Source organism: Nyctereutes procyonoides, unplaced genomic scaffold (genome assembly GCF_905146905.1).
Source record: "Nyctereutes procyonoides isolate TBG_1078 unplaced genomic scaffold, NYPRO_anot_genome, whole genome shotgun sequence".
In the NCBI taxonomy this organism is placed as follows: Eukaryota; Metazoa; Chordata; class Mammalia; order Carnivora; family Canidae; genus Nyctereutes; species Nyctereutes procyonoides.
The window spans coordinates 68,969,383-69,026,875 of NW_026575146.1; the positions used below are offsets into that span (position 1 = coordinate 68,969,383).

General features: G+C 50.8%; 3 protein-coding genes and 1 pseudogene across 13 annotated transcripts; 3 read left to right on the top strand and 1 right to left on the bottom strand.

The window, feature by feature from the left end:
- Nucleotides 1-11,721: 11,721 nt before the first annotated feature.
- On the top strand, nt 11,722-19,746 carry TMEM150B (transmembrane protein 150B). 9 transcript variants are annotated; one of them, XR_008662593.1, is made up of 8 exons: nt 11,722-13,136; nt 13,826-13,971; nt 14,207-14,266; nt 14,370-14,437; nt 14,647-14,774; nt 16,247-16,430; nt 16,869-17,008; nt 17,642-19,391. XR_008662593.1 is itself a non-coding variant. In XM_055311444.1 (8 exons), the coding sequence occupies exons 3-8, from the start codon at nt 13,904-13,906 to the stop codon at nt 19,461-19,463; spliced, it is 705 nt and encodes a 234-aa protein (XP_055167419.1). In that variant the 5' UTR covers nt 11,722-13,136; nt 13,533-13,570; nt 13,896-13,903; the 3' UTR covers nt 19,464-19,746. The 9 variants fall into 9 exon arrangements, 8 of the variants coding, with proteins under 8 accessions (XP_055167419.1, XP_055167415.1, XP_055167412.1 ...); XM_055311444.1 differs by lacking the exon at nt 16,869-17,008 and adding an exon at nt 13,533-13,570 and having other exon boundaries at nt 13,896-13,971; nt 19,267-19,746; XM_055311440.1 differs by lacking the exon at nt 16,869-17,008 and having other exon boundaries at nt 13,764-13,971; nt 19,267-19,746.
- Nucleotides 17,904-17,972, top strand: LOC129501134 (U4 spliceosomal RNA; annotated as a pseudogene).
- Nucleotides 19,747-19,924: 178 nt separating the features above from the next.
- Nucleotides 19,925-37,689, bottom strand: BRSK1 (BR serine/threonine kinase 1). Of its 2 annotated transcripts, XM_055311431.1 has the most exons (19): nt 37,220-37,689; nt 35,371-35,465; nt 35,191-35,276; nt 33,297-33,437; nt 30,267-30,383; nt 30,153-30,186; nt 30,001-30,069; nt 26,882-27,028; nt 26,520-26,551; nt 26,087-26,257; nt 25,445-25,542; nt 25,075-25,234; nt 24,832-24,892; nt 24,017-24,386; nt 23,530-23,578; nt 23,302-23,425; nt 22,224-22,422; nt 21,012-21,101; nt 19,925-20,237 (listed from the first exon to the last, which is right to left on the bottom strand). In XM_055311431.1, exons 1-19 carry the CDS (start codon nt 37,353-37,355, stop codon nt 20,080-20,082), a joined length of 2,337 nt encoding a protein of 778 aa, XP_055167406.1. In that variant the 5' UTR covers nt 37,356-37,689; the 3' UTR covers nt 19,925-20,079. The 2 variants fall into 2 exon arrangements, with proteins under 2 accessions (XP_055167406.1, XP_055167407.1); XM_055311432.1 differs by lacking the exon at nt 37,220-37,689 and having other exon boundaries at nt 19,926-20,237; nt 35,187-35,276; nt 35,371-35,392.
- A 4,028-nt stretch (nt 37,690-41,717) lies between these two features.
- HSPBP1 (HSPA (Hsp70) binding protein 1) lies at nt 41,718-54,456 on the top strand. 2 transcript variants are annotated; one of them, XM_055311435.1, is made up of 8 exons: nt 41,718-41,845; nt 42,188-42,485; nt 44,696-44,900; nt 46,904-47,128; nt 50,169-50,324; nt 50,437-50,533; nt 51,040-51,151; nt 54,155-54,456. In XM_055311435.1, the coding sequence occupies exons 2-8, from the start codon at nt 42,282-42,284 to the stop codon at nt 54,227-54,229; spliced, it is 1,074 nt and encodes a 357-aa protein (XP_055167410.1). In that variant the 5' UTR covers nt 41,718-41,845; nt 42,188-42,281; the 3' UTR covers nt 54,230-54,456. The 2 variants fall into 2 exon arrangements, with proteins under 2 accessions (XP_055167410.1, XP_055167411.1); XM_055311436.1 differs by having other exon boundaries at nt 42,191-42,485.
- Nucleotides 54,457-57,493: the final 3,037 nt, after the last annotated feature.

A 57,493-nucleotide genomic window follows, 5' to 3' on the forward strand; every position in this document is an offset into this window, starting at 1 on the left:
CTCTGCCTATGTCTCTTGCCTCTTTCTCTCTGTGTTTCTCATGATAAATAAATAAAATCTTAAAAAAAAAAAAAGAAAACATAGATTCTAAGTCTCAGCCTCCAGAAAGCCAGGTTGAGTATTTAATAAGCATTTTAGGACAGTGTGCCCAAAGTGTGGCTTGTGCACCCACAGGATCAGGCAGGATCACATGGGTGCTTGGTGGGAATGAAGAATGTTGGGTCACATCCCAGAATTCCTAAATCGGAATCACCCAAACCAGTGATTGGAATGCTCTAGAATGTTTGAGAAGTGTGCCTTTATTTTATTTTTTTTAAAGATTTATTTATTTATTCATGAGATACACAGAAAGAGAGAGAGTCAGAGACACGGGCAGAGGGAGAAGCAGGCTCTTCGAAGGAGCCCGATGCGGGACTTGGTCCCGGGTCTCCAGGATCCCAACCTGAGCTGAAGGCAGCTGCCCAACCGCTGAGCCAGCAAGGCAACCCCGAGAAGTGTGCCTTTATAGGTGGCTTCTTCAGACCACACATTAACACACTGGGGGGACATTGTAGCCTTAGTAACTCCCAAGGTGGTACATGGCTTATTTTAAGGGGAAAACTTGTTATAAAACTGTAAATTCGGGGATCCCTGGGTGGCGCAGCGGTTTGGCGCCTGCCTTTGGCCCAGGGCGCGATCCTGGAGGCCCGGGATCAAATCCCACGTCGGGCTCCCGGTGCATGGAGCCTGCTTCTCCCTCTGCCTGTGTCTCTGCCTCTCTCTCTCTCACTGTGTGCCTATCATAAAAAAAAAAAAAAAAAAAAAAGAACATAGCTTTAAAAAAAAAACAAAACAGTAAATTCGAGGGGCGGCTGCCTGGCTCAGTCAGTCAGGCCTCTGCCTTCAGATTAGATCATTATCTCAAAGTCCTGGGATCAAGGCCCACATTGGCCTTCCGGCTCAGCAAGGAGTCTGCTTCTCTCTCTCCCTCTGCTCTCCCTTCTCTCCAGTGCACTCATGCTTACTCTCTCGCTGTCAAATAAATGAGTAAAATCTTAAAACAAAAAACTTTTGTAAATTCAGGATGACCATACTTTGAGGGCAAAGGGGTATTTATTTATATGTGTATGTAAATTACATGATTGAGGACCAGGATGTGGAACAAAGGGGACCCTTGTGGCTGTCGATGGGAATGTAAGCAGGTGTATCCACTACGGAAAAACGATATTGTGAATCCTTAAGAAATTAGAAATAGAGATGTGGTATCATCCAGCAATCTCATTTCTGGATATATATCCAAAGAAAATGATCACTATTGCAAAGAGAAACTTGCACTTTCATGTTAATTGCAGCATTATTGACAATGGCCTCAACATGGAAACCACCTAAGTGCTGGTCGATAGATCAATGACAGAAGAAAAGTTAGGGCATGTGCATATATAATGGAATATCATTCAGCTGTGAGAAAGGATGAAATCTGTCCACAACACAATGGAAGAAACTGGAGGACATGCTGCCGAATGAGATAAGACAGACAGAAAAGCAAATATTGTACGATCCCACATGTGTGTGGAATCTAAACAAAGTCAAACTCACAGAAGCAGGGATTGGAAGGTGGTTACCAGAGGTTGAGGAGGCAAGGAGAGATGATGAGCAAAGGGTACAAACTTACAGTTAGGAGAGGAATGAATGATGAGTTAACAGTACTGTATTGTATACTTGAAGTTTGCTGAGAGGGTAGATCATAACCCCCCCCCCACACACACACACACACAGGCAAAAGGCAACTGGTGATGGGAGGTAAGGGATGTGTGAATTAGCTTGATTGTGGTGATCACTGCACAGTGTGTACATATATTGAGCCATTATACTGTATATTTTAAATATATACAGTTTTTGTTTGTGAATCATACTCTAATAAAGCTGGAGAAAAAAAGGGTTGTGGGGGGAGTTGTCTCTGTTTTCATGTATGACTTATGTAATGACTGAATGTATATAATGATAGAATAAAATGTATTATATACTATATGTTAGTTCATAAACATCTATGCCATGTATATACCTATGTATATGCATATGTACACGTACATGACTCAATCTACCTATATCATTGTCATCATGCTCAAAGTTTTGCAATGAATTCACACCTTGGTGTATTCACATTTCCAAGATGACCCCCAGTGACCTCCAAGATGACCCCTAGTCAGCTTCCAAGATGACTTCCAGTGACCCGCAGTGAAATTCAAAACCTTGTGCACCTCCTTCCACTCTGAATAGGGCTGGGCTGGTGCCATGCGAAGGATATTGCGAACACAATGGTTTGTCCAAGGCTAGCTCACTAAGGACATGATGGCTTCCATCCTTGCCATCTCTTTAATCACTCCTCTGGGGGAGCTCAGCACCATGCCGAAAGGCTGTCAAGTCCACCTTATGGAGAAGGTCATGTAGCAAGGAAACAAGTTTGTGCTAATAGCCAGAGAGGAACTGAAGCTTCCTGTCAAGAGTTTGAGTGTCATGTGAGTGAACCACCCTGGAAATGATCCTCCTATCTCCAGACTGTTCCCCAGTTGACATCTTGCTTACAACCTGAAGAGCAACCCCAAGCCAGAGCCAGCCAGCTAAATTGTTCCTGAATTCTGGACCCTCAGAAACTATGTGAGATGACAAATTCTTATTGTTTTATGCTACTATGGTTAATAAATATGCACCTGGATTAAAATCCAACATCCTTACGGTGCCCATCCCCTCATTATTCCTCTGGTCTTAATTATTAGCTATTCTCTGAATTGTTCACCCTGTTATTATCCCATTGGTCTCCTTGATGGAAGTAAGACCGTTCCTTGCTGTACTCTGCTAGGAAATCTACCTCCTACAACTATCTGCAGGGCTCACTCTCTCATCTGCTTTAAGTGTTTGCTCAGATGTCACTTCCTCAATGTGACCTTCCCTAAGAGTCTGGCGGAAGAGCCCAACTACCCCAGTTATCCCCTTACTCTGCTCTCTTGCCTCAGAGCCCCAGGACCAGCTACATAATTTGTGGGTCCCAGAGCAAAATGAAAATTCAAAGCTTTTGTTCAAAAATTTCTAAGAATTTCTTTTTTTTTTTTTTTAAAATTATTCATTCATGAGTGACAGAGAGAGAGACAGAGGCTGAGGGAGATGCAGGCTCCATGCAGGGAGCCCAACATGGGACTTGATCCCGTGTCTCCAAAATCACACCCTGGGCTGAAGGCAGCACTAAACTGCTGAGCCACCCAGGCTGCCCCAAAAATTTCTAAGAATTTCAAGATGGTAACAGCAGAGCATTAAACCAATGTTAGGCCCTGCACCACTTCATAGCTCACACGCCTACAAAGCCGGTATTGCACAGCACCAACCTCTACCTGACATTATTTGTTCACTGTCCTTCTCCCCAGCTAGAACAGAAGCTCTAGGAGGGCAGGGGCCCTTGTTCTGTTCACAGCTGAGTTTTCAATGTCAAAGGTGGTGCCTGGCACACCGCTGGCGTTTGATGAAGATTTAATGAATGATTAAACAAATCACAATGAAAGAAGCTTGACTCTGAAGGAAAGAGAGGGCCCTCAGAAGAGGATTGTTATTCATGGAATGGGAGGACATTTTTGCAAATCATGTATCTGGTTAAAGATTTGTAATCTAGAATATATAAAGAATACTTACAAGTTGGGGTGCTTGGCTGGCTCAGTGGGTGAAGCGTGCAACTCTTGATTTCAGGGTTGTGATCTCGGGATTGGCTGTAGAGACTACTTAAAACTAAAATCTAAAAAATAAAAGTTTGGGGGGGCTCCTGAGTGGCTCAGTCAGTTAAGCATCTGCCTTTGGCTCAGGTCATGATCTCAGGGTCCTGGTATGGAGGCCCACGTCGGGCTCCCTGCTCAGCAAGGGAGTCTACTTCTCCCTCTGCCCTCTCCCCTGTTTGTGCTTTCTCTCTCTCTCTCTCTCAAATAATAAATAATATATATATATATATATATATTTTTTTTTTTAAATGTTTTATTGGAGTTCAAATAATAAATAAAATCTTTAAAAAAGAAAAAAAAGAAAGAACTAACTTGTATGTGGATGTTTATCACAGCATTATTCACAGTAGCCAAAGGTGGAACTAACCCAACTATCTATCAACTGATAAATGAATAAACAAAACGTGGAAAGGAAATTGTGACATAGGCTACAGCACAGATAAACCTTGAAAACACTTTCCTGAATGAAATAAGCCAGACACACATATAAAAATATTGTATGATTCTACTAACATGAGGTACCTGGTAGCACCAAATTTATGGAGACAGAAAGTGGAGTGGTGGCTGCCAGGGGCTGCGGGAGGGAAATGGGGAGTCATTAGTTAATGTGTATAAAGTTTCTGTTTGAGGTGATGAAGAAGTTCTGGAGATGGATGGTGGGGATGGTTGCACAACAATGTGAATGTACTTAATGCCACTGAACTGTACATTTCAAATTGGTTAAAAGGGCAAAATTTATGTTATGTATATTTTACCACAATTTTAAAAAATCTAGAGAAAATTCATATTTAATGGGGAAACACTGAAAGCTTTTTTTTTTTAAGATTTTATTTATTTATTCATGAAAGACACACACAGAGAGAGGCAGAGACTCAGGCAGAGGGAGAAGCAGGCTCTACACAGGGAGCCCAATGTGGGACTTGATCCCGGGTCTCCAGGATCACGACCTGGGCTGAAGGCGGCGCTAAACTGCTGAACCACCTGGGCTGCCCCACTGAAAGCTTTTTACTTGAAATCAGAAAATAGACAGGGATGTCCCCTTAGCACTACATTCAGCACTGTTCTGAAGACACAGCCAGTGTAGTAAGGCAAGAAACAGGAAAAAAGGTATAAGAATGGAAAAGACAGAAACAAAACTGCTATTAATCACATATTTGAGGAAGGCCTGGGTGGCTCAGTGGTTGAGTGTCTGCCTTTGGCTTAGGTCATGATCCAGGTTTGTGGGATCAAGTCCCCCATCAGGCCTGCTTCTCTCTCTGCCTGTGTCTCTGTCTCTCTCTCTTTTTTTTAGAGATTTTATTCATCCATTCATGAGAGATACAGACTGAGAGAGAGAGGCAGAGACACAGGCAGAGAGAGAAGCAGGTTCCCCCGAGGGAGCCCAACGTGGGACTCAATCCCTGAACCCCAGGGTCATGACCCAAGTCAAAGGCAGATGTTCAACCGCCAAGCCACCTAGGCATCCCTCTCTCTGTGTCTCTCGTGAGTAAATAAATAAAATCCTTTTTTAAAAAAATCACAGATTTGGTTATGTACCTAGAAGATTCAAAAGAAGCTCCTGATAAAATGTCAAAATCAATGATGGAATTTAGCAAGGCGCTGGTTACAAAATCAATATATAAACATCAATTATGGGATCCCTGGGTGGCGCAGCGGTTTGGCGCCTGCCTTTGGCCCAGGGCGCGATCCTGGAGACCCAGGATCGAATCCCATGTCGGGCTCCCGGTGCATGGAGCCTGCTCTCTTTCTGCCTATGTCCCTGCCTCTCTTTCTCTCTCTCTCTGTGTGACTATCATAAATAAATAAAAAAAGATTTAAAAAAAAATAAATAAATAAACATCAATTATCTATTTTTTTACCTGTGTGTTGGAGGCACTCCAAACCACCCATTTTTGGAAATTCACTAGGACTCATAGAGGTCAGTATAGAGTTGTATTCATGGCTAAGCTTTATTACAGCAAAAGTCACAGGCCAAGACCAGAGGGTTCATATGCGGTTTTTCTCATGCTCTCTCCCTTCATGAGGATCACACAGAGCTCACTCTTTCCGCAAACAAAAATGTAACAAAACATGGGATGCTTGGGTGACTCAGTTGGTTGAACATCCGACTCTTGGTTTCAGCTCAGGTCATGATCTCAGGGTCATGAGATGGAGCCCTGTGTCAGGCTCCTCTATGGGCATGGAGTCTGCTTGAGATTCTCTCCCTCTCCCTCTGTCCCGCCCCCTCACATACACTCTATCTTTTCTCTAAAATAAAGAAATAAATGTTTAAAAATTTTTTTTTAAGATTTTATTTATTTATTCATAAGAGACACAGACTGAGAGAGAGAGGCAGAGATACAGGCAGAGCGAGAAGCAGGCTCCATGCAGGGAGCCCGACACGGGACTCGATCCCAGGACCCCAGGATCATGCCCTTGGCTGAAGGCAGTTGCTAAACTGCTGAGCCACCCAGGGATCCCCTAAATGTTTTTGTTTTTTTTTTTAATGCAGAAAAATGTGTATGATGTTTTTTGCCTAAGGGAGTCCATTAGACTCAGCTCTCAAGGTTTTTTTATTGATGATTGATCACTAGGGTGCACCAAAATTCCAGACTCCCAGAAGGAAAGCAGGCATTCAGCATTAACCACACGATTTGCACAAACAATCCAGGCACAGTGAGCCACACAGAATAGTTCAACAGCCAAGTTCCCAGACACCAGCCAAAGGCAAATCTTGCAAGCGGGACAGCTGATTCAGATCTGCTAAGTTAACCATTTTCTGTACAACTAACAGTTCTAAAATAAAAATTTAAATAAATATGGCTAGAGGGTATTTATAAATATCCAGCAAGGGGGGATAAATCTAACAAAAGATATACAAAACCTCTTCAAGGAAAATCTGTAAAAACCTTGTTGAGAGACCTCAAAGGTCTAAAAAAGGAAGATATATAACATGTTCTTGGCCTGGGAATGAAAAGAGAGATGAGAGGATGGGAGATTTAAGGAGAATGGAAAAGTGGGAAAAAACACATTTAAAAAATTATTTATTTATTTATTCATGAGAGACATACAGAGAGAGGCAGAGATGTAGGCAGAGGGAGAAGCAGGTTTCCCACAGAGAGCCCAATGCAAGACTTGATCCGAGGACTTCAGGATCACAACCTGAGCCGAAGGCAGACGCTCAACTGCTGAGCCACCCAGGCGTTCCCAAGAACGACGTTTTATTTATTTTTATTTTTTTATTTTTTTAAGAACGTTTTAGAATCAGTCAGACCTGTGCTCTGACCCCAGCTCCTCCACTCAGTAGCTGAGTGATATTGGGCCAGCATGGTAGCCATGGTGGATCTCCCTTGAAGAAATAACTTAATCAGCTGTGAAGAGTGCCTTTGGAGGACGGTCCCCAGGTGCAGTACCCGCAACTACTATTTTGTTTGGATCAAGGTCATGTTCTTTTCTGGCAGTCCCCAACCGTGACTAAGCATCAGGGCAAGGGGAGGGGGAGTACTAGGGCCTGGCCATTCCCAAATAATGTGGCTCTTCCAACGGCAAACTTTCTTTCTCTCTCTCTTTCTTTCTTCTTTTTCTTCTTTCCTTCCTTTCTTTCAAAGATTTTATTCATTTTTAGAGAGAGAGAGAGCGTGCAGGCACGTGAGCCCATGTGCAAGCAGTGGGAGGCAAGGGCAGAGGAAGAGGAAGAGAGAAAGAAGCAGACTCCCTGCTGAGTGCAGAACACTCTGAGATCAGGACCAGAGCCAAAATCAATTTTGGCAGACGCTTAACCCACTGAGCCACCCAGGCGTCCCTCTTTTCCTTTTTTAATGGAAGTAAAATTCACATGCCACAAAATGCACCACTTTAACCATTTTGAGACATACAAGCCAGTGGCATTTAGTACCATCACACTGTTGTGCAACCACCTAACCTCTATCTGCTTCCTAGATATTTTCATTGCCCCCAAAAAGAAGTGATTAAGCAATCACTCCTCATGTACCCTTCCCTCCATACCACCAGTCTACTTTCTGTTTCTAGGCACCTGTGACAAGAAATTCTTGCAATAAAAATTTTGGAAAAAAAAAAAAGAAAAAGAAAGAAATTCTTGCAATTCACCTCCCCTGTGTGCTGGCTGAGATTCCTCAGAGCTGCACCATCTTAAGCTCTTCCTATGCACACCTCCTTTCCCCCTCTTATGCCACAGGTGGTCGACCCACTTCCCAGCACAGCCCTGCTCCCTCTTCCCTTTATCTTTCACTGGCATGCCCCACACAGGCCCTAATAAATCTTTTGTATTGCTAACACCTCTGCAACATTTGCTTCTGGAGGCCAATTTAACACAGCAAGATGCTGTGAGCTCCAAGCATCTCCAAGTGATACAGGTTCTCAGAAATACTGAATGTGACTCGGAGGACCCAACAATGTTAATACCTGACTGTAGACAGCATTGACTAAGTGCCAGGCACTGCAGCAGTTGTGGACTCCCACGGGCTCCCTCCTGAACCCTCACAAGCATGTGATGGGGGCACCATTAGGATCCTGGCTTTGACAGAGGAGAAAGCAGAGACCCACTGCACAGGGAGCTTCCCCTCTCTGGGAAAAAAAAGTCCTCACCACCAACCAGAAGCAGTTTCCTAAACACGGAAGTGCAGTATCATCTTAGCCAGAGAAAGGCCACAGGCAGCCTCTTGCCCTGGGCTGAGCCTGGCTAAGGAAGCACCTGTTTCTGGAAGGTTCCAGAGTAATCCAGTTCCTCAGCCTACACAGTGGGAGGGGACTATTTCCAAACTGAAAGTAGCCCACCAGTCCTCTCACAGATGTCCCAAGGATGTCATGCAGCCACCAGAGCGATACCTGTAAACCTAGCTTCTGTGCCAACACAGGGAGGTGGGGAAGAGTCTTGCCTTTGGTCACCTGAAGGTTAGCATCTTTGAGAGAGGAGTAGAAATTAGACAGGCACAGCCAAGGTTGGGGTAAGGTGCGGGGACAGAGTGGGCACCAGTTAGCATTTGGTTGTCCCGTGTTCCTTCAGGCACAGATCCCTGGGATACACAGGGAGCCCCTTGAAGGCAGGGGCTAGATCGGATCCATGCCTGTGAATGCAGGGAAGTCAGGGGAATGTTTCCCGAGTGAATGAAGGATTCAGGAGAAAGATGCTGAGCCATTGGCTGGAACAGTTACCAGTTACCAATAACTGGTAAAGTAACAGTTACCAGTTACCTCTGGAACCCAGAGGGGACTGGGAGGAGAGGTGTTTGGGGCTGGGGGCAGGGTGGAACTTGCTTGTTTCACGCCACTGGAGTGATTTTTATCTGCGTGTTCACTGCTCTATCTCTGGTGTCTGGAACAGTGACTGGCACACAGTGGGTCTCAATCAGTGTTTGCTAAATGGCAATCACACACATATGCACACAAAACCACCATCACTAAGAAAACCCCCAGGAACTCTGATGCCCCTTCTGCCAGGAGCAGTTAAACTATACTCTGCTAGGAGAAACAGTCCTGCACTGAGCAATAACCATAGGCCAGGCCCTCATCAGAGGCCGATCATGCCTTTTTTTCCCCCTTTGATTCTTACACACTCTCAGATAATGGCAATGCTGACCACAGCTACCTCTTAGGAACACAAACACATCAGATACTGTTCTGAGCACCTTACGTGGACTCTCAGTTCCCACACCACGGGCCCCTGAGGTACTTACTCTCAGTGTCCCCACTTCATAGATGAGGACACCAAGGCACGGAAAGAGAGAAAGCCACCTGCTTCCGGTCACACCAACCACAAGAGGCAGAGCTGGGGAGACAACCACAAGCTTAAATAGCAAATCTTTAACTGAGTACCTCTTTTTTTTTTTTTTTTAAAGACTATTTTATTTATTCATGAGAGACAGAGAGAGAGAGAGACAGGCAGAGGGAGAAGCAGGCTCCATGCAAGGAGCCCGATGCGGGACTCGATCCTGGGACCCCAGGATCATGCCCTGGGCGCAAGGCAGGCGCTAAACCACTGAGCCACCCAGGGCTCCCCTAACTAGATACCTCTTAAAGATTGGAATTGGCTCTATTAGGTGATTGATGAATCGGGCAGCATCCTGTCTAGCAAGGAAAGGGAGCTCTGTCCAGACACCCAAAAGAAAGGGTTTTTAAAGGTAGATAGGGAGCAGAACAAAGAAAAGTATTAGCAAAGAACACATGGTTTCAGGCAAGGTTGCCCTCCTAAGGGGAATGAAAGGGTCTTATCAGTACATTTCCTCCTGCTAACCCGAGATTCCAGGTGGACTAATTAAATGTTACCATGGGGGAGGGGCAGAGGCTGAAACTACTCTTAGGTTAGGTATTAAGTCTTGGTTTGCTGACTGGGGCCCTTACCATAAGTGACACCATTTGGGGGGCTGTGGTTTTCTTACTACCACCAGGAAGGCCGTCTCCAGAGTGATTTTACGTGGTCTATTTTTACATATAGAAGGAACTGAAGCCCCCTACCCAGGGACACTGTGGGAGACAGCATAGTGATCCCCAAAATGTTGACATCTTCATCCCCAGGACATGTGACTACGGTACATTATGTAGCAAAAAGGACTTCGCACATATGATTAAATTAAGGATTTTGAGCTGAGAGACTTCTGGATTATCTGGAGGAGCCCAATGCTGTCATCGGGTCCTTATAACTGACAGAGGGGGCACTACTGGAGTCAGAGAAGGAGACGTGATGACAGAAGCAGATGCTAGAATGAGGCGCTCTGCAAATGGAGGAAGAGATACACACCAAGGGATGCCGCTACCTCCAGAGGCAGGAAAATGAAGTCTCCCTGGAGCCTCCATAGAAACCAGCCCTAAAAAAAAAAAAAAAGAAAAGAAAAGAAAAGAAACCAGCCCTACGGACACCTCAATTTCAGCCCGTGAGATTTGGACTTCTGACCTCCAGAACTATGAGCCATTAAATTCGTGTACCTTGGGCAGCCCAAGTTGCTCAGCAGTTTAGCGCCGCCTTCAGCCCAGGGTGTGATCCTGGAGACCTGGGATCCAGACCCATGTCAGGCTCCTGCATGGGGCCTGTTTCTCCCTCCCTCTGCCTGTGTCTCTCAAAATAAATAAATAAAATCTTAAAAAAAATAAATTCATGTATCTTAAGCATAGTATACTTGGTACTTGGTTACAGCAGCCATTGGGAGTTATTATTTTTTTAAAAAGATTTTATTTATTTATTCATAAGAGACAAAAAGAGAGAGGCAGAGAAACAGGCAGAGGGAGAAGCAGGCTCCATGCAGGGAGCCCGATGTGGGACTCAATCCCAGGTCTCCAGGATCGCACCCTGGGCTGAAGACATCACTAAACTGCTGAGCCACCTGGGCTGTCCTACAGCAGCCACTGGAAGCTCATGTAGGCACCCAGCTCTTTAAATTTTTTTTTTATTTTTATTTTTTATTTATTTATGATAGTCACAGAGAGAGAGAGAGAGAGAGAGAGGCAGAGACACAGGCAGAGGGAGAAGCAGGCTCCATGCACCGGGAGCCCGACGTGGGATTCGATCCCGGGTCTCCAGGATCGCGCCCTGGGCCAAAGGCAGGCGCCAAATCGCTGCGCCACCCAGGGATCCCGGCACCCAGCTCTTAAGTGGCAGAGAGGGGATTCAAACTCAAGTCTTGCCAATTTGAAAGCTCTGGATCTTCTGGAATCTCTTTTGGAAGTGTGACGCTTGGCATTATTCCAGATGTGTTTTTCTTGGAGTCACTGGGCAGGGCTTGGCACTAAAGATATGCTAATGGTCATTATCATTATACCTCCTTCCTCTCTGTACACAGTGCCACTGCCTCAGTCTTCTCTTCTCTGCTCAAGAACCTCCCATGGCTCCCCAGCATCCTCAGGATAATGTCCAACCCCTTTATGGCAATGGAGAACTTTGCAGTCTGGCTCTGTCACCCAGCAGACAAAGGCACTAGACCCTTATGGGCCAGGTTTCAGGGGCCACCTGGATTCTACTGAGAAACACTTCCTGCAGCTTGCAAACTCCCTCACAACCTCCCTTTTAAGTATGGCTTGTGAGACTTTCCTGGCTTTCCCTCACAACTAGAATATACTAAACAGGATTGCTAGTTAGCCACTCCGTCTTCTGGGGGCCGCCTTACCCTGTGCCACCTTCATTATAATACCTGTATTCTAATTTTTGGGTTCCAGTAAGGCTGCCCCCAGCCTGGGAAGCCACCGTGGGCAGGGATGAGATCTCAGCCTCTGCTGATTGCTGCCTGCCTCTGCCTCAAGGAATGTCCACTGTCTATCTCTCTGCTTCTCCACTTTCTTATCTACTCTCTTGAGGAAGCTGACAGCCTAAAGTCCTAGTTGCTGGGGCAGCACGACCAAGAAAAGGTAGATCTCAGACTCGTAAGTCCCCAGAAACATAGGACTTCTATTCAGCCGTGGAAAGAGATGAAGCATTGACACACTCTACAATGTGGATGAAACTGAAACACATATGAAATATCCAGAATGAACAAATCCACAGACACAGAAAGCAGTCTGGTTGTGGCCAGGGGATGGGGGACAGGAGGGAATGGGGAGTGCCTACACTTGGTGGAGAGAGGATTACTTCCAGGATGATGAGAAAGTTCTAGAACTAGATAAACATGGCAGTTGTGAAACATTAGGAATGTACCAAATGTCACTGAACTGTTTGCTTTAAAATAGTTAATTTTATGTCTTGTGAATTTTAGCACAAATTTAAAAAAAAAGAGGTGGCTAAGGGAGAAGGTAGCTGGAACTTCTAGGTCTGAGGGAGGAGGAGATGGGGTTCAGGACTCCCAGGTCTGAGGAAGAAGGGCTGGAGGTCTGGACTCCAGAGTCTGAGGGAGGAGGGGCTGGAAGCCTGGACTCCAGGGTCTGAGGGAGTTGGGGCTGGGGGTCTGAACTCCAGGGTCTGAAGTAGGAGGGGCTGGGGGTCTGGACTCCAGAGTCTGAGGGGGGGGGGAGCCTGGGCCTCTGAGTCTGAGGGAGGAGGGGCTGGGAGCCTGGACTCCTGAGTCTGAGGGAGGAGGGGCTGGGGGCCTGGACTCTTGGTCTGAGGGAGGAGGGGCTGGGAGCCTGGACTCTTGGGTCCAGGGGAGGCTGGGGCCCAATGGCCTGATTTTTAAGAGGGGAGGAAACCAGAGTTAGTTGAGCATTGCTATGCCTGACAGACAAAAGAAGGATCAGAGTAGAGGAAGCAATTGCTTTCAGGGGGGAGGCTCATTAGATGGAGATGTCGACACCAAGGCCTCCCTTCCCACCCTGAGCCAACCCACTGGGGAATTCCAGCTGCTGCCCAGAGGAAGGGAGAGGGGAAGGCAAGTGAGGGGGAGGAAGCAGGGTCACCAGGGCCCCACACCCAACAGCCTAAGGACAGAAACTGTACCCGGAGGAGCCTGGCCTGTGGGCCTGGATTCTGGGGCACTGGAGGAGGTAAGAGCTAGGAGGTTGGCCCAGGCAAATGTAGAAATTCTATAAGGGACTGGGGTCTGGATGGCTGGGGCCCAAGGGAGGAAGAGTAGAGGGAGCTGGAGGCTCAGATTCTGGGTCCTGGGGAAGACAAGGGCTGGGTGCTTGGACGTTGAACTTCTGAAGCTGGAGTAAGGAAGTTGGGGCCAGGCGAAGCTATCTGAGGTGCTGCTGGTAAGGTTTTGAGTGGGGAAGTGGCAGTTCAGGGGCGAGGTCCCAAAGAAGGTGGCAGGTCAGTCAGTGGGACAGTCTGTCTGCCTGCTGTCCTGCCGTGCGGACTTTGGCTCCGCCACGCTGCCGCCGCCAACGGGGCCCCACCCCATGCCCCCTCTCCCTTTCCGACCTTTCCCATGGCCCCAGGCCTAGGACGGAGAGAGCCAGAGGGAGAGTTCGCACAGGTGAGCATATAGGCAAGCCCAGGGGCCACCAGTGGAGGGCTGGCTGGGAGAGGCTCAGAGGCTGGGTAGAGGGAGGCCAGCCTGGAAAAACTGGGAAGTCAGGATGGAGAAACAGTTGTTCCAGGAGGGAGAGCGCCCCAGGCTGCGATCTGGCTTCATCAGACCAGACCCCTCACCCACTGCTTCTGCCCAGGAGCCAATGGGGGCCTCAGAGCCAGGAGGCCACCTTCTGATGCACCTGGACTCTTAAGGCAGGTTCCTCACCTGAGAGAGAGGCAGACAGACAGACAGAGAAAGGCTTGTGGTCCCTTTCCTTCTCCTGCAGAGCCGGGTATGTGGGGCTACCTGTCCCTGCTGCCTGCCTTCCTGGCCCTCTGGGCTATCACTGGAGTCTGGACCGTGTGAGTATTAGAGGCAGGATGACCCCTGGGCCTGAGGGAGGAGGGAGCTGGGGGCCTGGACTCCAGGGTCTGAGAGAGAAGGGGCTGGGGCCTGGACTCCTGGGTCTGAGGGAGGAGGGGCTGGGGCCTGGACTCTTGGGTCTGAGGGAGGAGGGAGCTAGAAGTCCTTGTTTCTGTGGGTAACAGAAAGAAAAGCTGTCGTTTAAAACCACTTTGATGTCTCCCTGTACTTCAGTTTTGCCCTGGCCGTAGCCAACAGGTCTGTGAACCTCACCGAAGGTTTTCCCTACATCAGGTAGTTATGGCGTGGGAGGAGGGGGTAGGAGGGTGGTTCCAAGGTAAAAGAGGAGGGGGGCCTGGCTCCGAGGTGCCACAGGACGATCCTTTGTCTCCCCCAGCCTCTGTGGATCTTACCCCCCTCAGAGCTGCATCTTCAGCCAGCTGCTCAACATGGGAGCTGCTATGGGTAAATATTCTCAGCACCCCCGGGCCAAGGGGGCCCGAGTGCCGGCCCCCAGGTGTGGGGGTTAGCCCCCACCCCTAGATACCCAATCTCTCTGCAACCCATCCCCCAGATGTGGGGGTTAGGCCCTCACCCCCAGACGCCCAATCTCTCTGCACCCTGGCCCCAGGAGTCCGAGCCCGGCTTGCCCGCCCACTTCCCTCTTCTCCCAGCCGCCTGGATCTGCATCATCCGTTACCACCAGCTCCGGGACTGGGGAGTCGGAAGATGGTTTAACCAGGTGATCCTGTGGACGGGGCTTCTGTGTGCCCTGGGCACCTCCGTGGTGGGCAATTTCCAGGTGAGACGGCGTGCACTCCAGGAGCCCAGCCGGGCGTTCGGACCAGCCCGAGTCTGGGACTACAGCTCCCAGCACACCCCGGGGCCTCCGCCTTCTCTATTGGCGGGGTGGGGGTGGGGGCTCCTCCGCGAACGGCCTTCTGGGACTCTCTCTCTCTTTTTTTTTTTAAGATTTTATTTATTTATTCATGAGAGAGGGTGTGGGGGCAGAGAGAGGCAGAGACAGAGGCAGAGGGAGAAGCAGGCTCCATGCAGGAAGCCGGAGGCAGGACTCGATCCTGGGACTCCGGGATCACGCCCTGAGCCAAAGGCCGACAGACGGCCAACCGCAGAGCGCTGAGCCACCCAGGTGTCCCATACCTTCCGGGACTTCTATTTCTCTTGTGACTTTTGGGCCCGGGAGAAGGTGAGCTCCTCGGCTCTCTGGATGGAGTGCCCCATAGGCTCTTGGTATAGCGATTCCACTGAACACTAGAAGGTTGGGGTAATTCAGTGCGGTTCTTTGCCCCTTTCCCCTTTTAATAATGAAATTACTCAGAGCCACTCATTCTTAGGTTTTACATTGTATGCATTTTCATCCATCTCCTCAAGGGCTCTAGCTAGACCCTTTTTGGTCAAACAGAACTTTTTAATTTTGTTTTGTTTTTGTTTTTAATCAGCTGGCCTGTGGGGGTCAGAAATAAACCCAGATTCATAGACTCCAGAACTCACATTCTTCACCTTGAAGTTCAGTAGATATTTGTAGAACAAATGAATGGATGATCAATTGAAGAAAACTTATTGATTATTTTGTTATTTAATTTTACTGTGAGGTCTCTCCAACCCCTGCTGCCCCCGCCCCGCCCCCCGCCCTTGCTGAGTATACTGCAGGATAAGAGGCTGCCTCCAACTTGTTCATAAAAATTCCCTCTGCATAGCCCTCATTCACTCATTCGTTTATTCCTGTGCTCCACAACTGTGACTTGTTAAAATTATTATATAGTTCCCCTAAGGAGTCTTTTAAAGCCATTTCCCGCTGGTCATCGCTTCTCCTCATTAAACTTTTAATATTTTAAAAAAATGTTAAATAACATGTACGATGTATCAGTAAGCCACAAACCATTGTAATATTTAAGAACTTTTCACCCTCTGAACACCAATTTTTACCCCTTGGATGCCAGTGTCAGCCCTCCCCCACCCTGGTTGAGAATGAAAGATGTATTGCACTAATATTTCCTGAGCGCCTATGATGTGCCAGACCCTGTGTTAGGGAGTGAGGCCACAGCAGTGAGCAACAGATTAGAATGCCTGCCCTGGTGGAGCTGACAATAGCCAATACACCTAATCAATAATCCAGTCAACTGGCTATGGCAGTTTTCACAGTCCACTGGGTAGGTCAAGGACCCCTCCCCCCATTACAGCCCTTGTACCCTCCATCCCCTGCCATCCCCATTTATCTATCTTCCTCTCAATTCTGGTCCCTTTTCCTTCCAGCAAAAGAACCAGCTGCCCGTACATCTGACAGGGGCCTTCTTTGCCTTATTCGTGGGCAACCTGTACTTCTGGCTGCAGCTCTTTCTCTTCTGGTGGATGAAGAGCCTGCCCCAACCTGGGGCCCCCTGGATCAGGCCACTCCGCCTGGGCCTCTGCAGCCTCTGCACCATCCTCATGGTGGCCAGTATCCTTACCTGGGCCAGTGGCAGGGGCATTGGGATGGGTTGGCTACCTGCAATATGCAGTGCCCTGTCCATTCTCCGACTCAGCCTCCTTAGTATGATAGAGTAATGGAAAGCGTCAACCCTGGGGTTAGGCAGCCTGGGTTGGATTCCACCTCCCCTAGTACCAGCTTGTGTGTGGGGGGCTCCATTGGCTGAACTTCTCATTCCCTGTGTTCCTTCAGCTGTCAAATGTGGATAATAATAGGGCTGCTCTCCCACCCCGAGTTATAGAGAATGAAGGAAGTAATACCTGTGAGGTGCTTAGATGGGTTTCCAGCATAGTGAGCAACCAAGAAATTCTGGGAGGATGGTAAAACCAGTGGTAGTGGTCTGTTTGGGGTACCTGCCCTGTGCCAGGCATCATGTTGGCTAAGACTGAGGCCTAAACTGAGGTTCAGATAGCAGGGAGTCTCTTGGCCAAGACCCATCATGAAGTCCAATGGTGGAACTTGTGGTAGGCGGAAGGCAGCTTGCACCAGCTCTTGAGACCAGTTCGTATCTCTTCCCAACTCCATGTTTGGTGCTACCACTGACCTTGGTGAGAGTCTTCACAACATAGAAATTGGCCAACACTGCAAATCAGAGCTGGTAGTTAACCATTTACCATCATGCCTACTTCTGGGGAAAGACTCCACCCAGCCCAGTTCTTAGTCTCCATAGCACGACACGCCTCTGGGTGGCTCAAATCACGGTCTGTGTTTTAGTTTCCGTATCTATAAAATGGAGTTGTTTTGATTACTGACAGGTGAAGTGCCCTGAGAGATGAGAGGGCTGGAGGCAAACTCAGTCTCCCTGACTGATATCCTCCTAGGGGAGGGTGGAAGGGAGACCAGAAAGCTAATGGGTGTTCAGAAGAGGCTAGAGGGAAGCAAGCTGAGGTCCTGTGCTCTCTGTACGAGGACATCTGCTTATTTGGAGTTATCCCTACAAATGGAGCTGGCAGTCCCATCTCCCAGAGCAGCAAACTGAATCCCATGGAATAGGTGAGACGGGCTGACCCCTCAGCTAAGCCTTTAGCTACTCCAGCCATATGAGCAACATCTCTCCTCTGCAGAGGCCCTGTTGGTGATAAGATCCAACTGGCCCCTTTTATTTTATTATACTTTTGTTTTTAAAAAGATTTTTATTTATTTATTTATTTATTTATTTATTTATTTATTTATTTATTGAGAGTGAGTGAGTGAGAGAGAACAGGAAGAGGAGCTGAGCACAGATCATGACATGAGGCTCCATCCCAGGACCCTGAGACCATGACCCAAGCTGAGACCAAGAGTTGGTGACTTAACTGAATGGCTCAGGTACTCCTTGCTTGCTCCTTTTAAAACCCCAGTTGGGTTGATAATCAGTTAGGCTGCAGGGTCCTTATTCTGTGGGGCTCAAGTATCCCTTGGCCCTGGAGCAGGGAGATGGACCGACCATAAAGACAGCCAGCAAGCTTTGCGCAGTGGCAGTATCGCAGCCAGTGAGGTTTATCTGAGGCTCGATTATTAATAGTTGAAGATGGCCAGCATTGTGTGATAGGAGCTCGGGGTCTGCAAGGATGGGTCTGCGAACTGGCAGGTTCTGAACTGGTCTTGCAGAACCAGCTTTTTGCCTGCATTGGGAGGTTGGGGAGACACTACAGGTGCATGCTGAGGGTGGGAGAACCAGCTTGGAGATGAAGCTGCTGGCAGGGCCTGAGACAAGCATCTCCAGTGCTCAGGTGAGGTTTTAAAGGCTCTCATTTCTGCATGGCTCAATAGGGAACCATGGAAAGCTTATGAGCAGGGGAGGAATAAGGCCATTTCTGGGGGTAACCACCTTGTGTGTGGGTGCTCTCATGTCTCCTTTGCTCTAGGATTCATGGGGTCGGGGTGATGTTGGCCTTATTCACTGCCTAAAAATCCTTGAATGAATGAAATGTGTAAACTGATCTAGGAGTGGGTGGGAGCTAGCTAGGTTGATAAACAGAAAGGTTGTTGCAGTGAGGGGGCCCCAGAAAATCAGGGACCTCTCTGATAGTCTGAGGTTGGAGTGTGTGTGTGCTGGTGGTTGAAAAGGTTTTCAGGGAGCACCTGGCAGGCTCAGTCAGCAAAGCATGTGACTCTTGATCTTGAGGTTGTGAGTTCAAATCATACTTTGGGTGCCGAGTTTACTTAAAGAAAGGAAGAAGAAAAAGAAAAGAAAAAAGAAAAGAAAAAGAAAAGGAAGTTTTCAGGAGCAGGGGATTGAGGACTGGAGATGAGACAGTGCAGACCAGAAAGAGATGAGCTAGGCCAGTGGGATAAACCTTGGGCGACCAGCTGGCCATGGGGATGAGGAAGGGGAGGGGGTGAGTGGGTGGCAGAACTGTCATCAGATGGGAACACCAGGAAGAGGAGCAGATTTTAGGGGGTGAGTGGGAGTGGCCAGTGTGCCACAGGTGGGGGATGAAAGTTGCCAACAGAGCCCAAGGCCAGCGCCCTGGTCGGTGTCTTTAGGAAACCCTGAATATTTGATGGAAGAAGCAGTTGCAGCTGCTTGTCTAACAAGGCAAGTGGGAGATGGTGATGGTGGAGCCCTGATGGGGTCAGGGAGGATTGAGGGTAAGACAAAAACCTCGTTTTGGGATGTTGGAAATGCCATAGGAACGGGAGGAACATGCCAGTGGAACATCTGGGAAACTACCTTGGACGGGTCGGAAGGCATCCCTGTAAGTGTCTGGGAGCTGGGTGGTTGGCTGGAGGCCATTCTGCCAGTGTAGGACACCCAGCAACAGTGACCCAGCAGGCTCCCGGACCCTTCCTGCTTGCTGTGGCCCTTGACCCTGGTGTAAAGTGGTCATCCTCCACCATTGGCCGCTGCGCTCGGCCTCCGCTGCCTGTGAGTGGGCCATCGCCATGCTGCTGTTCATGCTCTTCGGCTTGTTTGCAGTGGATTTTTCCTGCCTGGATGGCTGCACCCTGTGTCTCCAGCCGGGCCCCAGCCTCAGCCCCCCACCGGCCTCCCCCATCTCCCTGCAGGTCCCCCTGTGAATGGCAGTCCGATTGGTGTGGTTTGGCGCCAGTGCTGCGATCAGGGCCACCTGGGAAGTGAGAGGCCAAGGCCAGCCAACCATCCCTGCTCAAGGCTATTTATTATTATTATTATTATTAATTTTTTTGTTTTTGTTTTGTTTTGCTGCCGGCGGAATCAGAGACACGGACGCAGGCAGGGTCACGCGAAACCAGAATTCCTTCCGGAGAGCAAATCCGTACAGAAGGTTTTGAAGGGAGGGGAGAGCTGGGGAAGTGGGGGTGCCTGGGAAGGAGGAGTTGGGGACACAAGGACAGATGGCCCTCTCCGTCCGGATCTGCTAAGCCACCCCAACCAGCCCCCGTCCCTCCCCCCACCCCACCGAGAGATTGATCAATAAATAAAATAATAAATTAATCAATAAATAAAATAGAAACAGCTCCCCCGCCCTCAGTTCCCCCCCAGAACCACCCCCCATTGGGCACGGCCCCCTGAGCCCCATCCCTGCAGGGTGAGGCTGGGTTTGTTGTGTCTCTCCCCTCCCTATATACTCCTTGGGCCCTATTTACAGATTCACAGTTAGGGGGCAGGGAAGGGGGGTTGAGGGGGATTCCCTCCTTCCCTGGCCCCCTGGGGTCAGGGCAGAGGGGTCCCATTGGTGGCCAGGAGCTTCTTGTCCTTAGCAGGGCCTCGACGGGGAGAACTGGTCAGCTCTGGGTCTGGGCGGCTGGGTGGGGGCTGCAGGCTTCTGGGTGGGGTACCAGCAGGCCGAGTCTGGGTCCCGTTTTTCTCATCTGCGGAAGAAGAAGCAGTGTGGCCTCAGTAACCTCAAGGCTGCCAACCCCAAAGAATATGTTCCAGCAACAGCATGGTGAGACCAGGGCCCCCATCATGGGACTAGAAGCCTGCAGAGATGGCTGCCAGGAGGACTCACATCTGCAGCCAGACCTGGCAGCCTCAGGATGGCGGGTCATGCATCCTGGGCCCCCCAACCTCTGTGGCTTTGGAAACTGGGCCAAGTCAGTCCCAGAGGCCCACCTTCAGGGGGCATTCTCATAGACTCTGGCTATGACACCATGCGCTAAGAGACAGCTTGTCACAGCAGCTAATCAGATTCGCATCCCTAGATTACAGCCAGAAGGATTGGTCCCCTTTCCTTCTGCTACCCTGGTTGTGGGGGTAGCACAGGAAACGTTCCCTGGCAACAGGGCCCAGGGGAGCCTATAGTGGGTTGTTTTACGGGGGAGGGGGAGTTTGAACAGACCTGGATGGTTGATTACTCTTCTCCAGAACACAGTTTCAGAATTTTTGTTAGCAGAAAATCCCACATCCCCGACACATAGACCAGTCATCCTCTTAGGGATTCCTGGAGGTGCCCTCCCTAGCCACAAGGCCGTCTCAGGTTGGGACAGCCTGGTTCCCTGGATGGAGCTCAGGACCCAGCCTCTCTGAGAACCTGTGATCCTTGCCCACAAACTGAAGCCCTGGGGCACCTGCTCAGCAGGAGGTCTTCCCTCCAGCCCACAGGATAAAAGAAGCAGACATCGCCTCCGGCCCCTGCCTCCCACCTGCCAGGGCCTGCACGGAGGGCTGGTCGTGAGTGCTCAGCAGCTGTGCCTGGATGGTCTCTACAACTCGCTTGAACCGACGGCTGGGACCTGGAGGGGAGATGGACATGGACATGGAACTTGAGGACAGAGATACTGAAGACACTCCCACCCTGTGGAACCCAGCAAAGGACTCTCTTCCTCTTGGTCTCAATTTCTCGCCCTGTGTGGAGCCAGGCATAAACCCAGGCTTTGCAGCTGGGGCTGAGAAAGATCGGCATTGAAATAATGATGGGTGTGGTTTTCTGTTGAAAGAAGCTGTACTACTTGCTAGTTTCTAGTTGAGGCCATGAAGAGCCAGAAACATAAGAAAAATAAATGGAAAGTAAAACAAAAAACAAAAAACAAAAAAAACCCCTTAAAATCGAGAAAGTCCTGCATATCAGTCTTTAAGGGAAAGGGGAAAAAATGCATCATAATTCATCTTAGTGATGTAACATTGTGGCAGGCTGGTATAAAAACTTGGGAGCAAGCTCATCTCCCAACTGTGACATATTAAGACTGCTAACAAGGGTAGTGAACAGAAGCATCCCTTGTTATTCAAACCCTTGTCATCAGGGCTCAGAAACTAAGCTGAATGGGAAGGAAGGCTTTTCTGTGGTTTTCGTCTCTGGTGCCAACTCCTGATTGTCATGGCTGCCTGCGATTTCTGAGGCTGCTACTGAGCTCAGCAGGACGAAGTGCGGTGATTGGCTGGTGATGTCTGCTCTGGGTGCAGGAATGACATTGGATCTCAGTGAGCCATGTCTTTGCCTGTCTGCTGTATGGTCTTAAGGAAGTAGGAAGGGAGCTCTGCACTTCGAGGTCAGCAGGGCTAGGCTGAGCCCAGCTCTGTCGTGGTTTGCAGCCTGACTCTCTCAAGTTAATTTACCTCTATAGGACTCTGTTTTCTCCTCTGTAAGGTGGGTGATCACTAATACCTCAAAGGCTGCTGGGAAGCTTCAATACAACAGTGCATGTAAAGCACTGGGAACATCACAAATGTCCATGAAATGTCAATGAGAAAAAGGGTAGACAGAATGTAGGGGTCTGAGTGAGGAGGGGGCTCACATAGTCAGCAGTAGCTGGGCACCACCTCTTCCTCCCTCTTGCTACCTTGGCCACTATCCTAACTCAGTTGTCTTGAGTGTCCCAAACACTAGGCTGTAGGCAGCCTCGCTGAGGGAAACTTACCGGAGATGAGCGTAAAGGTGACGGAGTAGATACCACCACTGCCACTCCCATCCCGTCGTGGGGAAGGCTCTGGACCCTCTGAGGAGCTGATATCCACCTGGAATCGGACAGGCTTCTGGAAGACGGATGGGCCGCCACTGGCCTTGTATTCGGCCCTGAAGCTGGTCTGTGACAGCACACTGTGACTCAGGCTGGGGATCTGAGACAGGTGGGGGACAGAAGCAGGGGGTGATTCCAGTGACCTGATTCCAGAGAATGGTTAACCAACCCCACAACTACATCTGCCCAAGGAACTAAAAATTCCATCAGCCACTGGGGGAAAAAATAACCGAGGAGATACTGGGAGACCCCACTGCCTGCTGGGACTAGTAGTTTTCTTGTCCAACTCTAAACGTATCTCAGGAATGGCTGAACAACTGAATTCCCATGTAACAGGGACTCTTGCTTCTAGGTATCAGCCCTAGGCTCCAGAATCACATGACACAAACTTCTCTGTCTCCACAGGCATTGCCATATCAGCCTCAAAACCAGTAAGTCTTGGGATGCCTGGGTGGCTTAGCGGTTGAGTGTCTGCCTTTGGCTCAGGGCATGATCCCGGGATCCGAGATGGAATCCCACATCAGAGTCCATGTGTGGAGCCTGCTTCTCCCTCTGCCTTCGTCTCTGCTTCTCTCTCTGTGTCTCTCATGAATAAATAAATAATCTTAAACACACACACACACACACACACACACACACACACACAAACCCCCTGTAAGTCATACTAGCTCCTAGAGCAAAGAACCAGAGGACCCAGTGGGAAAAGTGGTTCCTTCTGCTAATCTCAGACATGGTGGTCATGGAATGGCAACTGATCAATACTCTAGAGACTTGTCCCATGCCATCACCTCCAGGCCCCAGGGCACCTCTCCCACCTCCCTGCCCTGACCGTGACCAAACCCAACTCTGAATGGTAAACTACAGATCCCATGAGCCTCAGGAGGAAGCCAGGCCAGAGCGATGGTGGTGGACCCCAGGGGCTGCTGGGATTTGCAGTCCTGTGCGAGCCAGGACACAGGAAAGACCCAGGTCCCCTCACCGACAGGAAGGCATGGACAATGTCCGCTTTGATGCTGCTGAGAGGTTTGTCCTTTAGCACAAGGAATATTTGTTCTTCTTTGTCCAAGGAGATGAAGTTCCCAAACCAGGAACGTTTTGCCAACCTGAGTAAAATGTAATGGTTGGAGGCAGGTCAGCAGGGGGGTCAAGGGCTCAGGGAATAAACACCTCCCTCCATCCTCTTACTTCCCTTTCCTGTCAGACTCACTCTGGAGAGGACTCTGGCGTCAAACTGGACATCTCCTCGGCAGTGGGGACTGGCGGGGGCGGTGAGGGAGGGGAGAATATGGTCAACACTTGCACATCATCCTGGGGTCCAGCACGCAGGCCAGCGGTACCCTCCAACCAGAGGTTTCAGATCCCAGGGCCCATTCATCTCCCAGTAGCTAAACCCCAAATGGCATGCTGACTGGTGGTCCTTCCAGGGATGCGGGCCCATCTGTTAAGCCACGCCTCCTGAGGGGTAGAATTTGCTAGCTATAAGCCAATGGGAAGATGAGCCAGGCCTGAAGGGGTGTGTCCCTGAGAGGCTCCTCCTCCAGAGCTGGAAGCCACGCCCCTCTCCCCAACGCCTGAATCTCTACTAGCAGCCCCATTTGCTCACAGGAAGTGGGAATCCAGGCCCACAGCTCTCTCCCCATCTTAGGATTCAGGAGTCCATGCCCCCAGCCCCTGCACCCTCAGGGACTCCGTACCCTGCATCTTGCGTCGGTGAAAGCGAGGGGAGCCCAGGAAGCTGTTGCGGATGGAGTTGAGACGACTTCTCCAGGCGGCTCCCCCGACACCACCGCCGGGGCTTGGGGGTGGTGTTGTTCCTGGCGTCCCGGTGGGGCTGGCCCGGGGCGTATGCAGGGGCGAATGCAAGGGGGTGCCCCCAGAGGAGCGCGGGGAGCCTGGGGGGCCAGGCAGGGGTGTGGAGCGGGCACTGGGGGGCGGGGGCTGCTCTCCGGCGCCCCCACCCCTGGGGCCTCGAGAAGGCAGCGTCTGCGTTTTGGAAGTTGGGGAGACCCCGCCCCGAGCCTCATCGCCAGCCCCGGGCTCAGGTGAGAAGGAAAAGACAGGACTCTGCGGAAGAGTGGAAATGGGTGAGATGGAGGACTACAACTCCCAGGAGGCTCTAGGAGCCTCATTCGCACATACTTACGGAGGTGGGTCCTGATGCCTGCTGGAACTTGTAGTCCAATTATTTTCCCCTCCCAACCCACAGTGTTAGGTTGACAGAGACTTTTTCTACCATGCTCACTGCTATAGACCTAGCACAGTGACTGGTACAAAGGAGGCGCTCAGTTAGCTTTTGTTAAGTGAATAAATGAACCCTCGACATACACTAAAAACCCAATCCTACAGGAGGTGGAAATGCCCAACTACTCATGTGGCTTTGGGATTGGGGCCCTATAGGGACAAAGAGGCAATGCCTCAAGACTTCATGGGAATTATAGTTTCTGCTGCACAATCTTTGCTCCAGTGTCTTCACCCCCTTGCTCCTTCTTAATTGGGGAGCTGGCCTTACCCTTGGGCTGCTGAGAGGGCTGGAGGACAGACCGGTGGATGCTCCACTGACACTACGTGATCTGTTTCCAGGAGAGATTTAAAAAACAAACAAACAAACAAACAGGTGTATGGGTTTCACGAGGCTCAGATGTCCTCTCCCTTCCTCGTGCCTTTGAGATGAGGACCTGAGGCCTAGAGAGGGACCACTGAGGTGGAATTGGGGCTAGAACTCTGGATCCACTGGAGAAACAGGGGCTCCCACCTCTGACTGTGCTGGGCCATCTCCAGGGCCCGTCGGGTGGGCACCGGGGAGCCACCACCCCCAGCATCTGTGATGCTCAGAACTTCCATGGACTTCCGCTCTGGCCTCCGCTTCCCATGACGGCTCAGCATGGGGGAATCCACACGTTTCCGAGGAGGATCTGAGGGCAAAGAGAGTTTTAACTCTATCAGAAGATGTCTTGGTCCAGCTGTACATGGCATTCATACACACAGGGAAACAGAGGCCCAGGACGGAGAGTTGTGTCAAGGTCACAGAGCAAGTCAGGGGCTCTAAACCCAGAAGCTAAGGGCTTGCAGCTCCTTCCTCCCCCTGGAATTTGGGGTCTGTACTTCCAGCTCTGTCTCCTCACCAACATCATTCCGGGGAGGCAAGTCCTGGTCCTCACAGCTGGGATACCGCTCCTTCCGATCCAAAAGCAGATAATATATCATCTTTTCCTGGTTCTCCCTGACGGGGAAGGGGAATAAGGGGGTAGGAGAGGATTGGGGTCAGGGGTCGGGTTCCAGATGTCTCACCCCCTCCCTGCAGCTGTGGTTCCCAGAGGGCTTGGTACACCCAGTATCTCTGTCCATGGTTCCATCTTCCTAGGTATCAATATGGTGAGTTTTTTGTGTCGGGGTACATCTGACTCTTCCTTAACAATAGTAGCAGTAGTAGGAATAATAATAATACCTAATAACTCCACACTTAACTATTTGTAAGCGCTCAGTGGGACACTAAGTCTGTCTGAGCACCTATTTTTACATCTCAGCATCTGGTCTGCCTTTTTTCCACTGGCCCTTCAGCCCCCTCGTGGTTCCTCCGGGAACAGCACCATCTGGGAGCTTTAGGCTACGCCCTCCCTGTCTAGCAGCCTGAGTGCCACGCCTCAGGGAGTCTGCGCGTGCGCGGGGCCTGGGCGCGCCGTCTGCTGGCCATCTGGGGCGCTGCCGCTGCTCGCCGGACGAGGGCACCTGGGCAGCAGGTGTATGCTGAGGGCAGGGGGCCTTACTCCTCGCTGCGCAGCTCGCGGTGCAGCCGCTCGCGGTCCCTGAAACAGCCCAGCGAAGCCATGCTCTCCAGGACGTCGGGGTCCAGCTCTCCATTCGATGGCAGGCTCCGCATGGCCACCCGGCGGCCTGGGGCTGGCTCCAGGCAGGGGTCTGGCTCATGTTTCCCACCCCTGGGGAGAAGGAGAAACGTTACAGGGGACCGGGCTTCCGGGATTCGAGCCCTCTCCACCCAAGATGCAGGTATTCTGGGCCCCAACCTGCTCCGCCTGTGTCCTTTTCCCCCAGGACCCAGAAACCCGAGTCCCTAGCCCCTCCTCATTGAGGAACTTTGGCATCCCAGCCTCTGGCTGGTTCTCCTGCTGGGGTCCCTTGAAATTTGGGCCCCGTCCCTTCCTCCCCCAGGGAACCAGGTACCCAGGTCCCCGTACTCACAGGTACCAGGGATGTTTCTGAATTTGCTCCAGCTGTACGGAGGGTGGGTGTAGAGAAGCAGAAGTGAGGTGGTATGAACACAGTAGGCCTCAAGGAAAGTTGATGAGGCGGCATTGGGGGTCCGTGGCAGTGCCCAGGGGCAGGATGACAGGTTAGGTCTTCCCCTAGTGGAGACTGAGCGCCTCAACCTACCACTATTGCAGATAGCACTGGGAGGACAAGGCCCACATGCACGGTGGCATCCCTCCTGCCAAGGGGGTCCTCTCCAGTTTGGAGTGGATAGTTTTGCAGACCCTGGAAATCCATCCTCATCCGCCCCCTAGGGATTCTGTCCTCAGGACCCACCGCTCATTCCAACTCACACTGAGCCTTTTCTCAGGCTCCACTTCAATCATCCCTCGCAGGAGGCTCTGGCAGTCTGGAGGGATGAAGTGGGGCATGTGGAAGACGCCCCGTTTCACCTTCTCCAGCAGCTGGCGGAGATTGTCATCATCAAAGGGCAGAGCCCCCTGAGTGAGAAATAACAGGACCTCTCACATAGAGCTTAGGATGTATCAGGTGAAAACCTAAGCGCTTGGCAAACTGACATGTCAAGTCCTTACCACAAGCACTAGGATGGAGGGGACTATAATTATCCTACTTTACAGATGGGGAAACTGAGGCATGCAGAGATCCAGCAATTTGCCCAAGGCCTCTGAGCTGGGAGTGACAGAGCAGGGACTTGGCAATGGACAAGTTAGGCCCCAGTGCTTAAGAGGCTGGGGTTGTGGCTTGGAGGCTGCATCTTTTTTTTTTTTTAATTTTTATTTATTTATGATAGTCACACAGAGAGAGAGAGAGAGGCAGAGACACAGGTAGAGGGAGAAGCAGGCTCCATGCACCGGGAGCCCGATGTGGGATTCGATCCTGGGTCTCCAGGATCGCGCTCTGGGCCAAAGGCAGGCGCTAAACCGCTGCACCACCCAGGGATCCCGGAGGCTTCATCTTAAAAAGTTTTCTCCCCAGACCACTTTCAGAAGGGGTAATCCTCATGCATTCATTCAACAAAAGGTGAGCATCCATTTGGGGTCAGGGATCTCATGATGGACAAAACAAGCTCTTGCCCTCCTAGAGCTCACACCCTAGAGACCCTGGTGAGTAAATGAACTTTAGGAGCTATGTCATGAGGGCACACTTGCTGTCTCTCAGGTTCTGATCTGGCTGAGAGGGATGGAGCAGGGGACACACCAGGTCCCTGTGCCCAAAGAGCTTTGTCTAGAATAATGCCTGGCACACACGAATTGATAAATGATGGTTGAGGGGGGCCTGGGTGGCTCAGTCAGTTAAGCATCTGCCTTTGGCTCAGGTCAGGATCCTGGGGTCCTGGGATCAAGTCTTGTGTCAGGCTTCCTGCTCAGTGGGGAGTCTGCTTCTCCTTCTGCCTCTGCTCCCTGCTCATGCTTGGTCTCTCTCTCAATAAATAAAAAAATTTTTTAAAAATAGGCAATGGATGTTGAAGGAGTAGTGGGGAGGACAAACAACAAATGGATACGTGGAATGAGACAGCTGGGAGTGCATGTGATGAGGAAGTACAGGGCCAAGCAAGCAGGCAGTGTGAGAGGGGAGCCGGGTTTTGCAATGAAGTTGGGGAGGGGGAGAAGATGCTGGACATAGACTTGCAGGGGTGACAGTGTGAGTCCGCACTGGGATCCTGGGATTGAGTCCTGCATCAGGCTCCTCGCAGGGAGCCTGCTTCTCCCTCTGCCTGTCTCTGCCTCTCTGTGTTTCTCATGAATAAATAAAATCTTTTTTAAAAAAGCGCAAAAGGGATGCCTGGGTGGCTCAGTGGTTTAGTGCCTGCCTTTGGCCCAGGGCATGATCCTGGGGTCCCAGGATCGAGTCCCACATCAGGCTCCCTGCGTGGAGCCTGCTCCTCCCTCTGCCTATGTCTCTGCCTCTCTCTCTCTGTGTCTCTCATGAATAAATAAAATCTTTAAATAAAATAAAATAAAAATAAAAATAAAAAAGCGCAAAAAAGCAAAAAAAAAAAAAATCGCGGCACTCAGTAGACCGCAAAAAACACACCTGTGCACAAGATTAACTGAAATAAGGGGGAAAAAAAGCCAAGGGTCGCCCTGTGCCACCTCGGCAGGAACACATGCGACAGGGACTCAAATTTTTCCCCACCCTGTGCACGTCTGAGGATGACCTTGAAAACACCAAGAGCAGTGATGATTTTGAGGATGTAAACTGCAGTGAGCATGCAACTTGCAAATATGGAGGATCATAATCCAGAAATTATAAGGATCAGCTGTAATAATAATAGTAATGAAGTATGACAACTAATAATTGAGCGCTGCTCAGAGGGCTTACTGTGGAACAGTCTATGGAAATGCTGGTGACTCCAGGTACCGTAGGTACCCCCATTGGGTAGGTGAGGCAACAGGCCTAGAGAGGGAGACTGACTTGCTTGCTCAAGGTGGTGGAGCAGGGGTTGGAACTCAATTGGGTGGGCTCCAGAGTCGCCAGCTGCAGGAGGGCTGAAGCCTGTAGCGTTTGCACCCGCCTCTCAGGCATGCCCCCACCTTCCTGGAGAGGGGGAGCTGGGAGCCCCGGGCATGCCTGTTCAGCCTCAGTCCCCTCTGTTACACAGGCTAGTGGTGATGAGAGCGAACACAGATCCCAGCCCTGCCACTGGTAAGCATGTGCCCATGGGCCAGTCACTTCTCGTTAGGGCTTTTGAGACAAGTACACGAGGAACAGTGCCTGGCACAGAGTAAGCTGCCAATTTATTTGTCCCATGTAAGTTCATGAGGGCTGACTGTGCCAACCCAGGTCACCATGTTGAGCCAATGGAACAAAACACACAAAGACAAAAGCCCTGACTTCTGGGAGCTGATGATTTAGAAAGAAAAGGAGACACCGTACAAGGAACTGCATAGCTCAACACACAATGGCCAATTCTGAGAGTTGCCAGGAAGGACAGAGCCTCCCCCAGAGGGCCTGACCTCATGAGGGGTTGGGGTGGACAAGGGAGGCTTCCTTAAGAAATGAATATTGAACTGAGGGTGAAGAACAGTCTAGGTGTGAACCAGATTGGCAATGGGACTAGTAGGGATGGAAGAGCATTCTAGGCCGAGAAGAGTAGGTGCAAAGGCCCTGGGGGAAGGGCCAGGCTGACAAGCCTGGTCTGGTTATACTAGTTATTACCATATTGCAACAAACACCTGAGAATAGCCATTGTCCCAAGCCCCTCCAGGGCTGCTGGTGGCCGCATCCCTTTCTGGAACACCCTGGACTGGCTCACAGCTCTGGGCACAGAGATGGGGTATGGAGGGTTGCTCCAGGATCTTGGTCTGATGGTTAATACCTCCCACCTTCCTGTTATCAGTTAAATATTTGGAAGACAACCCCCAAGGGGAGGATGGAACTTCATGTTCTATGCTCCCACCAGGCAGGATTGTTCTAGAAAATGGAGCAGGAGAGGTGAAGGGCACCTTACCACAAGCAGGGCAAAGAGGATGACTCCGCAGCTCCACATATCTGCCCGGCGGCCGTCATACTTCTCCCCCTGGAAAGGAGAAGGCCCTGCCATGACTGAGTCTGTCCACCACACTCCTGCCATGCCTCCCTCCTCTCCACCTGCTCACTCACCTTAATCACCTCTGGACATGCATAGTGGGGGGACCTGAGGGAGAGAGGTGGTGTGAGCTTCTGGCCGGCTTCTCACTCCCTCCCCGGGACGACGGAGGCCAGGCCCCCACTCACCCACAGCTGGTCTCCAGGAGGCTGTCCCCCACCTGCAGGGATGCCATGCCAAAGTCTGCAATGCGGATGTTGTTTTTCTCATCCAAAAGCAGGTTCTCAGGCTTCAGGTCTCTGTGGCTGAGGCAGGCAGGTGGGGCTCAGGCCTCTGGTCTTCTCCCAGAGGCCGAGGCCCTGCTTACTATATCTCAGAGGTGGGCCCTTCTGGAAACTATTATGGACAATTTCAAACATGCTCCCAAATACAAGAATATAAGGAAGCCCCATGTGCCCATCCCCCAGCCTCATCTGTTACCAACTCAGGGCAAATCTGTTACCAACTCAGGCCTTATCTACACCCATACATACTCTCTTTCCTCCACTGGATTATTTAATAGGAGACCCCAGATAGTATATGATTTTATCCGCAAATATCTGAATAGGTACTAAGTGAGATATTCTAAGTTAAGAGGGCTAATGTTGAGCTACTTCCATACTGAATAATAATAATAAGGTCACCCCAAGCCAGTCACTGGTTCCTTCCTGGAGACACCTGCCCTTTCCCCTGGAGCAAAATTCCTCAAGTTTTAAGGGTTGATATTTTGGTGGGGGAGCGCTGAGGATTCTACAGTTTCTGTTGGAAGTGGTCAGTAACTGGGTCATACCTGTTGTTAAACATGTTGACTCTTGCCCCCTAGAGGTCAGTGTTTTTAATGTCAGGATTTTGACAGGGTCTTGTCCATAGGGAGGTGTTGACAATTTAAATGGGATGCTTTTCCATTACCAATCTTTACTCCCTGCCGAACTCTGAGCCCCTCTGCCCCGACACCCACCCCAATCTCCATCCCAGAGACTGAAGGAATGCAAACAAATAAGGCTGAAAAGACAAGCTCAAGGCCATTCACTGAGAAAAAGATGATATTTTCCTATGGACATTCACATGCCAAAAAAACAAACTTCAACCCTTACCTCACATCACAGACAAATATTAATTTGAAATGTATCATGGGCCTAAATGCAAGAGCTAAAACTATATAACTTCCAGAAGCAAATGTAAGAGGAAGCCTTAGGGACCTTGAGCTGGGCAAGGATCTATAGACTGGGCAGAAAAAGCATAAACTGTACAAAAAATATTGACCAACTCGAGTTTATCAGAATTTAAAACTTGCTTTTCAAAAAACATTCCTACAAAAACACAAAAATGGCGTGCCTGGCTAGTTCGTTTGGAACAGTGTGTGACTTTTTTTCTCTTTTTTTTGGGGGGGGGTTATTTATTTATTTGAGACAGAGCACAGCAGGCGGGTGGGACAGAGGGACAAGGAGATTCCCCGCTGAGCATGGGGTGATCCCAGGACCATAAGATCATGACCTGAGCTGCAGTCAGATGCTTAACTGACTGAGCCACCCAGGTGCCCCAAGCGCACAACTCTTGATCTTGGGGTCCTAAGTTCAAGCCCCACATTGGATGTAGAGATTAAAGAACTTTTAAAAGTTGTTTAAAAAATTTTAAATTAAAAAAGTTTAAAACTGAAAAGCATGTCACAGACTGGGAGAAAAAACTTGAAAAATACAGTTAATAAAATATTTGTTCTTAGAATAAAGAACCCTTAGGAGTAACTCCTAGACCTATCTCTTCTCAGAATAAAGAATTCTTACAACTCAATAATAAAAAGACAACTCAATAAAAAATGGGGAAAGGATCTGAACAGACATTTTTTTCAAGGAAGATAAATGAATGGCCAATAAGCACATGGAAAGATGTTCTACATCATTAGTCATCAGGGAAATACAAATCAAAACCACAATGAGGTACCACTTCATACCCGCTAGGATGGCTATCAAAAAGTCAAATGGGGGCACCTGGGTGGCTCAGTGGTTGAGCATCTGCCTTTGGCTCAGGTCCTGATACTGTGGTCCTAGGATCGAGTTTTGCATCAGACTCCCTGCGGGGAGGCTGCTCCTCCCTCTGCCTATGTCTCTGCCTCTCTCTCTGTGTCTTTCATGAATAAATAAATAATATTTTTAAATTTTTATTTATTTATTTATTTTAAAAAAGATTTTATTTATTTATTCATGAGAGACACACACACACACACACACACACACACAGAGAGAGACAGAGAGGCAGAGACACAGGCAGAGGGAGAAGCAGGCTCCATGCAGGGAGCCCGATGTGGGACTTGATCCCAGGACTCCAGGATCATGCTCTGAGCCAAAGGCAGACACTTTAACTGCTGAGCCACCCCGGTGTCCCAAAATCTTTTTTTTTTTAAAGTCACATGACATGATAACAAGTGTTGGCAAGGACATACAGAGATTGGAACCCTCATGCACTGCTGGCGGGGATGGTGAAGGGTACAGTCGCTTTGGAGAATGATCTGGCACTTCCTCAAAAGGCTAAGCAGAGTTCCTACGTGACCTGACTACTCCACCCCCAGAAATGTACCTGAAAATTGAAAACACAGGTATGCACTAAGATCTGTACTTGAATGTTCCCATATTCATGTTATTTACAACAGCCCAAAACAGAAACAACTGAAGTGTCCATCAGCTGGGGAATGGATAAACAAGATATGGCATATCTGCACAATGGAATACTGTTCAGCCATGAAAAGGAAGGAAGTACTGACACATGCTACCACATGGATGAACGCTGAAAACATTTTGCTGAGTGAAAGAAGCCAGACACAGACCACATATACTATGGTTTCATTTATAGGAAATGTCCAGAATTGGCAAACTCATGGAGACAAAAAGCAGATTGGTGGTCGTCGGAGGCTGGGGGGAGGGTGTGTGTGTGACTGCTTAATGAGTACAAGGTGATGATTTTGGGGGTGAGGAAAATCTTCTAAAATTACATAGCAGGAATGCACAACACTGGGTCCACCAAAACTCACTGAATTTTATACTTTAAAAGGGTGAATTTTATGATACATGAGTTATATCTCAATTTTTAAAAAGGAATAAAGATTTATTTTGGGGCTGCACCACACTGGCTTCCAGTCAGCCTTGTGGGCAGCGCTCATCCCAGCCTCCCCTCCGCTGCCCCCTCACCAGATGGAGTAGCTGTGGCAGAAGTCCAGTGCCGATACGATCTGGCGGAAGAACTTCCGGGCCTCCTTGGGTGTCAGTCTCCCCTTCTTTACCAGGTAGTCAAACAGCTCACCTCCAGAGACATGTTCCAGAACCAGGTACCTGGGGGACGTGGAGGGGCCAGAGGGCTGGAAGGGGCATGTGGAGGACCAAAGAGCCTGGTCTCCCTCTTTCAAAAGCCCTTGGACCGCAGCACAAGACCTCCATCCCACTGTAAGCAAAGAATCCCGTCTCATGAGACCCGGGACGGGGTGGGGGTGGGGGTGGGGGGAGACTCCAGTTCCCATGAGTCCCTGGGAGGAGGAGACTCCAGTTCCCATGAGTCTCTGGGAGGAGGGGGAGAAGAAGACACCAATTCCCATGAGTCCCTCAGCAAAAGAGACTCCAATTCCCATCAAGCCTCTGGGAAACGAAAACTCAAATCCCCCCAGCTCTAGGCAGCCAACTCCCATGGCAATTTTAGGAGGATCAGTACTTTGACTCCTAGTTATTTCAGGAGATAACGACAACTCCGTTAGCACCTGGAGGATAGAAACACCTCAATTCTCACAGGACGCTGGGACATAAAGACACCCCCATCCTCCACTCCCAATAGCTTCTGGAAAGCCAAGCCTCTCATTTCTGTAAGCCTCTGGGAGGTAGAAACTCGAATTCTCATTAATTCCTGGTAAATAACGACTGCAGTGTGCACCAATCTAAGTCAACGACCATAAGGTAAAAGACTACAACTCCCATTAGCTCTTAAGAGGTTTAAAAATTCCCAACTCTCAGAAGTTTCTGGGACATGGGCTCTTAATTTTTTCCATCAGCACCTGGATCCCTAAGACTCCAAATCCCATCAGACTCCGGGAGGCTAAACTCTGATTCCCACCAGCCCCTGGGAACAAGAGTTCAATTTATATGAGCTCCGGGAAGGCTGATAGTCCTCTGTGAAACCCAAACTCCCATGGGGCCCCCTCTATCTACCTAGGTGGAGTGGGAGTGATAGCTCCAGCAGTTGGTGACAAAGCCCTTCCCTGCTGCCATACCTGGGGCAGCCTGAGGACTACAATTCCCATGAGCCCCTGGGGCCGGGCCGCTTCCTGCCTAGGGAAACCCTGCCGAGCATCTGATGGGTATTGGATGGAGTCAGTTCATCCTGGGGACTCTGTGGTGGGGGCAGGAATCTGGCCCCTCACCCGCTGCCTAGCCCAGCTGTCCCTTGGGTCACCAGAGTCAGACAAAGGCCTATTGTCTGTACCGTAGGCAGCTGGACTCCACTCCCATCTTCCTGGAGGGCAATCAACTTTGAGACATAGACTCGGAACTCCTAAGCAGGCCATTTTTGGGGTGTCCATCACAGCACCCATGGTTATGAGGGAGCAGGAGAGGGGTGGTTTAGGAAGGAGGATTCACTGAGCCTCAGGCTTTGCTAAACTCCCATTGCCTCAGTGAAGAGGAGTGAGGTGGGGATCTGCCCTTAGCAAGCTGGATCTGGTTGAGGGCATCAGGATTATCTAGCAGAGAATGTTCCCTGTAGTCCAGTATGGTGGGTGCCTGAGGCTGGGAAGAAGGGCCAGGATGGATCTCTGTCCCCCATTCAGGATGGCTGATGCTTCTGTCCTGTTGCTAGGGCACATTTGGCCCTTCGCATCAGTCTAGGCCAGTCGGTGTGGGAGCAAGGATTATGTGTGTGTGTATGTATGTGTGGGAGGGCCTCTGTGCAGTAGCAAAGGGACAGACTGGCCCTTCCGTGACTCTAGTCAGGAGACCTTAAGTCTCTCCAGGCCCCTCCAAGACTTGTTTCCAGAAAGGTCCCACCCTAGGAACTTGGGGTGGGGGGTGATTGGGGGGCTGGGTGTCTATAAATACCTACAAATATTTCTTGTTCTCGTAGACATCGTGCAGCTTGAGGACATGTGGGTGTTCAATGAGCTTCAGGATGGCGATCTCCCGCTCCACCTGGGGGGAGCACGGGACATGGGAATGGAGGTCAGCATGGCCCCCATCCCTCCCCTCAGCCCCAAAGGGATCTCCTCCTCCAGTGCACACACACCTTCATCAGCACTGACTCCGACAGCTTCTCCCGGTTCACGATCTTGATGGCGACCTTCTGGCCCGTGATGCAGTGCACCCCGAGTTTAACCAGCCCTGGGGAAGCAGGGCTGAAACTGGGGGTGGTGGTCCCAGAGCCCTCACCCAGCCTCTGGCTCCTGAGTCTCCATTATGACCCCCTTTCCTCCTCCTTTCCCTGCTGGCCTGAATCACCCTGACCTGGGCTCCCAGGGCTCTGACAGCTACCATTCCCACAAAACACATTCTCTTCTTGCTGTTGCCTGTAGACATAGACATTCTGTTTTGTCCGCCCCCCCCCCCGCCTCCTTTAGATAATCTCTACACCCACGTGGGTCTCAAACTCATAACCCCGAGACCAAGAACCAAGAGTTGCAGGCTCCACTGACTGCGACAGACAGATGCCCCTGTTCTGTCCCTTCTGTTTGTCTGTCCCTCTCTGCCTGCCATCACCTCCATAGCCACCCCTGATTCTCACCCTGATTCTCTGTCCTCATGTACCCCTTCAAATCCATCTCTCCACAGAATCTTTCCTCACTGTGTCTCCATAATTTTGTTTCCCTGCCTGCCTGATTCACCCTCTCTCTCTCTCCCTCTCTCTCTCTCTCTCAACCCATCACTTCCTTAAATTCTCTGCTCTTTAATCTTCTGGAGACTCCATGTCTCCCAAGGAATATACTTTCACATTTGTCCCCTTCCCAGACCATCCTCCTCCACCTCCTCCTAAACCCTGACCTTTTAATCCCCTCCTTTAATCTGCTTTTAGTAGCAGCTGTAGCTGGGAGCATGCAAACCCCAAGAGTATGCCTACTTCCCAAGGGTAAGGCCCAAAGCCACAGATCCTGGAGTCCAGGCCCCCAGCCCTCCTCCCTCAGTCCCCCTCACCCAGGAGCCTGGGCCCCCAGTCCCTCAGCCCCTCCTCCCTCAGACCCAGGAGTCCAGGCCCCCAGCCCCCTCCTCCCTCAGACCAAGAAGCCCAGGCCCCCAGTCCCTCTGCTTCTCCTCCTTCAGACCCAGGAGTCCAGGCCCATGGCCCCTTCCTCTTCCATAACTCAGGAATTCAGGTCAGTGACACCTTCACACCCTTACCACTAGGATCCTGAGGTCTGAGCCTTTCCCTTCCCTGTTGCCCTGGAACCTCAGCTTCACAAGAGATTGAGGGCCCACCCCTGGGCCTCCTGCCTCGGACACGGGTGTGCATCTCCTGCTTCACACCCACCCACCCTCCACCTGGCAAGAAAGAGGCCCCAACTGGAGCCAGCCTTTAGTAACAGCAAAGGATGACCCCTGATTCCACAAGCACTCCTGGGAGATTTGACTTTCCCTGTCCATTTCTGTTCCCCACACTGAGCCAGCATGCTGGAGAGGGGAGAATGCTGCAGACCCCATCACCTGAGCCTCACTGCTGGTCACCCAGACAGCCTGCCAGGAGAGCCTGAGGCCCTCCTCAGCCAGAGAGCAGTGCAGAGGGAAGCGGCTGTCCCGGGGTGCACCCCCATCCCGCGGCGTACTGCAGCAAGCACCTCAGCTCCCGGTGCAGGCTGATGATCCCTTGCTGCAGGCCGGCCTCCCTTCCCCACCGCGGCCCTGGAGCCCTTCCAACTTCTGCCCCCCATGAGGTGGGAGCCTTTGGGCCTCAGCACCTCCCTCCAGGAGTCCAAGCCCCCAGCCCCCTCCAACCTCGGGACCCAGCGCACTGGACCGCAAGTCCCCTCTCTGTGAGGGACCCCTGGGTCTGGGCATTCGGCCCCTGCCCTTTGAATACCCATGAGTCCCGCCCTCTGCCCCCAGCTCTCCAGCCCCCGCCCCAGGTGTCCCCTCCCCGGGCTCACCTGTCTGTCCTTTTCCCAGCGTCTTCTCCAGGCGATAGGGGCCCACATATTGGGCATGCTGGGGTGGGTGTGGGTGTGGGTGCGGGAGGTGGTAGGCGGGGGAACCCCCGCCCCCCTCCTTGGCCCCGGACGACATGGTGCCCTTGGTCCCGGCCCGACCGGCCCCCCGGCCGCCCCCCCTGCGGCAGGTCGCCCCGTCCCTCCGGTGGGGGCCGGCGACAGCTCCGTCCCGGCCCCCCCGGCTGCTCCCCACCTCTCCGGGGGTCCCCAGGGGGCTGGGCTGGGCGCCCCCCCCGTCGGCGGGCCGCGGAGCTGGGGGAGGGGGGGCTGGCCCGGGGGAGGGGGGGTCAGGCCCCGGGAGTCAGCATGGCCCGGGGGGGCTGCGCGGCCCCCCCTCCCCAGCCCGTCCCTGGCCGGCCCCCCCCTTCCTGCGCCTCCCCCCGCCGGGGGGGTCTGAGCTGCGGGCCGGCGGATGCTGCAGGCCGAGGTCCCCCCCACCCCCCCACGCGCCCTCTCTCCTCCGCCTCCTCCTCCTCTCCTCCTCCCCCCGCCACCTCGTCCTTTCTCTCCGGCACGCTGACATCACCATCCGGGGACTCCGGGCCCTTCCCCAAAGTTAACCCTTTCGGAGGGGGGAGGGGGAGCCGGGGCAGGGGGCGGGCCTGGGCGCCGGAGGGATGGAGAAGAGGTGGGAGGGTGCAGGGAGGATGGAGGGATGCAGGAGGAGAGAGGATGGAGGAGAGGCAAGGGACCGAGATGCGGAGCCAAGAGACCAGGGCAGGGATGGAGCCGCACAAAGGGAGAGGGAGTCTGAAATAGAGACGGGGACACTCGGGCGACAGCGCTGGCGCAGGCAAGGGACCGTGCAGCGGTGGGCCGAGACGGAAGAGCAGGCAGGGACGAAGAGCAGGAGAGACAGAAACAGGGAGATGGAAGAGATGTGATGGGGACCGGGAGAGACAGCGATACCGAGAGAACCGGGCGGGGAGACAGAGAGACAGGGACAAGGCGGGAACAATGTGGAAGAAAGACAGAAGGATGGAGAGTCAGAAAGAAGAGTGGGAGAGAGGTGGAAAGGGATGGGGGTCAGGAAGAGGAATGGACAGGTGGAAAGGGAGAGCGATGGCAAAGAGAACCTTAAACCCACAGTGGTGTTGGCACTGGTCCACAGGTGCACAGGTGCAGGGCACATGCTGGGGAACACAGGGACACACTGCAGGGGCAGACTAAGAGGGAAAGAATTTGGGAGTTGCCCAACTAAGACTCATCCCTGCTTTTCCAGGTCTCCAAGCCTGCCCCCCACCCCCAGGCCTCCTTTCCCCACCAGCACTAGGGGACCCATCCACTGCATTTAGGATTCTCAATGCTCCCGTTGAGAACCTTCCAGAACCCCCTTAGGTCCCTGTGTGTTTAGACCCCTGAATATTCTCTGTGCCCACAAGAGGGTCTCCTCAATCTTTATATGGGCCTTCATATAATTATACACCCCCCACCATGGCACATCACATAGATATCCACATAATCCAGGACTCCCCCATATCAAGTACCCAAAGGTGTTAGGCACCCCTTTAATCCCTAAGTCCTCTAGAACGTGGATCCAAGAGCTTCTATTCTCTTAGTCAACCACCTTCATTCCATGAACCTTTATTGAGTGGTAAATCTGAGCTGGCACTATCCATATGCTGAGGGGACGGCAACTATCCCAATCAATCAAGATCCCTGCCCTGTGGAGCTCCCACTGCAGTGGGTGAGGCGAGTGATAAGCAAGATGAGCAAAATATTTGGTGTGTTTGACAGTGGAGACCAGTGCTAAAGAGCAGATTAAAGCAGGGAGGGGGACAGGAAGTGTTCATTGGGTGGAGTATGATTTTTGATATAGTGCCAAGAAAGAGTCCTCCAGTGTGGGGATGTTGAAGGAAAATGAGGGTCCGAGCTGTGTGGACAAAGTACCTTCCATGTAGGGGATAGCAAATGCAAAGGCCCTGTGGTGGGAGTGTTCCTGGTGTGTTGTGGGAACATTGAAGGCCCTGTGTGGCCAGAGGGGAGCAAGTGAGGGGGAGAGAGAGAGAAAATGAGGTGAAGAGACAGATCATATAGGACCTTAGAAGCAGGGTAACCGGGCAGCCCCAGTGGCTCAGCGGTTTAGTGCCGCATTCAGCCCAGGGTGTGATCCTGGGGACCCGGGGTCAAGTCCCATGTCAGGCTCCGTGCATGGAGCCTGCTTCTCCCTCCGCCTGTGTCTCTGCCTCTCTCTCTCTCTCTCTCTCCTTTTTTTTTTTTAAAGATTTATTTATTTATGATAGAGAGAGAGAGAGAGAGAGAGGCAGGGACACAGGCGGAGGGAGAAGCAGGCTCCATGCTGGGAGCCCGATGTGGGATTCGATCCCGGGACTCCAGGATCGCGCCCTGGGCCAAAGGCAGACGCTAAACAGCTGAGCCACCCAGGGATCCCCTCTGCCTCTCTCTCTCTCTCTCATAAATAAATAAAATATATATATATTTTAAAAAGAAGCAGGGTAACCATATGCCTGGTATTCTGTAATTGTTTTTTTTTTTTTAGTTATTATTTTTTTAAATTTAGGGGCCCATGGGTGTGTCAGTTGGTTAAGTATCTGCCTTGGGTTCAGGTCATGATCCTGGGGTCCTGAGATTGAGCCCCACATTTGGCTCCCTGCTCCACGGGGAGCATGCTTCTCCCTCTCCTTCTCGCTTCTGCTCTCGGTATCTCTTTCTCAAATAAATAAAATCTAAAAAAAAAAAAAGATTTCATTTATTTATTTGAGAGAGAGAGCACAAGCAGGCGGAGTGGCAGAGGTAAAGGCAATATTTACATGTTGTAAATAATATAAACTGACTTGTATCTAGGTGTATATAAGTTTGGGAGGGTAAATAACAGTCCCCAGAGATGCCCACATTCTAATTCCCAGAACCTGTGCATGTATCACCTTATAGAGCCAAAGGGACTTTGCAGATGTGATTGAGTTGAAGATATTGAGATGGGAAGATGATCCTGGTTATTGGGGTGCACCCTAAATGTAATCACAAGGGTCCTTCTGAGGGGCAGGCAGCAGAGTCAGAGAAAGAGATGGGATGATGGTGGAAGCAGAAGCCAAAGCAATGCAGTCACAACCCCAGGCGTGTGGGTGTCCTCCAGACGCCAGAAGAGGCAGGAAGCAGATTCTCTTCTAGAGCTTCCAGAAGGAACACAGCCCTGCTGACACCCTGGTTCAAACCCAGTAAGAACCACTTTGGACTTCTAACCAGCAGAACTATAGGATAATAAATCTGTTGTTTCAAGCCACTAAAATTTTTTTAAAGATTTTATTTATTCATGACCGACACAGACACACAGAGAGAGAGAGAGAGAGGCAGAGACATAGGCAGAGGGAAAAGCAGGCTCCATGCACTGGGAGCCCGACGTGGGATTCGATCCCAGGTCTCCAGGATCACCCCCTGGGCCAAAGGCAGGCGCCAAACCGCTGCGCCACCCAGGGATCCCCATTTTTTATAATTTAAAGGCAGCAACAGAAAACTAATACAATAGGGTACAGGGGTTGGGGGTGGGAGCCCAGATGAGAGCTATTCTGTTCAGTGCTACAAACACTGCCCACTGTGCGTGTGGCTTTTATGTTGTCTTCCTATTTCTGCCCCAAATATAACCTGGAACACACCAGGCCTGGCAGTGAACACCAGCTCCGGAGGGTGAGTACAGCCTTCTCCTGACGGGGCGGGACCTCTAATGGGAGACTGGGACCGGGATTTCTCTAAGCCCAGCTCAAGGCAAACACCTCTCAGGCCAGGCGTATTCCCAGAGCTGAACCCCAAAAGCGGAGAACACAGTGGGCTCGCCTCCCAGAGCACCTTGTTTGGGCATTTTGCTTCAGGTTCGTCTTTCAAGAATCCCCTCCCATGCATCTGGCAGGTCTCAGGGAGGATTCCAAGAGCGAGAGCCTGGGTGGTAACAGGTGTCTGCACAGGAGCTGCAGCAAGGACCAGGTAGCCCCCTTTGACGACTGGGGAAACTGAAGCCAAGAGAGGGGTGAGGTGGGCCAAGGGTGCTTAGATCAGATGTTATAGGTGACAAGCCAGGGCTCCAGGAAAAGGTGGGTAGGGGTCTAGGTGAGGGGCCTGCACTACCCGCAAGGAGGGGTGGGGCCTACCAGGCACCAGCACGGGGCGGGGCTTAGGTCAGGGGCGGGGCTAAGCTGGGAGAGGCCGAAAGGCCTAGAATAGGGGCGGAGCATGAGGTAGCAGGGAGGGGCGGGAACTTAGGTGTGGGCGGGGTCTGGCCGAGGCGGAGCTGACTGGGGGCGGGGCGAGGGTGGAGCTTGAAGGGAAGTCGAGGGGGCGGAGCTCGCTGGGGGGCGGGATCCGGCTCGGGGGCGGAGCTTAGGCTGAGCATGGACGGGGCGGGGCCGAGCGCAGTATCCGGGCAGGTGGGAAGGGCTTAAGAGACTGGCACGAGGTCTCAGCCTCAGATACGGCCCCAGGTTGGGAGGTTGGGAGGGGGCGCCGGAAACTTCCGGGCGAGACCGGCGCATTTCCGGTCAAAATGGCGGCGCCCACCAGAGTCAGGTGGCAGCGACTCTATCTTTAGTAGCGGCGGCGACTTGAGGCCCGGGGGAGGTGAGGCCCGGGGAAGTGAGGTTCACCTCTCTCTGACTCCCCTCTTTGGATAGGAAGGACGAGACTTGTTGCTAAGACGTCCAAAGGGAGGGCTTGTTGCTATGGAGGCAGGGCAGTGGGGTTGCTAAGAGACAGGAACGCATTTAGTGGAGATGGGGGAGGGGATTGGTAGGTGGAGTGGGTGGGGCTTGTTGCGAGGGAGGAAGGAGGGACTGAGACTTTGGGGAAGGGTCCTGTTGGTATGAAGGAAGGAAGGCGGGGCTGTGGTTAAGGTGGGTGCGGGCACAGTGGTTTGGGGTCATGGGGCGGGCGCGGAGCTCTCCTAAAACGTCACCTTCTCAGCAGTCCCCCAGGAGTCGACCCATCCCGACGCCAGAACTACCTCAGCGCTGACCACCTCCTACCCCAAACACAGTCTTCCCTTCAGAAACGGCCCATGGCGGACCAGGGCTCAGGGGGCAGCCGCCTCCCTCTGGCGCTGCCCCCAGCCTCCCAGGGCTGCTCATCCGGGGGCGGCGGCTCCTCTGCGGGGAACTCGGGCCATCCTCTGCCCCCTCGAAACCTTCAAGGCCTGCTGCAGATGGCTATCACGGCGGGTTCTGAGGAACCAGACCCCCCTCCAGAACCCATGAGTGAGGAGGTAAAGATGGAGGGACCCGACGAATTGGGGGGAGAGTGCCCTGGGCAGAGGCAGCGCCTAGGTGTGAAGGCAGAGTAGTAGGCTGTATTTGTCCTAGCTGGTCATTGTAGATTGAAGGTCGGGTCTACGAGTGTCTGGGAGGGCAGATACGGCACTGGAATGCAGAGTAGCTTCTGGGATGCAGAGTAGCTTCACAAGTAAAGAAGGAGGGAGGATTCTCAGACCCCTGCCATCCTGGTTCCAGCAATATCCAGCTTTGTGACCTTGGGTATATTGTTTCATCTTTCTGAATGGCAAGGTCTTTATTTGCAAACTGATGATGACAATAAGACTAGTAACATGTACTTCACCAGATTTTTTTTTTTAAGATTTTATTTATTTATTCATGAGAGACAGAGGCAGAGACACAGGCAGAAGGAGAAGCAGGCTCCATGCACAGAGCCTGACGTGGGACTCGATCCCCGGTGTCCAGGATCACACCCTGGACTGAAGGCGGCACTAAACCGCTGAGCCACCAGGGCTGCCCTTCACCAGATATTTTGAAGATACACGGGACTCAGGGCACACCGTCACAGAGGCCGGGCTCCTGCAAGCATCAGGCTGTTCTCATGAAGAGGGCAGGCTCTGTGGACAGACCATTTAGGTGTGACTTAAGGCTTTGTGGATGGCCAACGGTGTGACCTTTGTGTGTCACAACCTTTCTGGGCCTCAGTTTTCTCATCTGTGAAGTGGGGTTGACAGTAACACTTGGAAGGTTGTCTTGGAGATGAGTAGCAACATCTGTTATATGTGTTTAGCTGGCGATGGTGTTTCCAGTGTACAAAATGCTGTGCTAATCCAGTGACATCCATGATGTCATCGAACTTTTAGGTTAATGAAATGGGAACAGGTACAGAAAGATGAATGTCTTGCCCAAATTTGTTTAGGACTGTGACTATAGAGCCCACATATGAGCACTAACAGGCCCGATGGGAAAATAAAATTTAGTGGGCAGCTCTGAACTGTCATCTTACTTGACCTAATAGGCAGCATTTGATTTACTGGCCACCTGGACAATGGATCTCTTTCTTCATTTGGTCTTTCTTTCTTTCTTTCTTTCTTTCTTTCTTTCTTTCTTCTCTCTCTCTCTCTCTTCTTTCTTTCTTTCTTTCTTTCTTTCTTTCTTTCTTTCTTTCTTTCAATGGATCTCTTTCTTCATTTGTTTTCTTTCTTTTTTTTTAAGATTTTAAAAATTTATTTATTCCCAGAGAAGCAGACATCGGCAAAGGGCGAAGCAGGCTCCTAACAGGGAGCCTGATGCAGAACTCGATCCCAGGATCCTGGGATCATGACTTGAGCTGAAGGCAGACACTCAAATGCAGAGCCCCCCAGGCATCCTTCTTTCTTCATTTGGTTTCTAGAGCACTGTCCTGGTTTTCATCCTTACTCACTGGCTCTCCCTTCCTGTTTTCCTCAGTTGACTCTTCCTCATTCCCCAGCCTCTGAATGATGGCACACCCCAGGGCTCTCCTCGTACCTACCTCTGCTCACTTCCTTGGTGATCTCATGTGTTGAGACTTTATTTACCCTGATGACTCTCCAGTTTACATCTCTAGACCACTGGTTCTGATTTCATCCCCCTCAGGACATTTGGCAATGCATGGAAACATGTTTCATTGTTCCACTTGGGGTGGGGTGGGGCTACTGGCATCTAGTGAGTAGAGACCAGGGATGCTTCTCAACATTCTGTAACATGCAGGACAATGGGACTGCCCTTCCCCCCACTACCCCCTAACTCTCCAGCTCCGAGGGTCAGTAGAGCCAGGGTTGAGAAAGCCAAGTCTAGGCTGGGCCCCCTCCCTGAGCTTCAGGCAGCCTACTCACTATTTTACCTTGTGCGCATAATAGAGCCCTTGAACTTAACATGGTAGAAAATGAGATCTCATCTTTACTACTCCTGCTCCATACCTGCTTCTCCTATCATTGTCCTCATCTCCTTCTGGTTGCTCAGGACAGAAATCTGAGAGTGCCTTCTTTCACACCCCATAGCCCCAGTCTCTCTATAAGTCTGGTATCTAGAAAATATTCAGTGGAAGAGATACCCAGTGGGTAGCTGTTGAAGGAATGATAGGTCAGCTCTCAGATGTTGGCTGTTATTAGTAACAACTGTTATTTATGATTTCATCACTGATGGAGGTTTGGTTCTTTCCCCCACTCTCCTGCCCTGATAGAGGCATCAGTGGCTGCAGGAGGCTGTGTCAGCAGCCTTCCGGGGCCAGCGGGAGGAAGTCGAGCAGATGAAGAACTGTCTTCGAGTGCTGTCCCAGCCTATACCCTCCTTGGCCGTTGAGGCTGAACTGGCCACTGACCAGCAGGAACGCGAGGGGGCCCTGGAGCTGCTGGCCGACCTGTGTGAAAACATGGACAATGCTGCAGGTATACCTGGGCCCACCCACGGCTGCCCCTCAGCAGCCTCTGGCTCTTTCCTCCTTCTCAGCCCCATGTCCTGCTGTGGCTCAGCCCTTGTCTTTTCTCTTGGGGACCACACCATCGGACTCTTCCCCACCCTTCCAGCCTCCAGCCTCTCCCTCTCCTGTCTGGCTCCAACTCAGGCCCCAGATGGGACTGTCCTATCTCTTCCTGGTTGGTCCCCTTGCCACCAGGAAGGAACTTTCACTTACCCCCCAGCCTGGCTGGTATCAGGTCTACCTTCGTGACATTTTCCAAAACTGGTCATTTCTCCCTTGTCTCTTGGGACTGCACTGTCACTGCCTAGAATATGAATGAGGAGGTGGTTCTGGGCAGCATGGTCAGGGAAGGCCTCCCCAAGGGGTGCCATTTGATTAGAGACCTGGAGTGAATGAGCAGGTTATGGGAACAGCCATGAGAAAAACATAACAGGCAGAGGGAATAGGCCAATACAAAGGCCCTGAGTACACATACATGCCTTGTATGTGCAGGAACAGCAGTAAGGCCAGCATGACAGAATGCAGTGAGGGAGGGGCGAGAGGTAGGAGGTGCTGCTGGGTGTGCAAGGCCTTGCAGGCTGAAGTAGGTGCTGTGGGTTTTGTCCTAAATGCCGAGGAGCTGATAGGAGGTCAGCATCCCCCATTTCTTTTTCTTTTTTTTTTTTAGCATCCTCCATTTCTTTTGGAGGGGCATGATGTAGCTGTGGAGGGTGTGGACGTGTCTTTTCTGGATGTTTCACATAAATGGAATCATGGAGTACGTGATCTCTTGTGACTGGCTTCCCTGAGTGTGACATCTTCAAGGTTCTCTCACATTGTAGCCTGTATTGTAGCTTTATTCTTCTGAATGGCTAGTCCTCCATCGTGTGGATTGACCTCATGTTTTTTTTTTTTTAAGATTTTTATTTATTTATTCATCAGAGACAGAGAGAGAGAGAGAGAGAGAGAGAGAGAGAGAGGCAGAGACACAGGCAGAGGGAGAAGCAGGCTCCATGCAGGGAGCCTGATGTGGGACATGATCCTGGGTCTCCAGGATCACGCCCTGGACTGAAGGTGGCGCTTAAACCGCTGAGCCACCGGGGCTGCCCTGACCTCATGTTTTTTTTTTTTTTCCCTCATGTTTTTTTTATCTGTTTGCAACTGATGGGCATTTGGGTCCTTTCCCCCTTTGGTTATTGAGAATAATGCTGCTTTGAATGTCGGTACAAGTGTCTATTGGAGTCTCTGCTTTCTGTGGTTTGAGATATTTATGTAGGAGTGGACCCATGATAACTCTGTGTTTAACTTTTCGAGGAACTGCCAAGTTCGCTGGTTACCACCTTATTGACAGAAACAAGGGGTGGGTTGTAGTTTGCCAAGCCCTGGTCTAGTGTACTGTTCTCCCATAGGGGTGTTCTGATTGTCACAAATATTGGGGGTTGGTACTGGGATGTAGTGTGCTGGATTCTGGAACCCTAACCCCCTGAATGCTGGTGTTTTTGAGGCATGCTGGCACTGGAGGAACCTCTGGTTGGGTGCTTGACGGATCCTGCACTTGAGGCAGGCTCTGGGAGCCAGCCCACCCATCTGGCCTCACTTGCTGTGTTCACTTGTGAGGGCTGACCACCTCGGGGCTTGAAACACAATGTATTTTCTCAGGGTTCTGAGACCCAGGTGTGGGCAGGGCTGGTTTCTCCCGCGCTCTCTCCTTGGCCTGCAGATGGCTGCCCTCTCCCTGTGTCTTCACACGGTTTTCCCTGTGTGTCTGTGTCCTGATCTTTTCTTATGAGGACATCAGTCTTACTGTGAGGATTAGGACCTATCCCGATGACCTCACTTTACCTGGATGATCTCTTACAAGGACTATCTTCAAATATAGTCACATTCTGAGACACTTGGGGGTTGGGGCTTCAACATGTGGATTTTGGGTGGGGGGTGGTGCATAAGTCAGCCCATTCCACCTGGACTCTCATCTCTCCTCTCTCTGCACAGACTTCTGCCAGCTGTCAGGCATGCACCTGCTGGTGGGCCGCTACCTGGAGGCAGGGCCTGCAGGGCTGAGGTGGCGAGCAGCACAGCTCATCGGCACGTGCAGCCAGAATGTGGCAGCCATCCAGGAGCAAGTGCTGGGCCTGGGTGCCCTGCGCAAGTTGCTGAAGCTGCTTGACCGGGACCCCTGTGACTTGGTGCGCGTGAAGGCCCTCTTTGCCATCTCCTGTGAGTGTCTGGGGCAGCCAGGGAGGGGCAGGGGCCCTGCTGGCATCTGCTCAGGGGCAGATGGAGGGGAGCCATAATTGTTTATTTATTCCCATAGCCAGTTAAGACTGTGCTGGAGACTGGGGACAGGGTGCTGAGCCAGCCAACCCCTCGCTTGTCAGAGAGCCAGATTCTGATGACATAGGTGCACCACTCAGCTTATGTGCTTCATGTGCATTAGGGTTCTTGGCCTCAGTGCTGTTGACACTCGTGGTAAGGAGGGGGCCAGTTTGTGTGTAATGGGGTGTTAAGCAGCACCCCAGCCTCTCTACCTGTTGGAGATACTAGTGGCTGCCTCCTGGGCAATAGGTGCCAGGACGAGGATGATTCCAGTGCCTGTGGGGCACTCTATGCCAGGCCCTGCGAGAGTGTTAACTTGTTTAGTTCATATGCACAGCCTCTGAGGTAGGGAGACCAAATCCACCTAGAGGAGGTACCGGGTGACAACCTGGGGCACCCTGCAAGGACATGCAGATGTGGGGTTTGAGCCCAGGGAATGTTCTTAACCGTGGGTTGGGCTCCTGTCTGTGTGTGTGCTATGCTGGAGGCCCCCACTGGACCGTTTTCTTTTTTTTGATACTGTTTCCTTTTTAAATAAGCTTTATGGAGATAGAATTCACAGGCTATAGAGTTTATCTTTTTAACATGTACAGTTTAGCATATTCAGTAGGTTGTGTGGTGGCCATGACCACTGTCTTAACTCCAGAACATTTCCCCCACTCCCAAAAGAAGCTGCATTCCTGTTAGAAGTCCTGCCTCACCCCCTCCCTCCAGCCCTTGCAGGCAGCCACCAGTCTGCTTATCATCTCCACAGATTTGCCTGCTCTGGATGTGTCCACCATGTGGCCTTTTGTCTGTGTCTGGCTTCTTTTACTAAGCATAATGTTTTCCGGCTTCATCTGCATTTATAACCTGTGCCAATGCCTCATGCCTTTCTATGGCTAATATGTCACTTATAAAGGGACCACATTTTGTTTATCCATTCATCAGTTGATTGGTTGGGCATAAGTGGTTTCTACCTCTGGCTGTGAGAATTGTGCTGCTGTGAACCACGTGGACAAGTTTTTGCATGGACATGTGTTTTCCTGTCTTCTGGGTGTACACACCTGCGGTTGGAATTGCTGGGTCCTATGGCAGCCCTGTGTCATCTGTTTCAAGTTGGAGGAAAACCTGTTTCTTCCACTCATGACATTTGTGACACCAAATGTGTGTGCAGGAGTTTACATAAGTCAGTTTTCCAATTCTCTGGACACCAACTGGGCATTCTGCAGTTCCATTCTGACACTGACTACTCAGAGTTGGCACACCTCCACAGGTTAAGGACTCAGTTCTAAGAGACGGTCCCTCCTGCAGACACCAGTGGAAAGTTTGGGCCTTCTGGGGGCTCCTGGCTGGCTCAGTCATGGAGCATGCAACTTTTGATCTCAGCGTTGGGAGTTTGAGCCCCATGTTGGGGCTAGAGTTTCCTTAAAAAAAAAAAAAAAAAGAAAAGAAAAGAAATTAGAGCTTCCTGTACTTATTAGCTACTGGCTATATATTGGGCATTGCCATGATCCCCTTCTCAGGTTTGATACTTTGCTAGAATAGCTCACAGAACTCAGAGGAATATCTATGTTTAGTGGCTAACTATAAAAGATATGAATAGGGACACCTGGGTGGCTCAGCTGTTAGATGCCTGCCTTTGGCTCAGGTGGTGATCCCGGGATTTGGGATTGAGCCCCGCATCGGGCTCCCTGTGAGGAGCCTGCTTCTTCCTCAGCATATGTCTCTGCCTCTCTCTCTCTCTCTCTCATGAATAAATAAATTTTTTTTACAGATTTTTATTTATTTATTCATGAGAGACAGGAAGAGAGAGAGGCAGAGACACAGGCAGAGGGAAAAGCAGGCTCCATGCAGGGAGCCTGACGTGGGACTCGATCCTGGGTCTCCAGGATCACGCCCTGGGCTGAAGGCGGCGGTAAACCCCTGAGCCACCCAGGGATCCCCTAAATAAATCTTAAAAAAAAAAGATATGGGGATCCCTGGGTGGCGCAGCGGTTTGGCACCTGCCTTTGGCCCGGGGCGCGATCCTGGAGACCCGGGATCGAATCCCACGTCGGGCTCCTGGTGCGTGGAGCCTGCTTCTCCCTCTGCCTGTGTCTCTGCCTCTCTCTCTCTCTGTGTGACTATCATAAATAAATAAAAAAATAATAAAAAAAAAAAGATATGAACAGCCAGATGAAGCAGTGTATAGGATGAGGTCTAGAAGGGTCCCGAGCACAGGAACATCTGTCCCTGAGTTGGGGTGTGCCATCCTTCTGGTACAAGGACGTGTTCACTAACCCAGAAGGTCTTGTGAACCCCACCGTTTAGGGAATCTTGTGGAGGCTTCCTCCTGTGCACATAATGGATCATTAATTCCACTCTCATCCCTCTCCTTTCTGGAGGTTGGGAGGTAGGGCTGGAGGTTCCAAGTTTCTAATCATGGCTTGGTATTTCTGAGAAGTAAACCCTGTCCAGGAGCCCACCTGGAGTCACCTCACTGGAACAAAAGATGCTCTTATCACCCAGGAAGCTCCGCGGGTTTGAAGAGCTTAGTGTCAGGAATGGGGGCAAAGACCAGATATATATTTATGTCACAGTTTGGTCCTGGGAAAAAGAACAGGGAAGCTGGGAAGGAACTCTAGTAAAGGTGAGAGAAAGAGTCCTGGAGCAGGTGGCATCAGGAAGATCATGTCCGAAACTGAGGAGATAGGTGGACAGACAGACCTTGGGAGGCTTGGCCACAAAGGGTAGACAGCCTCAGTTCCCCAGACATACCAAGAGCCAGAGCAGGATTGGGGAGGGACAGGGCAAAATTTTCTTCTAATAGTCTCTGTTAATTATATCTCAGTAAAACAATGCTTTAAAAAAATATTGTGCTTATGAAACCCAGGCCCATAGTAGTTGAAAGTGATAGTGGTGAGGCTCATGGTGACAGTGGTGACCTTGAGGCCTCTCTCCCCCCCCCCCTTCCTGTCAGGCCTGGTCCGGGAGCAGGAGGTGGGGCTGCTGCAGTTCCTTCGCCTGGATGGCTTCTCTGTGTTGATGCGGGCCATGCAGCAGCAGGTGCAAAAGCTCAAGGTCAAGTCCGCATTCCTGTTGCAGAACCTGCTGGTGGGCCACCCTGAACACAAAGGTGGGGCAGCCAGGGCAGGGGGCCCAGGACAATGCCCAAGGGAGGGTGGGGGAGGGGTGTGCCTGGGGAGGGGTGTGGATCACCCCTCTGACCCCCAAGCCCCTTCCCCCAGGGACTCTGTGCTCCATGGGGATGGTCCAGCAGCTGGTGGCCCTGATCCGGACAGAACACAGCCCCTTCCATGAGCATGTGCTTGGAGCCCTGTGCAGGTATGCTGGGGCCTCTGAGAGGACGAGGCCTGGGGCAGGTGCTCCTATTTTTCAGGCTGACATCACTGGGCTCCAGCCCTCCAGCCTCCTCCCTTCTAGGATTCAGGAGTTCAGGCCTTTCCCACCAAGGGGGCAGGACTGAGTGCTGGCGCTCCCTGGGCATTAGTTTCCTCGTGTGTAGGGGGCTGACACAATAGCCTGGGAGAAGAGGGAGAGTCTTTCTGACCCCGCTCCCCCTGCACCCAGAACTAGCAGATTAGCGTCTGGAAAAGATGACAGACACAATTGAGCAGGTGGCAGCTCTGGTGTGTGGAGTGGGCTCCAGGCCAGGCTCTGTGCTAGGTGCCTTGTTTTGTACGCATCTCACTGTAGGCCCTGATGTGGGTGGGGACCCCGTGAAGTTTGTATTGCAGATGGGGAAACTGAGGTGGGGAACTGTCTTGCCCGGGGCTCCTGTGGGAGCAGTGCAAGGGCGCACCTTGAGGATTGCTCTTTTGTTCCTACAGCCTGGTGACAGACTTCCCCCAGGGCGTGCGCGAGTGCCGGGAGCCCGAGCTGGGCCTGGAGGAGCTCCTCCGCCACCGCTGCCAGCTGCTGCAGCAGCACGAGGAGTATCAGGTACTGCCCACGGGGCCTCTGTGGTCTATTCATCCATACGTTTGTCTTCCTGTCTCTTCGTTCCTGTGTTTCTTCTGCCATCCATCCAGCAGACATTTACTGCCCCCTCCCCTGTGCCTCATGCTGTGTGAACACCACAGGCCAGTGGTGAATGATGAATTGGAGTGTTTTAAGGGGTTAATGAAGTTATTTATTAGCTAAACTTTATAAGTGTTTACATCCTATCAGATACTTAATAATTATTTTTATTAGACTGATAAATCAATAATAAAAGGTAACCAATTTAATATTTGATTAAATAAAAAGTAAGTAATTAAGTAGATAATGAGTAGCAAATAGATAACTCATATTTAATTAGATAATAAATAACAAGTAATAAATAGCTCATTAGATATTTAAATAGATCAGTAACAAGTAAGTGATAATTCAGATAATTAGGTAATTAGTAACAAATTAGTGGTAAAGAGCAACTGATTGAATATTCATATAGTTGTTTAGTTATCTAAACAATGAAGTGATTTAGCTAACTGATGATTAAGTAGCACCCAGATGTTGGTGCTTTAGCAAAGCTGAGCATGGCAGACGTGCTACCCTCCCAGGACTTCTGTTCTACTGAGTCCATTCCTCTGTGACCCTGTTGAGCATTTCCAGAGAGATGGCAGGATTGAGGAGCAGGGAGGGCCAGGAGAGGCACACTGCTCAACCCCAGGTCTGCCCCAACCTCATCACAAGGACACGTGGAAAACATGCCCATGGGTTGTGCCCACGGGTTAAGCCTGGCCTAGCCTGGGCTTTCAGCTGGGGAGCACCTCAATTGTTGCTGTCTTGGGACATTCATTCTCTGCGCCACTGGCATGCCAGACCCTGGGCAGGTGATGCCAGGGCCCACTGTTGAGGGACACCTCCTGCAAAGTGACCAGCACTCCTTTTTTTTCTTCCAAAAAAAACTTTAGCAACTTTATTGGGGTATAACTATCATATAATAAATTCCAGTTCTTGGAAGTGTGCCATGTGAAAAGTTTAGACATAAGAATACACCTGTGAAAACCTCATCCTTCCATCCCTCCATTCGTCAGGGGCAGCTTACCCACGTGCCAGGCCTGGATATGGGCACTGGGGGATTTGATGAGGAGCAAAAAAGATACAGTCTTGGTTCTCAGGGCTTCCAGGGGTGATAGAGAAACATGTAGACAAATAAACAGAAGCATGTATTTACAAATACCTAGTGTGTGTATGTGTGTGTGTATATGCATGTATAGTACATGCAATATTTGTATCTGTGTAATTTAGCATTGTTTTGTATAGTTTGACAGCAGGAAGTTATAACTACAGTGAAGGAAACAACCTGTGAGGGAACAGAGAAGGCTGGGCAGTGATATTTTCGGTACTGATGGCGGCTGTAACACTACTATAGACCAGGTGGCTTAGCACAGAAATGCATTCTCTTGCAGTTCTTGGGACTAGGAGTCTGAAGTCAAAGTGTCTGCAGGGCCATGCTCCCTCTGAAGGTTCTAGGGAAGAATCCTTCCTCTTCCAGCTGCCAGTAGTTGCTGGCAATCCTTGGCATTCCCTGGCTTAGTGATATGCCACTCCAGTCTCTTCATATGGCCTTCTTTCCTATGTGTCTGTGTCTTGGAAATCTTTCCAGATACTTAAGTAGAGGTCTGCTTTAATTCTAGCATAACTGAACAATGCAATTGGGATGGTATTCTATAAGGTGATTCTATCGTGACTTAGTTCTTTTTTCTAACTCTTTTGTAAGTATTTTTGTAGGTAAATTGAAGTGTTAAATTTCATGAATGCCTTCTCATGAAAAGGTCCTGTGGTCATGTGGTTCAAAATTCCAAATGCATAGGAGGGTCAAAAGTGAGAAGTCTCCCTGCTGCCCCTGCCCCTAATCACCCAGTACCTTCCCCACTTCTGTGTGTGGCCTTCCTAAGATAGTCTGTGCACATAAGCAAATGTGTGTATATATTCTTCCTTTCTACCTTCCTTCCGTGTAAAATCTACTTGTCCTGACCACTTTGTCGCTCCTTGCCTCGTTCCCTTTTATAATATCTCAGGGAAGAATGCAGAAGGAGTGTGTTGTGTGTGGGCAGCCATGGCTGCAAGGTAGGTTGCTGTTTTCGTGTCATGACCCCTCTCTGCTGCTACCAACTCTGCCGAAAGAATAAACCTTTACATAGATTTCTTTAGATGTGTGAGTATGTCTATAGAATAGTTTGCAAAAGGGGAAAAGCTGGATTAAGGTAGGTTAAGGATGAAGTTATACAGCTTAGGGCCATTTTTGCTAGCTGTTGCCTGGTTGCTCTCTGTAAAGGCTGAACCAGTTGACTCTCCAACTGTGAAGGTGCTCAAAAGTATCTCAAGCCATTTGACCTTTTTTTCCAAGCTGATTGGTGAAAAGTAGTATTCTAATCAGTTTATATTTGCGTTTCTCCCTGGAGGAAAGTTGGAGAGCTTTCCTTTCCTGTGAATTGTTCATATCCTTTGCCCATGTATCTACTGGGTGGTGAGTTTTTTTTTTTTTTCAATCAATATATTAAAGTGCTTGAAGTATTAAATATGTTAGCCTTTCCTGACAAGTTGCAAATATTTTTCAAATTGTTTTTCTTTTATTTTTGTTTCTGGCTTCTTTTTGCCATGCAGAAACCTTTTATGTTCATGTGGCCCAACCTAGGAGTGCTTCTTTCTTGGTTTCCGGGATTTGTACCTGTGGAAGGTTCTAATTTTAAGTGGGGATTAGTAGGGGTCCGTCATACCTGGGGAAATGAAGAGCCCAAGGGGCTGAGGTGAGGACAGACCAGTGGGGTGTCAGAGACGCTGGGAGGCCCTTGTTCTGGTTCAGTAATCCAGGTACAGATGAGAAAGGAAACAGCGAGCCGTGGATCTTGGCTTGAGTCAGAGAACCCCTGGAGGCTTCTGGGGCCAGCACTGGGGAGGACAGAGAGGCTATCTCGGTGCCGTGCACTCAGGGCTCCTGCTCTTGCCCCCCTGATCCAGGAGGAGCTGGAGTTCTGCGAAAAGCTGCTACAGACCTGTTTCTCCAGCCCGACGGACGACAGCATGGATCGGTGAACCCCGGTGGCTCAGCACCCCCTCTCTGTGGGAACCCCAGGCGTCCTGTCTCCCAGGGGGAGAGCAGAGCCTTGTTGGTGCGCAGCCAGGGCGGCCCGCCCGGTTCGCTAAAGAAGGCGCCGGCCCCTGGGCTCCACCCCTCACGCTAGCACTTTCCCCTTCCGCACCGCGTTCCCGGTTCCCCCTTCCGTGTCCACACTGTTCTCTAATAAAGGTGTTCTCCTCCAGCTCCTTCACTGCGGCCTTCATCATCTCCCCTGGAGGGCGCCCCACCTGGGAAGGTGCGCCATCTTAGGGGGCCTGGGGTGCCCAAACTTGAACATGAACGCACTGCTCTCAAATCCAGAGCCACCGTCGCTCACCTGCGCAGTCTCTCCTGACAGGGAGGGTGGGGGGCCGCCCTCCTTCCTTCCGGTTCACTCATCCACCCCTGCTTCTCCGTTTGAAGAACCCTCAAATTTAGCACACAGGCAGCCCGCCTTGAGGTGGAAGCCACGTTATCTCCCAGCATCCCATGCGGAGGTGCATTATGTGACCTCAGCTCAGCCAATTAGAGCTCAGCGCAGGCTTCTGGGCAGTGGTGGTGGGAGCCCGTGCACCGAGGGTGTGTATGTGCCAGGAGCTTGGGCCTCCTTTCGACCAACTGCAAAGCACCACACCGTCTCCAGCCTTCTCAGAGATTAGGGTGGTGAGACACGCCTCAGCTCCTTTCATGAATTCCTTGTCAGTTAGCTGAAGGTGGTTTCATCATTTGCAGCCCCTGCTGATCTTCAGACGAGGAATCAGCCCAGGGTGGTTGAACTGTGGGCAAAAGTTCACAAACCTATGTTTCAGGCAAAGCTGTGTGCATCCTCCCGTATTCTGGTTTCCTAGCTGCATTTGATGTGGATGAATTCCTCTCATGTGTAATTTACTTGTACTCCAGGGATTTGGGAGGAACCAGTTATTTTCACCCTTCTTCCCAAATTCAGCATAAATCAAGAGGTAGGTACAGGATTTGAGAATTGAAGATAAAGTATCACCTTTATTACCATTAGCGATCAGAAGAAATGGCTTTAGTCTTGCATTAGACAGGGTTTCCTCTCTGGTCACAGGCAGCACTGGATACGCACAGGCCTTCCTCTGGGTGCAGCAGGCCAGACCCTGGGCATGCTGGCTATGAGAGGGGGAGCTGGGGTGAGCCATGATGCCCATCCAACCTGGCACATTGTTCCTCAGCCCCTGGAAGGGGTGGAGAAGCCAGAAGAAGACACACTAAATGGTTGAAGTTCCTTTACATGGAAATGTGGACAATGGGGAATGGGTGTTCCAACCAGACACTTTAAGAAGTCCCTTCCAATTTTTTTTTAATTTTATTTATTCATGAGACACAGAGAGGCAGAGACACGGGCAGAGGGAGAAGCAGGCTCCCTGTAGGGAGTCCGATGTGGGACTCAAACCTGGGAGTCCAGGATCACACCCTGGGCCTAAGGCAGGCACTAAACCACTGAGCCACCGAAGTGTCCCTCTTCCAATTTTTAAAGATTTATTAGCGCATAAGTGCATACATGCATGTGCAAGTGACAGGGGCAGAGGGAGAGGGAGGGAGAGAATTTCAAGCAGAGTTCCCACTGAGCACAAAGCTGGCTGGGGTCAATCCCATGACCCATAAGATCATGACCTGAGCCAGAACCGAGTCCTACACTTACCTGACTGAGCTACCTACATACCCCACCCCTTCCATTTCTAATACACATACCAGTTGTTGTGCCCGAGATTGCGAATCCGAGAAACCACCGAGGAGCCGACACTGATGCAAACACACGAGGGTTTATTTACAAGCTCGAGCTTGGGTCCAAGTACACCCAACACAGCAGAGCAGGGATTTGGACCCCAAGACTAAGAGGCATAGCAGCTTTACAGGGACCAGTGGCCAATGGGATATGCAGAAAGTTGCACAGTCCTGTCGGGCCACGGTCCACATGCAGGTGGCGGATAGAATTACATTTTACCCTAAAGTATCCATTTGAACTGGCCTATCACTGAGCCGATTTCGGATTAGGGTGTGCCCTGCGGGTTGACTAGGGTGGGGCAGCGCCCTAAGCAATAAGCAGGTCAGCACAAGGCGGTTGCAGCACAAAATGGAGTCAGTCCTGCTCTCCTTGTCCAGGGGTAGGGGATTTTTGTTAAATTTCCTCGGTCCCACACAGTAAGGTCAACCTGTGAGTTCTGAGAGGGTGGAGACACAGGTTTCATTCCTTAGAGCCCCTGCAGCATCCAGACTTACCATGTCAATATCTCAGGTTTCACTTGGTGGTTGAATATGGCTACTCCATGTCCCTCAGTTCCTGAGCTCTATGTTAAAATAATATGGCAGCTGTGCAAGCATACTGGGAAAGAAGCAAAATGCTGAGTAGAAGACAAAAGAACGTGACAGAGGAAAAGACTCAAGGAAGAGAAGGAAATGCCTCACCATTGTTTCAAGCTGAGTAACAATAGAGCTTGAGTCCATTTTAAGACAAAACCTCGGGATACCTAGGTGGCTCAGCGGTTGAGAGTCTGCCTTTAGCTAAGGGGGCGTGATTCCGGGATCCAGGATCGAGTCCTGTATTGGGCTCTCTGTGACTACTCCCTCTGCCTATATCTCTGCCTCTCTGTGTGTCTCTCATGAATAAATAAATAATAAAATCTAAAAAAAAGTAGAACAAAACCTCAAAGATGAAAAGGTAAAATAGGTAAACTAAGGAGAGGGCTGTGGTGGCTCGCTCAGGAAAATATTTGCTCCCTCCCATTCCACCTCCGGAAGAGTACTGTCCCAACCCGTGGGCTGTGGAGAGTCAATTCCTGCCCCATGACTTTGGTATTGATCATGTGACTTGCTTTGACCAACGGATGGTGGCAGGTAAGAGGCAACCTAGGCTGTGCAACGTGCTAACAGATAGGCTTGACTCAGATGCTTCTGCCTTTCCGTATGAGATGGTGCTCTAGGTAGCCTGTGGTGCCAGAATATGAGACATGGTAAGAACGAGCCTTGCCACCCTTTACAACGGCAGCTCCAGGCTGCGAACCTGACATGTGTTGCCGAGGTGGTGACTGTCACACGGCAGTCGGTGGCTGATAACAAGGATCAAAAAACATCCCGTGCATCCCGTACCCTGGAAATGGCAAGGTCCCAGAAGAGACATGTGATAATAAGTACATACAGGTGGAAATGACAAAGATTTCAACCAGAGAGAAATTAAGAGATGTGAAGGACAAATGCATAACTGGCATCCTTGAAATAGA

Excerpts from the sequence above, each read along its gene's own strand:
- TMEM150B (XM_055311437.1), top strand. The coding sequence starts at position 12,864 with ATGCCTGACAGACAAAAGAAGGATCAGAGTAGAGGAAGCAATTGCTTT. Across the intron at positions 14,267-14,369 it reads GAAGGTTTTCCCTACATCAG|CCTCTGTGGATCTTACCCCC; the intron begins GTAGTTATGGCG and ends TGTCTCCCCCAG. Across the intron at positions 14,438-14,646 it reads CAACATGGGAGCTGCTATGG|CCGCCTGGATCTGCATCATC; the intron begins GTAAATATTCTC and ends CTCTTCTCCCAG.
- BRSK1 (XM_055311431.1), bottom strand. The coding sequence starts at position 37,355 with ATGTCGTCCGGGGCCAAGGAGGGGGGCGGGGGTTCCCCCGCCTACCAC. Across the intron at positions 35,466-37,219 it reads GCTGGGAAAAGGACAGACAG|GGCTGGTTAAACTCGGGGTG; the intron begins GTGAGCCCGGGG and ends CTGCTTCCCCAG. Across the intron at positions 26,258-26,519 it reads CAGAAACATCCCTGGTACCT|GGGTGGGAAACATGAGCCAG; the intron begins GTGAGTACGGGG and ends CCTTCTCCCCAG.
- HSPBP1 (XM_055311435.1), top strand. The coding sequence starts at position 42,282 with ATGGCGGACCAGGGCTCAGGGGGCAGCCGCCTCCCTCTGGCGCTGCCC. Across the intron at positions 44,901-46,903 it reads AAACATGGACAATGCTGCAG|ACTTCTGCCAGCTGTCAGGC; the intron begins GTATACCTGGGC and ends CTCTCTGCACAG. Across the intron at positions 47,129-50,168 it reads GGCCCTCTTTGCCATCTCCT|GCCTGGTCCGGGAGCAGGAG; the intron begins GTGAGTGTCTGG and ends CCTTCCTGTCAG.